This window comes from Anastrepha ludens, chromosome X, assembly GCF_028408465.1.
Source record: "Anastrepha ludens isolate Willacy chromosome X, idAnaLude1.1, whole genome shotgun sequence".
Classification (NCBI taxonomy): Eukaryota; Metazoa; Arthropoda; class Insecta; order Diptera; family Tephritidae; genus Anastrepha; species Anastrepha ludens.
In genome coordinates, this window is record NC_071503.1 from 27,699,599 (window position 1) to 27,771,687 (window position 72,089).

At 39.4% G+C, this 72,089-nt stretch overlaps 2 protein-coding genes across 2 annotated transcripts; both read right to left on the bottom strand.

Moving 5' to 3' along the window:
- Nucleotides 1-21,101: 21,101 nt before the first annotated feature.
- Nucleotides 21,102-25,739, bottom strand: LOC128869854 (uncharacterized). The gene has a single exon (XM_054112457.1). It carries the CDS (start codon nucleotides 25,737-25,739, stop codon nucleotides 21,102-21,104), a length of 4,638 nt encoding a protein of 1,545 aa, XP_053968432.1.
- A 15,058-nt stretch (nucleotides 25,740-40,797) lies between these two features.
- On the bottom strand, nucleotides 40,798-41,832 carry LOC128869855 (uncharacterized). The gene has a single exon (XM_054112458.1). It carries the CDS (start codon nucleotides 41,830-41,832, stop codon nucleotides 40,798-40,800), a length of 1,035 nt encoding a protein of 344 aa, XP_053968433.1.
- Nucleotides 41,833-72,089: the final 30,257 nt, after the last annotated feature.

Below are 72,089 nucleotides of genomic sequence, written 5' to 3' on the forward strand. Positions count from 1 at the left end.
AGTCATCGATTTTGTCAAGAATCCTCTGCACTTTCGTGCAAAGCCTCCTTAAGGATTTATCTGATGTTAGCGCACAGACGTCGTCCGCATATGCTTGGACGTGAAACCCGAGCTCCTGCATCTCCATTAATAGAGAGTCTACGACGAAGCACCATAGCAGCGGAGAAAGAACACCCCCTTGGGGACATCCTTGCTTGGCCCTGACTGTGATTTGCTCATCGCCGCTCTCATCAGCGAATAACAGCCTCTCAGAGAGCATGGAGTATATCCATTTTATAATGGCTTGATTAACTCCGTGTCGTTCGGCAGAAGAACATATCGGTCCGAAAGTGGCATTATCAAAAGCCCCCCTCAATGTCCACGAACACGCCCATTGTGTATTCGTCAGCTTCCAGCCCAGCTTCAATCTTGCTACCAAGATCGTGTAAGGCTGATTCACATGATTTTCCACTCTGGTAAGCGTGTTGATTTCTACTAAGTGGACTTCTCGGCAAAACCCGCACTCGAATATGTTTCTCCACCACTCGTTCCAGACTTTTCAACATGAACGATGTCAAACTGATTGGTCTACAACTTTTTGCTAGGGAATAGTCATCTTTTCCTGGTTTCGGAATAAATACTACTCTTACGCGTCGCCATTGGCATGGTATATAACCGAATGCAAGACAGGCTGTGAAGATCCTTTTCAGGGCCTCAATCAGCCTGTCTTCTCCTTTTTTAAGCATTGCCGGATATATTCCGTCAGGTCCAGGGTATTTAAAGTTATCAAAGGGAGATAAGGAAAACCTTATCGATTCCCTTGTCACTATCCGACTAGCAATATACCAGCTGTACCTAGAGGTTCCACCGTTGCTACCGTTATTGTTCATGCCACTCTCAACTTCAGAGAGAGTTCTACTACCCGGAAAATGGGTTTCGAGTAGAGCACTAAACGTTTCCGGTTTGGAAATGGTGTATGAACCATCAGGTTTTCGAATGGAATCCAGCCTTACTGAGCGGTGAAACATGGCACATTTGCTATGCCAATGGAGAGCCGAGTAAGTACGAGCAATACACCGTCGTCGAAACGATTCGAAGCAACCGAACAAGTTGTGGAGGATGTGGAGATGGCGGACAATCTCTCAATAGACTCAGGTGGATCTCTGGTGGCGAGTAAGTCTTTGACAACGATCAAACCTGGTGCGAATCAGGTAAGTACCGGTAAAACGACTGAAGTTATTAGAGATTCGAAAGCAGGTGCTGGTCTTTCCGCAAGGCAGATCAAACGAAAAAAACTGAGAACGAAGAAAGCCGAAGCAATAGCTAAGGCAAGTACACAAGCCCGGTCAAGTTCGACACCTGTAATGGAAATGGAAAAAGGTGGCAGAATAGGGGGTCTATGCCAACGACCGGGAAGAGGAGAGAAGCAAGAAGAAAGTCGAGAGACGGAAGTCGGAAATGCTTGCATCCTCGACCCAATGCAAGGCAGACAAACCTTTACCTGACAAGGCAAAGGCTAAGGGACCTCAAATGTCGAATGACACTCTTCCATCCACGTCTGGCGAATCATTCGCGAGAGCGCCAGAAAAGGCAATGACGGTAGAAATACATACCGACAAACAAGACGTCCTACTGTCCAAATGGCAACAAGACTATCTTGACAGCTATCTTTGGAATGTTATCGGTGAGGGGAAAGACGCGTCGACTTTCAAGGGTAAAAACGTGACGGACGGCGTAGTAAAGGTGCACTGTTCCAATGATTTTCCCCGAGAATGGCTGGAAAACGAGATAGCAAAAATTCCAGCCTGAGAAAACAGCAAGTTAATTCTTGTTGAGCGTAGCAAAAAAAAACGCTGGTACGAGCGAGTGTCTGGATTCCGAGATCTTCCTCTAGTTCAGCAGAAGGCATCCGTGCTCAAAAGAAAGATCTTGATACGACTCTCTGGAGAGTATACGCGTGCACTAGGCAGAAATCCGCTGCCAATTCGGATGCGAGTTCCTACCTGGCACTGGGTATCGATCTTGGGTCAGTGACATTTCCACGTGTGCTATTTTTCTCATTTTACTTCGCATAAGTAAGTTACTTTATTTTTCTATTGCCTTAAATTTGAAGTTTACAAAACCAAACGTATTTCAAATGGGGAAAGCTTATCCGATCCCCTCGAGGAATCGGTATACTATACTATCTGACAGTATGCCTAAACCCTCTCAAAACTAAACGAAAAAACCCAATCATCACTGAAGACTCTCTCCCGGTATTACCGAAACCAGTGAAGACAATCAACGCAAATGATCCGAAATTTATTTTAATTAAATAGATTGATACCTCCAACCCTGTTGCTAAATACAGCGTGTTTGCTATAAAGAGGGCAATGAATAGTATTAGTTCAGAATATTGCTCATTGAGCACATTTCGCGATGGGAGCCTACTCGTACTAACTTGCTGTATATAAATTCACAAAAAATTGTAATGGAGAAAAATTCATAACAGGCCGAATCATTTTAAAATTCAACCTTTTCAAAGTCCCACTTGACATTGATATCGCTTGGCAATAGTAAGAGTGGAAGAATATTTCCCAACACTAATGCGATGTAGAAATTACCAACTGCTCGGACACACTATCAAAACATGTAACATCAACCCCACTTGCGCGAATTGCAATATGCCCCCACGCAACCCCGAATTATGTCAACGTACCATGTGTGCAAATTGCCTCGGCTCTCATTCAGCTTCTGACAAAGACTGCCCTTTATATTTGCAACAAAAGGAAATACTAAAAATAAAATCCAGAACAAATGAAATTATAAAAAAGCTGTATAAAATCCATAATCCCAGACAAGTTTACTTAAAGCAATCTTATGCATCGGTTGCGAGCTCATTACAACCGCAAACAAGTATACATACCAATCATAACTCTTACTCTCACGGTCCCAATAAATAATTCGATTGAATAAAAAATATCAATAACAACTACAACCCAACAGATCCGCAAGCTCTTTTCTCTTCCTTCTTAAATTCACACAACTCTTTTCCTCCTCTGTAGCTCCCCAATCTCTTTCGATACGTAACTCTATCAATTCAACACCCAACTTCTCTTTGCTCATTGACGAACCCAACATTGACACTACATGCTCTTCAAAACACGCCTCATCTCTTTCATCCAACCTAAATCCAACAGAAAAACAATCTCTTACAACTATCTCTTATGAGCTCTTTTAATGTAAGGATGATTCTGGTAATGATGATTCTTAATATTCTTCAATGGAATATGAAGGGATATTTTAACAACTACATAGAATTGGAAACTTTGATCAAAGACCGTAACCCCCACTTAATTTGCATCCTCCCAAACAATACTCAATTTATTTTCACAACTTCTTCCACTTCAGTCATGCTAAGCAAGGTTGTGGACTACTAGTCACAATAACATCCCACATGAATTCTAATCCATTAGCTCTAAGCTGTCAGTAGTGGCGGTTGAAATTAATCCAAAAACTCCAATGACTGTTCTCTATATATGTATCACTCCAGCCCAAGCTGTTTCACATTTAGGCTTAATTAGTTATTATCTAACATTAACACCCCTTCTATTTTCTGTGGAGATTTAAATAGCTGGAGTCCACTATGGGGTCAATGGCCAATCGCAAAGGCACTATAGTCGAAGACTTCATACTTCATTCCAATTAAGCAATTCTAAACAACAATAGCCCAACTCACTTTTCTACACACAAAACCTTTAGGCACATAGACCAAACAATTTGTTCTCTGCAACTACTTCCGCTCGCCTAATGGTTCACCTTAGATGATCTGCAAAACAGCGAACATTTCCTCATAATATGCTCCATCACGGTATTTCTCCACAAACTCTTCTTGCTGTAACAAAACCAAAAAATATAACACATCAAAGGCTAACTGGAATAAGTATCAAGAAATGTTGCTTACGAAGCGGTTTCCAGCATTTGACATCCAAAATATTAACAAAGAAGCAGCTACGATTCAAAAATCCTTACGCGAAGCAACAAACTCTTCTATTCCATTGGCTCACTCCCGCAGAGCTTCAAGGAGAGCCCCTTGGTGGACACCCGAGCTTAACGCTCTGCGAACCGAAAAAGTTTCGGGCTGGAGAACATACAAAAAGTCACCCTGTACTTTCACACTTATAACATACTAGCTTTAACCCGCGGCCCCGCTTGCGTAGGAGTAGTTTTGTAAAAGAATTACATACATGTGGGAATGGTGTAATCCCTACTCCGCCTCTCGTGTTTCTGGCAACCCTGGTTGACAACAACGGCGAACGAGGGAGTCGTGTTTTAACTGGCGTAGAAGGTGGTCGATTTCGGGCGAAAAACCAAATATACAATTTATCAATTCTTTAATAAAAACTCACATTGTTAATACTTACTTACATTTAAATAAAAAGTACGAACCTATATTTTGGGGGCTCAACCGGGATAAAGAATGGCATGCCTCAAAGATTTAATTAAAAGTAGCCTGCGCAGTGGCAGTAAGGCCAAAATAACGACGCTGCATAAGTATATTTTTGAAAGCGAAGGCGACAGAGGTAACCGCCAACAACTCAGAGAGTTCTGTGGCTTCGCCTACAACGAAAGCAGCGCAGAATTCGAAGTTAAAACTCAATACGTGGATGCAAATTTCAACGAACGTGACCTAGTCACCATTTGCAACGTTTTAGGAATCGACTACAATGTGGCTGATGTGAAATTACACATATTTCACAATTTGCAGAAGGGACGCTTACTCGTAGCAAGCGATGCAGAAAATCACGACGATGGCGACGACGGCGTTAGCAGCGAAGACGACGTGCTTGTTCTACATTGCGGAATAGGAGAAACGACGATTGTTTTTTTTCTATCGACGGCAACGAAGGTAGGAAAGAAGCTCACAAAACTGCTGAACGACGGGAAATAAGGCGTATTTGTGACGAACGAGAAGCAAGTATAAGCGCAAGTGAAGCTAACGAAAATGAAATGCCAATGCAAATGTCGCGGTTTGCAATAAATTTTCGTGATTTTGAAGACTCAGTAAGGCCGTTTGATGGTACTGACAAATTGCTAATAGATGTGTGGGTAAATGAATTCGAAGAAACTGCTACCCTCATGCGTTGGGATGAATTTCAAAAATTTGTGTTCGCAAAGAAGTCGCTGAAAGGTTTAGCAAGAATGTTCATTTTAAGTGAAAGGGGAATCACATCGTGGTGTAAACTGAAAAAAGCATTAATAGATGAATTTCAGGCTGTGGTAAATAGCGCTCATTTGCACAAGCAGTTAACAGAAAGAAAGATGAAAAGAGAGGAGAACGTGCTGGAATATTTTTTTTGTATGAAAGAGTTAGCAGCAAGGGGAAACATTGAAGAAAATGCTTTGATTCAATACGTAATTGATGGTATACGCGATATGAGTGTGAGTAAGACAGTTCTATATGGCGCAAAAAATATTCGTGAATTTAAGGAAAAGATTTGATGTTATGAGGGAATACGCGAAAAAGTGAAAACAGACGATACTAAAGAAATTGGAAAAAAGGGGATGGTAAACAAAACCGAAAGAAATGAGCTTAAATGCTACAATTGCGGGGCGAAAGGCCACAAAAGCGTTAATTGTGAGAGTAGAGAAAAGGGGAAAAAGTGTTTTCAGTGCAATGAGTATGGCCATATTGCTAAAAATTGCCCAAACAATAAAAGTTTAAACAAAGACGCTCAGCGAAACACACGACTTATTACAGGAAAACGCAGCATAATGAACAAAGATGTAATAATGAATGATAAAAAATTAATAGCATTATTTGATACGGGGAGTAAGTTTAGCCTCATTACTGAGAGTGTGTATAATGTGTTGAATAAACTTTATTTAAAGGAATGTAATATTTCACTATATGGCTTCGGTGAGTGTGTCACTAAAAATGCAGTAAAGCCAATGGATGCGTTGAAATATAAAATTGAGATAGACGGCGAAATATATGAATTAGAATTTTTGGTTGTACCTTCAAAATTCCTGGATTGTGAAGTGATAATCGGAGAGAACTTTTGTGTTTACGCTGAAGTAAAGATAGATCGTGAAGGGTTGCATATCAAAAAAGTAGAAAATGACAGTGATGATAATTCAAAGTTTTTTATGATGAAAATTGACATAGCTGCGGACGAAAAAGAAATTGATATCGGTGAAATGGCCCAAATAGGATCAAAACAAAAGGTGCGCGACATGGTAAAAACTTATCAACCAAATAAACAAAAATTTACAAATGTTCAAATGAAAATTATTTTAAAAGATGAGTCGCCAATATTTTCGAGGCCGCGACGTTTACCTATAGCTGAAAAACACATTGTAGACAGTCAGGTGGAACAGTGGTCAAGTGATGGCATAATAGAAGCCTCTGAATTTTGTGGTCCGGTTGTGTTGGTAAAGAAGCGTGATGTTACGCCAAGACTGTGTATCGACTTTCGAAGACTAAATAAAGTGATGATAAAAGATCATTTTCCTTTACCTTTAATTGAAGATCAACTTGACCAATTACAAAATGCTAAAATTTTTTCTACAATTGACTTACGAAACGGGTTTTTCCATGTGCCCATAGCTGAGTCTAGTCGCAAATACACAGCTTTCGTAACACACAACGGTCAGTATCAATTTTTGAAAGTGCCTTTCGGGTTGTCGAATTCTCCGAGTGTTTTCCAGAGGCATATAAATGCAATTTTTAGAGACTTGGTGCGTAGAGGTCCCGCGTTACTTTATATGGACGATGTGATTATCCCTGCTCAAAACGAAGATAGTGCTTTAAAAAATTTAGAAGAGGTAATGCAAGTTTGCAAGGACTATGGACTCGATATAAATTTTAAGAAGTGTCAATTTAAAAAAAAAAAGTAGAATTTTTAGGGCATGTTGTAGAAAATCAAAAGCTATCGCCATCGCCAGAGAAAATTGAAGCTGTAACAAAATACAAAATACCACAAAATTTGAAACAGTTACAAGGGTTTTTGGGCCTTGCGGGATATTTTCGAATATTTGTTAGAAATTTCTCGGTGATAGCAAAACCGCTCAGTGACCTAAGGAAGCAAAATGTAAAATTCGAAATGAAAGACAGAGAAATCGAATCGTTTCAAACACTAAAAAAATGTCTAAGCGAAAAACCGGTTTTAAGCATTTTTAATCAAAAGTTTCAAACTGAAGTTCATACTGATGCCTCTATCGACGGTTATGGAGCTGTGTTACTACAAAAATTGCCTAAAGATGGGCATCTGCATCCTATTTACTATATGAGTAAGAAGACAACCGAGGCTGAAAGAAGGTACACGAGCTATGAGTTGGAAGTTTTGGCAGTTATAGAGGCTCTAAAAAAGTTTCGCGTTTATCTACTAGGTCTGCATTTCAAGTTAGTAACCGACTGCAATGCCTTCACTAAGACGTTAGACAAAAAAGACCTATGCACCAGAGTCGCTATATGGATATGTTCCTCCAAGAATACGACTATGAAGTAGAGCATCGAGCTAGCACCCAGATGAGACACGTTGATGCCCTTAGCCGTTACGCAGTTTTTTCTATAAACGATGATTCTTTGGTTAGATTGCGCCGCGAGCAAATTCAAGATGATGAACTCAAAATTATTTTAGATGTTCTTCGCGAAAAAACCATTTTCAACGACTATTTTACGAAAGGTGGCATTTTGTACAAGCTTGTAGGTGACGACGAACTAATTGTTGTGCCCACCAACATGCAAAGGGAAATTATCAGAAAAGCAGATGATAATGGTCATTTTGCAGTGAAGAAAACTATAGAGTTGATAACCAAAGATTACTATATACCAAAAGTTGAAGAAAAGATACAACGTCACATTGCCAACTGCATACCTTGCATTATTTCAAACAGAAAACTAGGTACACAGGAAGGTGAGCTACATATATTACAGAAAGGTGAAATACCACTCAAAACGTACCACGTCGACTTCCTTGGCCCATTGGAATCGACAAGCAAGCTTTACAAACATATATTTGCAGTGATTGATGGATTCACAAAATTTTGTTGGCTGTATCCAACTAAAACGACATCAGCGAAAGAGGTAATTAAAAGGTTACACATCCAGAACGCGATATTTGGTAACCCAGCCCATATAATCTCTGATCGGGGCGCAGCTTTAACATCTGATGACTTTCAAAACTACTGCGAAGCTGAAGGTATAAAACATCACACAATAACCACAGGGTTACCTCGTACGAATGGACAGATCGAACGGTTAAATGCAGTAATTAGCTCCGTATTGGCAAAATTGACTGCAGACGACCCATCCAAATGGTACAAGCAAGTCGAAAAAGTACAACAAGCTATAAACTCAACATACACAAGGAGTACAAAAACGACGCCTTTTGAATTGATGATAGGGGTAAAAATTCGAAAGAAAGAAGACATACAATTAAAGCAACTCATCGAAGATGAAATGATTTTCCATTTTCAAGACGAGAGAAACGAGCTAAGACAGAATGCGAAAAGGGAGATCCTGAAACTGCAAGCAGAAAACAGAAAATCGTATAACCGTAAACGAAAATCAGCATCGTTATATAACCGCGGGGACCTGGTGGCCATAAAAAGAACTCATTTCGGGGTAGGTCTTAAGCTGAAACCAAAATATCTCGGACCATATGAAGTAAGAAGCATCAAATCAAATGGCACGTACGATGTATTAAAAGTCGACTTGGGTGACGGGCCAAAAACGACAACTACATGCGCTTAATATATGAAGCCATGGTCAATATCTTCAGATGATGATAGCATCGCATTCAGGCCGAACGCGCAGCAGGATGGCCGAGTTGTGGGAATGGTGTAATCTCTACTCCGCCTCTCGTGTTTCTGGCAACCCTGGTTGACAACAACGGCGAACGAGGGAGTCGTGTTTTAACTGGCGTAGAAGGTGGTCGATTTCGGGCGAAAAACCAAATATACAATTTATCAATTCTTTAATAAAAACTCACATTGTTAATACTTACTTACATTTAAATAAAAAGTACGAACCTATATTTTGGGGGCTCAACCGGGATAAAGAATGGCATGCCTCAAAGATTTAATTAAAAGTAGCCTGCGCAGTGGCAGTAAGGCCAAAATAACGACGCTGCATAAGTATATTTTTGAAAGCGAAGGCGACAGAGGTAACCGCCAACAACTCAGAGAGTTCTGTGGCTTCGCCTACAACGAAAGCAGCGCAGAATTCGAAGTTAAAACTCAATACGTGGATGCAAATTTCAACGAACGTGACCTAGTCACCATTTGCAACGTTTTAGGAATCGACTACAATGTGGCTGATGTGAAATTACACATATTTCACAATTTGCAGAAGGGACGCTTACTCGTAGCAAGCGATGCAGAAAATCACGACGATGGCGACGACGGCGTTAGCAGCGAAGACGACGTGCTTGTTCTACATTGCGGAATAGGAGAAACGACGATTGTTTTTTTTCTATCGACGGCAACGAAGGTAGGAAAGAAGCTCACAAAACTGCTGAACGACGGGAAATAAGGCGTATTTGTGACGAACGAGAAGCAAGTATAAGCGCAAGTGAAGCTAACGAAAATGAAATGCCAATGCAAATGTCGCGGTTTGCAATAAATTTTCGTGATTTTGAAGACTCAGTAAGGCCGTTTGATGGTACTGACAAATTGCTAATAGATGTGTGGGTAAATGAATTCGAAGAAACTGCTACCCTCATGCGTTGGGATGAATTTCAAAAATTTGTGTTCGCAAAGAAGTCGCTGAAAGGTTTAGCAAGAATGTTCATTTTAAGTGAAAGGGGAATCACATCGTGGTGTAAACTGAAAAAAGCATTAATAGATGAATTTCAGGCTGTGGTAAATAGCGCTCATTTGCACAAGCAGTTAACAGAAAGAAAGATGAAAAGAGAGGAGAACGTGCTGGAATATTTTTTTTGTATGAAAGAGTTAGCAGCAAGGGGAAACATTGAAGAAAATGCTTTGATTCAATACGTAATTGATGGTATACGCGATATGAGTGTGAGTAAGACAGTTCTATATGGCGCAAAAAATATTCGTGAATTTAAGGAAAAGATTTGATGTTATGAGGGAATACGCGAAAAAGTGAAAACAGACGATACTAAAGAAATTGGAAAAAAGGGGATGGTAAACAAAACCGAAAGAAATGAGCTTAAATGCTACAATTGCGGGGCGAAAGGCCACAAAAGCGTTAATTGTGAGAGTAGAGGAAAGGGGAAAAAGTGTTTTCAGTGCAATGAGTATGGCCATATTGCTAAAAATTGCCCAAACAATAAAAGTTTAAACAAAGACGCTCAGCGAAACACACGACTTATTACAGGAAAACGCAGCATAATGAACAAAGATGTAATAATGAATGATAAAAAATTAATAGCATTATTTGATACGGGGAGTAAGTTTAGCCTCATTACTGAGAGTGTGTATAATGTGTTGAATAAACTTTATTTAAAGGAATGTAATATTTCACTATATGGCTTCGGTGAGTGTGTCACTAAAAATGCAGTAAAGCCAATGGATGCGTTGAAATATAAAATTGAGATAGACGGCGAAATATATGAATTAGAATTTTTGGTTGTACCTTCAAAATTCCTGGATTGTGAAGTGATAATCGGAGAGAACTTTTGTGTTTACGCTGAAGTAAAGATAGATCGTGAAGGGTTGCATATCAAAAAAGTAGAAAATGACAGTGATGATAATTCAAAGTTTTTTATGATGAAAATTGACATAGCTGCGGACGAAAAAGAAATTGATATCGGTGAAATGGCCCAAATAGGATCAAAACAAAAGGTGCGCGACATGGTAAAAACTTATCAACCAAATAAACAAAAATTTACAAATGTTCAAATGAAAATTATTTTAAAAGATGAGTCGCCAATATTTTCGAGGCCGCGACGTTTACCTATAGCTGAAAAACACATTGTAGACAGTCAGGTGGAACAGTGGTCAAGTGATGGCATAATAGAAGCCTCTGAATTTTGTGGTCCGGTTGTGTTGGTAAAGAAGCGTGATGTTACGCCAAGACTGTGTATCGACTTTCGAAGACTAAATAAAGTGATGATAAAAGATCATTTTCCTTTACCTTTAATTGAAGATCAACTTGACCAATTACAAAATGCTAAAATTTTTTCTACAATTGACTTACGAAACGGGTTTTTCCATGTGCCCATAGCTGAGTCTAGTCGCAAATACACAGCTTTCGTAACACACAACGGTCAGTATCAATTTTTGAAAGTGCCTTTCGGGTTGTCGAATTCTCCGAGTGTTTTCCAGAGGCATATAAATGCAATTTTTAGAGACTTGGTGCGTAGAGGTCCCGCGTTACTTTATATGGACGATGTGATTATCCCTGCTCAAAACGAAGATAGTGCTTTAAAAAATTTAGAAGAGGTAATGCAAGTTTGCAAGGACTATGGACTCGATATAAATTTTAAGAAGTGTCAATTTAAAAAAAAAAAGTAGAATTTTTAGGGCATGTTGTAGAAAATCAAAAGCTATCGCCATCGCCAGAGAAAATTGAAGCTGTAACAAAATACAAAATACCACAAAATTTGAAACAGTTACAAGGGTTTTTGGGCCTTGCGGGATATTTTCGAATATTTGTTAGAAATTTCTCGGTGATAGCAAAACCGCTCAGTGACCTAAGGAAGCAAAATGTAAAATTCGAAATGAAAGACAGAGAAATCGAATCGTTTCAAACACTAAAAAAATGTCTAAGCGAAAAACCGGTTTTAAGCATTTTTAATCAAAAGTTTCAAACTGAAGTTCATACTGATGCCTCTATCGACGGTTATGGAGCTGTGTTACTACAAAAATTGCCTAAAGATGGGCATCTGCATCCTATTTACTATATGAGTAAGAAGACAACCGAGGCTGAAAGAAGGTACACGAGCTATGAGTTGGAAGTTTTGGCAGTTATAGAGGCTCTAAAAAAGTTTCGCGTTTATCTACTAGGTCTGCATTTCAAGTTAGTAACCGACTGCAATGCCTTCACTAAGACGTTAGACAAAAAAGACCTATGCACCAGAGTCGCTATATGGATATGTTCCTCCAAGAATACGACTATGAAGTAGAGCATCGAGCCAGCACCCAGATGAGACACGTTGATGCCCTTAGCCGTTACGCAGTTTTTTCTATAAACGATGATTCTTTGGTTAGATTGCGCCGCGAGCAAATTCAAGATGATGAACTCAAAATTATTTTAGATGTTCTTCGCGAAAAAACCATTTTCAACGACTATTTTACGAAAGGTGGCATTTTGTACAAGCTTGTAGGTGACGACGAACTAATTGTTGTGCCCACCAACATGCAAAGGGAAATTATCAGAAAAGCAGATGATAATGGTCATTTTGCAGTGAAGAAAACTATAGAGTTGATAACCAAAGATTACTATATACCAAAAGTTGAAGAAAAGATACAACGTCACATTGCCAACTGCATACCTTGCATTATTTCAAACAGAAAACTTGGTACACAGGAAGGTGAGCTACATATATTACAGAAAGGTGAAATACCACTCAAAACGTACCACGTCGACTTCCTTGGCCCATTGGAATCGACAAGCAAGCTTTACAAACATATATTTGCAGTGATTGATGGATTCACAAAATTTTGTTGGCTGTATCCAACTAAAACGACATCAGCGAAAGAGGTAATTAAAAGGTTACACATCCAGAACGCGATATTTGGTAACCCAGTCCATATAATCTCTGATCGGGGCGCAGCTTTAACATCTGATGACTTTCAAAACTACTGCGAAGCTGAAGGTATAAAACATCACACAATAACCACAGGGTTACCTCGTACGAATGGACAGATCGAACGGTTAAATGCAGTAATTAGCTCCGTATTGGCAAAATTGACTGCAGACGACCCATCCAAATGGTACAAGCAAGTCGAAAAAGTACAACAAGCTATAAACTCAACATACACAAGGAGTACAAAAACGACGCCTTTTGAATTGATGATAGGGGTAAAAATTCGAAAGAAAGAAGACATACAATTAAAGCAACTCATCGAAGATGAAATGATTTTCCATTTTCAAGACGAGAGAAACGAGCTAAGACAGAATGCGAAAAGAGAGATCCTGAAACTGCAAGCAGAAAACAGAAAATCGTATAACCGTAAACGAAAATCAGCATCGTTATATAACCGCGGGGACCTGGTGGCCATAAAAAGGACTCATTTCGGGGTAGGTCTTAAGCTGAAACCAAAATATCTCGGACCATATGAAGTAAGAAGCATCAAATCAAATGGCACGTACGATGTATTAAAAGTCGGCTTGGGTGACGGGCCAAAAACGACAACTACATGCGCTTAATATATGAAGCCATGGTCAATATCTTCAGATGATGATAGCATCGCATTCAGGCCGAACGCGCAGCAGGATGGCCGAGTTGTGGGAATGGTGTAATCTCTACTCCGCCTCTCGTGTTTCTGGCAACCCTGGTTGACAACAACGGCGAACGAGGGAGTCGTGTTTTAACTGGCGTAGAAGGTGGTCGATTTCGGGCGAAAAACCAAATATACAATTTATAAATTCTTTAATAAAAACTCACATTGTTAATACTTACATTTAAATAAAAAGTACAAACCTATATACAATAATATCATGGAAAATAATTTTTTATTAATAACCATAATATTACAATACCCGGCATCCGTTGCTATGCCTCGTTGAATAAAATCAAAACAACCAATCAGAAAAATATCAAGCAAAATTAGTTTTATTAATTTTCTATCTCAAACCGTTTGAACTTGGCATTTGGGTCATAGTTGAACAGCTTATGCGGATTATGAAGTCTAGAGTGTGCTATAAATAGTGGAAAATAGGAAAAACTATAATTTTTTAGATTAAATTTAAGCAAATATTCGATTATAAGTGACGAATGAGAGTGGTGGCGCGGCCTGGGGGCTGTGGGAAGGGAGTTCCATCATAAAAACATGCCTATAACCTTCATTGGGTGAAAATATGAATGTATACAAATTTTTACGTCATTTGGTGTTGTCGTTTCGTAGTGATGCGCGGACAACGTACAGACATTCACCTTTATAGTATAGATAAAAAAATGTAATGCCAGATTCAACAAAGAAAAACGACTTGCTAAGAGTTTTGAAGAATACACCAAAAACTTAAACCCAAATTCTTAAACCGTAAGCATTTGGAAAAGAATAAAGACGCTTACAGGTACATATTCACCGAAAATCGCTAAGTCAATAACTTTCAATAGCTAGGTTTTTTTCGACCCTTCGGACATCTCCACAGAATTCGCTAGGTACGTTTCCGAGGCATTGCTTTCATCGAACTTTCCTTCACAATTCATTGACCAATCTAAAAATACTTCGCACGCGCGCCCTGCCGACTGCATTGACAGTTTGGCCATCCACTTTGAGCATGATATTACCTTCAATGAATTAGAATCACTTCTTAAAACAGTGAAAGGAACTACACCAGGACTTTGATGATATATTGAGTTCTGGCATTATTCCCCAAAGCTTTAAAACAGCTCTCGTTGTTCCAATAGAAAAACCTAATAAAGATCCTGGCGCAATTGCTAACTACATGCCGATTTCCCTAATTTCGTCTGTAAGTAAAAATATGGAAAAGATAATATCGACAAGGCTAATGTGGTTTCTGAAGGAAAAACATAAAATATCTCCATTTCAAACTGGACTTAAGCCTGTTATAAGTACTCTAGAAGCCCTACACTTCCACGACCACCACATCTCGAAAAATATCTCCTCGAGAAACCACACTTATATTCTTTCCATTGATTTCACTAAAGCTTTCGACAAAATTGGTTGTCATGTTGCATTAAAAAAGTTACAAGAACGGAAGCTTGGTCCGAAGGTATTTAACTTTATTATGTCCATCCTCAACAACAGAAAATTCCGGTGTAAAATTAACAATGCTTTGCCATCAACATTTCCGTTAGAGAATGGCATCCCCAGGGTCCACCTGTCTCAGTTACACTATTTCTGATAGCATTCGATGATGTAAGTGGATTGCTTAGCCAACAACATAACGTAAAGCATTGCCTATATTTGCCTATATGCCGATGACTTATACATATTTTGCAGACACAAAAACATAACAAAAATCCAAGAAGCTTTCAATAGCGCTCTATACGTATTTTGCAGTCACAAAAACACAATAAAAATCCAAGATACTTTCAATAGCGCTCTAATGCCATCGAAAATTGGACAGAATAATCCGGTGCTGGCATTTCTCTAATGAAATTCCAAATGTAACTACTCTAACCATACTCGGTGTTATATTTGAGAACAAACATAGGTTTAAGGCCCACTGTACCATTTTAAGAAATATTCTAACTACCAGGCCTAATATCATTAACTACCTAAGCACAAACAAAAGCTTTTCACACACAATTACTCTTCTTAGATTAAGGCGCCTTTTAACATGGCAGTAAGGCAAATCCTTACAGCGTTTAGTTCAACACCAAAAAAAAATCTTTTAGCTGAAGGTGTCTTTCTATCAATTGAAGACCGCATACAATATCTACGCAGTCGCATTCTTTACAAACTATCATATTTTGCACCAGTGAACATATTCTACATCAAGAAACAAACAAGGAAAACTTGCATGTCACTTAAGTCAGCACTATGCGAATTAATTAAGAATTACCGGCTGATTTAAATATGGATGCACACCCAATGAAGATCGCTCCCACAAAATTTCCACCATGGGCACTTAAAAGAACCGTGTTTGTGAATGAGTTAGATTGAATACCTTTTGAAGAGCAGAATGAATACCTTTTGAAGAATACTCAACCACCATCATTCACTTTCTGCAACACATCTGATCTAAGTGTACGCCATATTTTGCTAAGTTGTATCGCTATCTCCCATCTACGCACGCAATATTTTGCAAATAAAAACCCAATTGAAATTCTCTCCAATACAACAGAAACCAACGTAAAAGTCATTTTCTACTTTCTAAAACATGTGAACATGGCGCAACTAATTTAGGAGATTATAATATAGGGATATGTAGTATGTAAATAAGTATACCTGTAAGTATATAACATACAATAAGTAATACTAATTATTTCGCGTAATGACTTAGCCGATAGCAGTGTTGGCTGGTGCTGTAAACATATTAATTTATAATTTTAATTAGGATTTAATAAATAGATAAATAATAATAATATTGCCTGCTGCCCTAACAACTACATGCATTAGTTTAGTCAATGCCATTTTTGCCTATCGATTTCATTATCGTTGGCTTTTATAAAAGTACTAATATATTTCCTATACTTCAGCCAGTTTATAAGATTGGGATTGGGGATCTAATTACCAGCTGTTCTCCTGCAAGGACTGCCTTCTATGGTCATAATAGACGGAGAATGATCGGAGGACACTTCTATGGATGAATATGCTGTTACAATCTTGGGATCAATGGGGTGTAGGGCAGATCGCCTCCGCGTGGTGCACCCTGGGTAGCGCTAAATGATCTGCGGCCTCAACGGCCTCCTGAACGATGACGACCCCCCTCGCCTTTTCGGATTTGGACAAATTCTTTTCACACTACTTTTTTCGACTTTTTCTGACCCCTGTGCTGGTAGTCGCGGCATTCTGTCACCTGAGTATGCTGAGGTGAAACTCAGCAGAAATAGCTGATGGGCTAATGACGTGACTGCCCCCGTCCCGTTAAAACCCTGGCAGGCCTCGGAGTACGTCCCAAATCCGTAGCCATTGGGTTGGCGGTGTAGGTGCGGTTGAGACGACTCCCGTCTTTGTGTCCGGTCTGGCTCTGAACGCATGCCCTATAAGGACATGCGTCAACCCTCGCATGGCCTCCCTGCTACGGCACAGACAGCCATGGGACCATTTAAGGACGACTACACACTACGGGTTTGGATAGCGGCTTCGAGTGGGCACCCAACAACAACAACAACAATGAATAATAACCAAAACAGAAACACAACAACAACAAACAACAACACAACAAACTAAACATTAACCCTGCAGAAAGCTTCAGGGGGTAGCGGGAGTTCGGAACCGAACCCCAAAACCACCTCTCTCAGGACTGGAAGAGAGAAATCATCTCCCAAAAAACCTACGCCCCGGGGGGTAGTCTCTACTGGGGGTAAGGCGTCGGAATCGACGTGTAGGGCAGTGACCAAGGGGGACACCGGGGGAAAGTCGGAACCGACGTTCTCCATAAATCCGGGGGTTAAAGGTGGGAACCCACCACCCCAGATGCTCGAGTGGGCCAGGAAGGTGATCAGAGGAGCAGAGGAGGGCAGCGGAAAGAGAGTGGAAGCGAGTGCGCCATACCTGGGCTCGGGAGTAAAAAGGCAACGCTCCCAGGAGGAAGATGTCTCCCAAGAGAAGAGACCCAAGAAATCGTTTAGCGAAGTCGCTAAACAGGCGGGCTCCATCATTCTCGGGGTGATGGACAGCGGTAGAGAGGACGGCGCTATCTCTAGGGAGGAGTGGAAGGTGGTAGCGTCCGCCATCTCCGCCGTATTCATGAAGGTAGTGAAGGAAAACCCTGGACCACCTCCAAGCTGTGAAAGTGCCGGCTGGCACTACGGTTCCTACAAGAGAATCGTCTGCGCTGACGAACGGTCAGCCTCAATGTACAGGGCGGCAGTAGCCTTGGTGGGAGAGGTATGGGAGGGAGCCAAGCTGAAGGTAGTGGACAGAAGGGATCTACCTGTGCGTCCGCGAGCACGTGTCTGGCTCCCCTCCGAACCCTCTGCTTCGAAGGAGATGGAGGATATCCTCCGCTACAGTAACCCCAAACTTCCCACGCACAACTGGAGGGTGGTTAAGGTGGAGAAGATTAAGGGATCCTAACGGTAAGCGCTGATTCTGCTGAATGCAGAGTCTCTCAGTCCTCTCGCTGAAGCAAAGGGGGTCATCAACTATGGCTTCGGGAAGGTAGTCCTTAAGGTCTACCAAACCGATGCCAGAGGAGATGCCCCTGCACATCCGGAAGTGCTGGGAGAAGCAAGGCCCACAGTAGAGAAAGCTCGTGTGGACATGGAAGTGGAATCTGTCACGTCGGAGGGTGACAATGCTGATGACGCAAGGTGTTTACCGGGGTCCGTCATAAGCATCGGGTCGTTCTTCGACAGGGCGGAGGAGGAGAGGCTTCTGGCCTCGGAGAGCGAGGACGCTGTTCTTGGGGTGATGGAGAGCATCCTGGAGGATGAATATTCTTCAGATAAATCTTCAGCACTCTAAGGCGGCGTCCGTCAACTTACTTATCCACCTTGAGCAAGGTGGAGCTGATATAGTCCTGATCCAGGAGCCGTGGCTGAGCAGCAACGGTATTTTCGGGCTCAGGACGAAAAGCTACAAACTGGTGACGTATAGCAGGACAGGTAAACCAAGATCCTGTATACTCATCAGGAGGGTACTTAACGCATTTATTTTGCCTAATTTCAGCAATGAAGACATTGTGACGGTGAGCCTGGAGGGCCCGGCTGGAAAGCTATGGCTGATGTCCGTCTATATGGCACATGATGACGAGGTGGAACCACCTCCGGCGATGCTAAGGGAAACCCTGGCTGAAGCAAAACGCAGGAAAATCGGCGTTATCATAGGCACTGACGCGAACTCCCATCACACCTGCTGGGGAAGTTTAAACATCAATGCACGAGGTGAGTCACTTTTTGATTATATTTTAAACGAGGACTTGTTTATATGTAACAGGGGTAAGGACCCCACTTTTATTACCGCAGCCAGAGAAGAGGTGCTTGACCTTACTCTGGCTTCTTCTTCAGTGATAAACCGAGTCTTCGATTGGAGGGACTAAACACTCATTCCTTCTCGGACCATAGGTATATTCAGTTCTCTCTCACTCAAACTCGTCCAATAAGATCCCCCTACAGGAACCTGAGGAGGACGGACTGGGATGCATATTATAGAAATTTGCTGAGCTTACTCCCCAAAGCACCGGGAGGAAATCTAGATCTATCGGAAGAAGCGATCGACGAACTGGTGGAAACTTTCACCTCAGCTTGCAACAAGGCCTTGGAAACCTCTTGTCCAATAACAGCTTTTTCCAGGAAGGAAAAACCGCCCAGGTGGACAACGGAGCTATCTGAGTTTAGGGCCTCATGCATACGCCTTTTTAACAGGGCTAAAAGAATTAGGTCTTCCTCGGGATGGGAACTGTATAAAGCAGGGCTAGGAATATACAAGTCCGAAATTATAAAGGTTAAGAAGGACTCTTGGAGGAACTTCTGCGAGAACGTAGAGGGCTGCCATGAGTCCTCCAGGTTTAGACGAGTACTCACGAAGAGTTCCGCTCCCTTGGGGTACTTAAGAGACGAATCGGGGCGTTGGGCGATGAGCGGTGAGGAGTCACTGAAGGTACTTCTCGACGCCCATTTTCCGATGAGCCCAGCAACTAGCAGCACCGGCCTGGATAGCATTTCAACTTGCATTCCGGACCGGGGCTGGTTGCTGGATAAGCGTCGCCTGGCTTGGGCAATTGACTCCTTTAGACCCTTCAAGTCTCCTGGTCCTGACGGCATCATTCCTGCCCAACTGCAGAAATCTGTGGAGGTATCATGCCGTAGGTTGAGCCCCATCTATGCGAGCTGCATAGCCAGGGGCTATATACCAAGATCATGGAGGGCCGTGAGGGTTGTCTTTATACCCAAGGCAGGCAAGAGCTCGCAAGTCTCCCCTAAGGACTTCAGGCCAATTAGTCTCTCATCTTTCTTACTGAAAACCCTTGAGAGACTGATTGACCTGCACAACAGAAGCGAAATTCCTCGGGGTCGGCTGTCGCATACTCAACATGCTTATTGCAAGGGTAGATCGGTGGAATCTGCTCTACATACAATCGTGGAAGAAATTGAAGAGTCTCTTCTTCAGAAGGAGTTTGCGGTAGCCGCCTTCCTCGACATTGAGGGGGCTTTTAACAACGTCCTCCCGGAGGCAATTACCAGGTCTATAGGTAAACTAGGGGTCGGAACCGACCTTATAAGATTTATCCACAAAATGCTTAGCGACAGAACTGTCACGGCAGAGTGGGGCGGTATCTCCATCCACCGGCAGGTGAGTAGAGGCCCTCCGCAAGGTGGAGTTCTCTCACCATTCCTCTGGGTTGTTGTTCTAAATGATCTGTTGGAGGAGCTGGTGAAGGGGGGCTGCAGGGTAATTGCCTACGCGGATGATGTGGCACTAATTGTTAGAGGAAAATTTTTTGGATACTCTGTACAACTTGATGCAGGGATATCTGAATGCAGTTGTTAGATGGGCAACGGATTGTGGCCTGTCGGTGAATCCTCTTAAGACGGAGCTCGTCCTATTTAAGAGGAAATATAAAATACCCAGAGCTCAAGTTCCCTCACTAGGGGGCGCTCCTCTGATGCTTTCTGACAAGGTGAGGTACCTAGGTATTATCCTTGACAGCAAGCTTACATGGAAGCACAATATTGAGGAAGGGGTGAGGAAGGCAACAATCGCCTTGTATGGGTGCAAGGGCGCAATTGGCAAAAGATGGGGCCTCTCGCCTCGAGTTGTTTTCTGGCCATATAACACTATTGTAAAGCCTGTCTTGTTATATGGAGTCATAGCCTGGTGGAACTTACTAGAGAAGACGACATTGATGAAGAAGCTGGAGAGAGTTCAGAGGTCGGCACTCATTGGAATCAGTGGGGCGCTTCGAACGACTCCTACTCTGGCGCTCAACGCAATGTTAAATGTGGTACCCGTAGATATCGCATGCAGAATTTCCGCTACACGTACCGCACTCAAACTGAGGGGCTGGAGCTATAAGCTCAACCTCACTTATGGGCACTCATGCATACTTAGAAACTTTAAGTTCTTCCTTCTGTGTTCAAAGTATATTCTTCAAATTTAATTTTATTTAATTTATTTTATTATACTGTAGAGTATATAATTTTGTATGTTGTCAGTATCGCTGCAGCGGCACATGCGTTCACGCAAAAGTCAAAGAAAAAAGAGAGCGAAAAAGAGGGTGCGCAAAATATGGGAAGAAGCAAATGTCAATAGTAACGGGGTTGCCATATTAGCATTTTTTGACCAGCTTTGCATTCAGTCGTAACATTCCGCCCACCTCGTCCAGGTCCTGCGACGAAATAAGGGACCAGCCGCCCACCGTAAAGACATCAGGTGTCCTCTATAGGCAGCAGTACTAACTTTGATATGGCTCGCTTGATAATGGAAGTTGGCGTACGAATGGTTGCCACTCTGACAACGTCGTCAGTTCCTGGATGCACGTCTATTATACGACCCAACGTCCACTGAGTGGGAGGAGCGCGCTCGTCGCGTATTAAGACCAAGTCTCCGGGTGATAGATTGGTGCTAGTTTGATGCCATTTGCGTCTTACTTGGAGTTCTCGCAAGTACTCACAACTCCATCGGGCCCAGAAATGTTGCTGCATTTGTTGAAGCTGTTTCCACCTTTTGAGCCGATTTGGATTAACATCAAGTAAACTTGGTTCGGGAGTAGCGACTAACGGACCGCCCACCAAAAAATGGCCAGGGGTCAACGCAGCTAAGTCCGTTGCGTCTTCTGTTAGTGCCGAGATCGGCCTCGAGTTAAGCACTGCTTCCACTTGCTTTAAAAGAGTATAAAATTCTTCAAATGTTAGCTTCGCGCTGCCAATTATGCGCTTTAAATGATGTTTCATGCTTTTTATACCCGCCTCCCAGATGCCTCCGAAATTTGGAGATCCAGGTGGTATGAAATGCCATGTTACTCCCCAAGTTGGCACGTACCGTGCTGCCGCCTCAAGCTGTTGTCGAAAGCTGGCCAGATCTGCTTTTAGTTCCGCATCGGCTCCTACGAACGTTGTAGCACAGTCGCTGTATATGTCCGAACTGTATCCACGGTGTGCAAAGAGTCTTCGAAGAGCTGCAAGAAACGCTGCAGTGCTCAAGTCGCTAACCAGCTCCAGATGAATTGCTCGGGTGCTGAAGCATACGAATAGGGCAACATAGCCCTTGTAGCTGTGATGGCCTCTGCCTTTCGCGCTGCGAATTTGGTACGGTCCACCGTAATCGAGACCACAATGACTAAAAGGTTTTGCTGCGTTGCAGCGATGCGTGGGAAGACTTCCCATGATTTGGGTCGAGGGAACACCTCGGTGACGAAAACATTTTATAGAACGATGAATAAATCGTCTGATTGACGAACGAGCGTCAATAATCCAGTATCTTCTTCTTATAAAGTTGAGAGTCGATTGAACGCCGCCATGCAACGTATAGTCATGCGCTTGACTGATCAGTAACGTGCACAGAGGATCCTGTTTCGGTAACAAGCATGGAAACTGTTCATAGAAAGGCATGTTTGCGTTCTTCAACCGTCCGTTTAAACGCAAAATACCATCGTCATCCAAAACTGGGTTCAATTTGAGGAGCTTGCTCTTCTGGCAAATCGGTTTGCTAGAACGAAGACAGGAGATCTCATTAGCGAAATGAATCTGCTGAACATACCTTATCCAGAATTGCAAGGACGCGATTCTTTCGGTCACAGTGCACCATAGAGTTGTTTCATGGGGTCGCTTCATCAGTGCGGCAAGGAAACGCTGACACCAAGATGTGACTGCCAATAGCTTGTTGAGATTCGAGCATTTTTGAAGGAATGTCGTGAGCATGGTTGGTTTGGACTTTTCCGGAATCGTCCCTAGGGAGAGAACTAATTCTTCGTCTGGATCTGTCGAACCGTTGTGTTGTTCAGGCCAGGTGCTTGAGTGGCGATTTAGCCACGGAGGTCCCCGCCACCACAGCGACAACCCTGCGATCTGAGACAGGAAAATACCCCGGGATGCAATGTCGGCTGGGTTCGTTGTAGTAGGTACATACTTCCAAGCGTTGATTGGTGTTAACTCTTGGATTTGAGTTACACGATTGCTGATGTATTGCTTGTGTTTACCAGGATTTGATCGAATCCAGCTGAGCGTGGTTTTGGAATCCGACCAACAGTAAAGTCGAATCGCTGGGAGTTGCAGTGTTGACAGCACTTTAGCGGCTACTTTCGCTGCGAGTACATCATTACCTGAAGTTTCCACACGAAGGTACGCGACAGCAGCATATGCCACAATAGAGGCATCAGAAAATACATGCAGTTGGTAACTGGATACACTGGGCTCAGCTCCAACCCACCTGGGCACTTTGAGTTCTCTGATTTGAGGCATTTCGTCTCTAAAGCGTCGCCATTCTTGTTGAAGTGGATCAGGAATGGGATCGTCCCAGTCGACACCCGATAACCACAGCTGCTGGCAAATAGCTTTACCTTTAACTACGACAGGTGCTAGTAGACCCGGCGGGTCATAGATTTTGGCCACATCGGACAATTGCTGCCTCTTTGTGATGTCTCCAATGATAGTTGTTACGTTTGTCTTGTAACCGATGCTGTCAGTGTCGCACAGCCAATAAATTCCTAGAGCGTTTGTTTCGCTATCAAGATTTAAGTTGCGGGACAGCCCAAGGTTTTCGTCTTCAGTGTACAGATGGCGCATAAATTCAGTAGAGTTAGACATCCACTTCCGAAGGTTGAATCCGCCGCGCTGCAAAAGCTGTTGTAGCTGACGTTGAATATTCAGAGCGTCTTCCACGGTTGCGGCACCATTCAGGCAATCATCCATGTAAAACGACTCCGTTAATATTTTTGATGCTGCCGGAAAATCGTGTTCTTCATCCGTAGCAAGCGTGTGCAGAACCTTAATGGTGAGATAGGGCGAGCAATTTAAGCCGTAAGTTACAGTGAGCAACCGGTAAATGGCTGGCTTGCCCTGCTCGTCACGCCAGACAATCCGCTGCATATCAGCATCAGGTCTGCTGACTAAAATCTGGCGATAACATTTTTCAATGTCCGCTATGAACGCAACTCGATGCATTCGCCATTTTAAAATGATGGAGCTTAAGTCGCTCTGCAGCTTGGGTCCAACATGAAAACAGTCGTTTAGAGAAACGCCACCTTTGTATTTCCTTGAAGCATTAAATACAGTGCGAAGCTTCGTCGTAGTGCTACCTTTTTTGTACACACCATGATGAGGAATGTAACATACTGGATGCGCAAAATCGTCAGATGGGACTGGCTCCATATGACCAAGATTTCTGTACTCAGCCATAAACGCTGTATACATTTCATTCAGTGTGGCATTGTTTTGAAGGCGCGCTTGTTGGTATGCGAATAGTCGAAGGGCATCTGATTTAGAATCGCATAGAGCGGCAAGGTCACAGGACTCCTTGAAGGGATATTGAACGTGATAGCGCCCGGAAAGATCGCGACACACTGTACGCTCAAATAGCTTCTCGCAGTAAATTTCGTCTTGTGTCATTGAGGATGAGCCTTCCACGTCCTCACATTCATTGAACTTCCACAGTTGCTGAACCAAATTGTTGAGTTCAGTAGTGGCTGTAGCGCAAAACGTGGTGGCCCGGAGTAGTGTAGATGTGTGGGGCAGACGCCCGTAGATTACCCATCCTAAGTGAGTATTCTGTGCGGTAACTTTGTTGATGGCAGAGCGTTTGATGTCGTTGCGCAAAAGGAGACCGTAGAGGTCTGCGCCGATGATGACATCAATAGACCCTGGTTCGAAGAAGTTTGGATCGGCTAATGGCAGATCGAGAAATTCCGAATATGGTTTTGGATCGACACGTTTTAACGGCATGAGATGTCCCAAGCGGGGCAGGACCAGAGCCGAACAATCGATGTTGAACTCGGGTTCTGTAAGTGAATGTAATGAGAAATGAACTACGCCATTAGACTCACCTACACGGCAGCCGCCTATACCGGTGATGGGTACTTGAAGACGGGCTCTGCGAAGGTGTAGTTGTTGAACTGCAAACTCGCTGATGAAAGATGCCTGTGATCCATTGTCCAGAAGCGCCCGCAGTTGGAGTTCATGCCCTGTGGGAGAGCGTATTCCAATAACCGCAGTTGCACGCAGAACAGATGTGAGATCATTTGTGTTTGGTGTCTGTATTAAATAATCGGAACGCGTATGCTGAGTAGCAACCTTGTTGGGTTGCGTAGAAAGACTGTCATGCAACAGTGTATGATGTTTTTGCATGCACCTTTGGCATGTATAAGTAGATGAGCACTCGTCAAGAGTGTGGCCTGGTTTTAGACAATTTTTGCAAAATTTTGCCTTATGAACCAGATCAAATTTTGCTGAAGATGTTTTCTTGCGGAAATCCGGGCAGTACATGAGCGTATTCTTACCCGAACAGCATGAGCATCGGCCAAAGCTCGTTTGATGACTTCGCACAGCTTGATTGTGTGGTGATTTTTGTGAAAAATCTTTCGATTTATTCTTGGCAGCTGCCCCCACTGCTTCCAATCCAAGAATGCGTTTTTCTAGAAACGAGACTAAATCGCTGTAAGCAGGCAGCTCACTTGGACTACCAAGACTCATCTCCCATTCTTTAACTGTGGCAGAATCGAGCTTTTCGGTGATTAGAAAAATTAGCCAATCATCCCACTGAGCTGTTGGACGGCCAAGCTGTTGTAACGCACGCATTGACTCAGTCACGGTGTCCAACAGTTTTCGCAGACTCGTTTCGGATTCTGTGGGCATTGCCGCCAACTTGACAATGTTTCGCAAGTATGACTTCACAAGTCGTCGTGTGTTGTCATACCTTTGTTGGAGTAGGTCCCACGCGATTATAAAATAAGCGTCTATAACCGAAAAACTCCGGAGCATAACCTCCGGCTCGCCCTGTACGCTGCTTTTCAGATAGTGCATCCGTTGCACGTTGGAGAGTGTCGTATCTTTGATCACGCACGTGGTGAACATGTCCTTAAAGCTTAGCCACTTTTAAAAAGACCCATCGAACTTCGGCAACTCGATTTTTGGAAGAATTGTGAGTGGTGCACTTGCTGTAACTGAGCGAAACGTGACAGATTGATTAAAACTGTCATTGCCGATATCTGAAAGCTCGTCGATACCATCGTTGAGTTCACCGATTGCTTCGCAATATGCTCCTTCAATAGCTGCAAAATGCTCATCGGACAGCGCGTCACGCACCGCTGCTACATTAGCATCAGTGACCGCTAGCGCACCAAGATCGTCGCGAATAGCGTGGTAGCGCGACCAATACTCCGACAGCAGACTGCGCCTGGCTCCGAGATAGCCCTTTGTTTTTTTGGACTTTGCCATTTTACGCGTGTTTGCACCAAAGTTTAAGATGAGCTTGGACAAAGACTTTTCCTTTCCAAGCACCATGTCTGATTGTGCGACGAACACGCGGGTCTTCCGTATTTGAGGTTAAGTTCCTTCGAAGCGTAGAACGTTGCTGGACTGCTGCTGCCTTACTTTTTATTATTTCCAATGTGCAGGGAAAGGTTCCCCGCAAGGGTTGCCAAAATGTTCAAAGTATATTCTTCAAATTTTATTTTATTTAATTAATTTATTTTATTTTACTGTAGAGTATATAATTTTGTATGTTGTCAGTATCGCTGCAGCGGCACATCCGTTCACGCAAAAGTCAAAGAAAAAAAAGAGCGAAAAAGCGGGTGCGCAAAATATGGGAAGAAGCAAATGTCAAAAGTAACGGGGTTGCCATATTAGCATTTTATTGACCAGCTTTGCATTCAGTCGTAACATTCTGTCAACAGACCAGTGTATACCCTCGTTTAGTCCAACCGGAACATTCTCCACTCGCATCCCGGCAAGGGAAGAGGGGACGGAGGAACTTGTTCACGGATGGATCGAAGTTGGAAGGAAAGGTTGGCGGAGGAGTCTTTTGCGAAGGGCTCCCCATCAGACTAAAATTCAGGTTACCGGACTACTGCAGTGTGTTCCAGGCAGAGGTAGCCGCAATCAAGGAGGCATCTGATTGGCTGCTCAAATGCGTACTAACAGTCAAGAAAGTAAATATTTACTCCGACAGCCAAGCGGCAATAAGGGCCTTCGGGTCTATGACGGTGCATTCGGAATTGGTCAAGGAATGCTTGACCTCACTTTCGACTGCGTCCGAATTCTTTGACATCAGTCTCATCTGGGTTCCCTGGGCAAATACATAAACGTGTAAAGTCGCGGAATCCTCCTGGCCACGTGTGGACCGAAGGCGCTCGGGCGAGCTTCTGAGGCTGACAAAATATCAGCTCTCCAATCTAGTGGGTTCTCTCACAGGACACAATGCGCGAGGAATGCATGTTGTGAGACTTGGAATCACCTCGAGTCCTTTTTGTGCTGGATGTATGGAGGATGAGGTGGAATCATCTCAGCACCTTCTCCTTAGCTGCCCTGCTCTAGCGGAGCTAAGATTCAGGCATCTTGGCTCTTACTTCTTTGCCACGGCTGCTGATATAGCTGGCGCTGATATTAAAAATCTGATGAGTTTCATCAGCAGCACAAAGCGGTTGACGCAAACGTAGTCATCGTTCATAATCCGCACGCTCCTAACCACTCCATCACCACCTCTCCCCTCCCTCTCCCTGCACCTCATCGGTCCTTCCCTTCACCTCACTTCCTTGACAATGGTATCACAAAGGACGAATCCTTCTTCGTCCAAGTGTGCTCTCTCCCTGGGCAACCATACCAACCTAACCTAACCTAACCTAAACCTTCGGATCAATACCCCTTATAACACCAAAATCAATCAGCTCAGCCATCTTCTGGCGGTGAGATGGCCAATATGTTGGCTGCCCACTAGATTCAACATGAAGTTTTGAACTTATTATGCAACTAAAAAGTTCTCTTTCTCTAGGTGTGACTAGTCGACAACCCCAGTAGTGGTGTTTGGTCCAAGTTTGGCAAAAAATCTTTGAACTGTTGCTTGGTTATAATTTGAGAAGGTAGCAGTACATAGCTGCGATAGTTATCGTACCAGATTAAGATTGCAGTACCACCACGAGCCATACTTCGAGGATGTTTGGTATCATAGAAAAGATATTGCGGAATTCTAAAATAATTGTTATCTGTAAAATGAGTTTCGGATATAAGCATAATATCAATGTTATTTGATAATAGAAAATTATAGACTTCGAGCTGGTGCTTGGTGAGACTGTTAGCGTTCCAATGTCAAATTTTGATTTTGTACAATATGGTTTATTAAAAAGGGTATGCATTAAAATGGTTTGATTTGTAGCAGATCCTGTATCATGCTTTGTATTCCAACCATAAGTTGATTAAGAGTTTGCACGAGTGTTTGCAGCATACATTCTAAAACGACTGAAGTTATTAGAGATTCGAAAGCAGGTGCTGGTCTATCCGCAAGGCAGATCAAACGAAGAAAACTGAGAACGAAGAAAGCCGAAGCATTACTGACACCTGTAATGGAAACGGAAAAAGGTGGCAGAATAGGGGGTCTATGCCAACGACCGGGAAGAGGAGAGAAGCAAGAAGAAAGTCGAGAGACGGAAGTCGGAAATGCTTGCATCCTCGACCCAATGCAAGGCAGACAAACCTTTACCTGACAAGGCAAAGGCTAAGGGACCTCAAATGTCGAATGACACTCTTCCATCCACGTCTGGCGAATCATTCGCGAGAGTGGCAGCAAAGGCAATGACGGTAGAGATACATACCGACAAAGGGCAACAATACTGTCCAAAGGGCAACAATACTATCTTGACACCTATCTTTGGAAAGTTATCGGTGAGGGGAAAGAAGCGTCGACTTTCAAGGGTAAAAGCGTGACGGACGGCTTAGTAAAGGTGCACTATTCCAATGATTTTCCCCGAGAATGGCTGGAAAAAGAGATAGCAAAAATTGAAGCCTGAGAAAACAGCAATTTAATTCTTGTTGAGCGTAGCAAAGAAACGCTAGTACGAGCGAGTGTTTGGATTCCGGGATCTTCCTCTAGTTCAGCAGAAGGCATCCGTGCTCAAAAGAAAGATCTTGATACGACTCTCTGGAGAGTATACGCGTGCACTAGGCAGAAATCCGCTGCCAATTCGGATGCGTGGGTCAGTGACATTTCCATGTGTGCTATTTTTCTCATTTTACTTCGCATAAGTAAGTTACTCTATTTTTTTATTGCTTTAAATTTGAAGTTTACAAAAACAAACGTATTTCAAATGGGGAAATCTTATCCGATCCCCTCGAGGAATCGGTATACTATACTATCTGACAGTATGCCTAAACCCTCTCAAAGCTAAGCGCAAAAAACCTATCATCACTGAAGACTCTCTCCCGGTATTACCGAAACCAGTGAAGACAATCAACGCAAATGATCCGAAATTTATTTTAATTAAATAGATTGATACCTCCAACCCTGTTGCTAAATACAGCGTGTTTGCTATAAAGAGGGCAATGGATAGTATTAGTTCAGAATATTGCTCATTGAGCACATTTCGCGATGGGAGCCTACTCGTACTAACTTGCTGCATATAAATTTACAAAACCATGTATTCAAGAAGTTTTCGCGTCTTTGACGAATCCTAATGACATCTTTGAAGAAGCAAAAATTGATACAGTTCAAGAGTTTACGTGCCTTATGTATGGACTTCCAAAGTGCCAAAGTGTGAATGCCGCAAGATTTTAATTATTTAACAAAATGTACGCTTCAAAACAAAATAATGAAAAATTTATGAAAAGAATTAAAGGTTTCGACTCAACTCATATTCCACCATGCTCGAAATCCTTGAAACAAAAATTATTGCGGACGATCTTTGTTAATTTGATGTGGCTAAATGCTACTGAGCCAAATTGTATCAAGTTCAGTGCGGAAAATAATGGTTGGCTGGTATCAAATGGTTTCTTAAAACCTACATGGTTCTTGGGAGACTCAACTCCAACGCAAGTGGAGAGTGTGCTGTGTGATTCTGCAAACAAATCCTCCAATAATGACGGCAATTCTGATATTTGCAGCGATGAAAGTGATAGCAGCGATGATAGTATAAATGAAAGCTCCGATGATTCAGATTTTTAAAAATAAGTCACGGAATTACAAGATATATTTTTTTAATTTTCCATATACTAGAATGTTTAATCTATATGTACCAAATAATTGATTTCTTGAATAAAATCAAAAATTATTTCATACAGTACTTGCACAATAGAATTTTTAACTTCCCGTTAAAAAAATTAAAAATGTGGATGTGTGGATGTGTGTGTGGGTCAACCTCTTTTCTAATTTTTTTTTTACATAGTAACCTTGGCTTTACTTTTGATCAATATTAATTTTTTGTTGTATTTATAAAATTTGTAGTTTTGAAAGAATGATTATTCTTTTGGAGTATTTATTTCTTTGGTCGATCTTGCTATTGTTTGAACTGGTGATTGAGAACACCAGCATCTGACGCATGCGCAATAGCCTTAAAATGTCGTACAGCTGGCAATCGCTATCCTTGTTAGACTAGTGATGTTACGCGCTAGCTTCCTCTCACTCAACCTTCAATTTTTCCCATCTTTAACTGCTAGCAACCCTAACTTGCGGCCAGATTTAATTAGGTTACCGTATATCATAATAATGAGAAAAAAATTAGCTATATTTTGATCTATAACAGATCAATATACGTTATGGATGTATAAATATATCAAAATCATACCTGTTTATACCTGGCTGCGGAGAGGTGCGGCCAAGCGCGCAACGGCAACTACGGTTTTTTTAAGTCTTTACACCTATTGCAGTAAACCGAACGATATTTTATCTCAAAACTTGGTTAATTAAATTTTTCCCGCAAAATCAATTAACAATAATTTAATTAAAAATACTTTCGGCCACATTTCTACTGGCACCGTGGTGAATTTTTATTCTCCTAATCATAAATGTGGGTAAAAATGTGGATTTCAGCATGTACTCGATGACTACACCAAATCTGCAGCCGGATCCCGTACTATAAATACAGCGTGTTTGCTATAAAGAGGGCAATGGATAGTATTAGTTCAGAATATTGCTCATTGAGCACATTTCGCGATGGGAGCCTACTCGTACTAACTTGCTGCATATAAATTTACAAAAATTTGTAATGGAGAAAAATTCCTAACAGGCCGAGTCGTTTTAAAATTCAACCTTTGCAAAGCCCCACTTGACATTGATATCGCTTGGCCCTAGTAAGAGTGGAAGAATATTTGCCAACACTAATGCGATGCAGAAATTACCAACTGCTCGGACACACTATCAAAAGATGCAACATCAACCCCACTTGCGCTAATTGCAATATGCCCCCACGCAACCCCGAATTATGTCAACGTACCATGTGTGCAAATTGTCTCGGCTCTCATTCAGCTTCTGACAAAGACTGCCCTTTATATTTGCAACAAAAGGAAATACTAAAAATAAAATCCAGAACAAATGAAATTATAAAAAAGCTGTATAAAATCCATAATCCCAGACAAGTTTACTTAAAGCAATCTTATGCATCGGTTGCGAACTCCTTACAACCGCAAACAAGTATACTCAACTCAAACTCCATTTCTCTTTCTAACTGTTCAAACAGCTCTGACGGCCCATCGATCCCATTACAAACCAATCATAACTCTTACTCTCACGGTCCCAATAAATCATTCGATTGAATAAAAAATATCAATAACAACTACAACCCAACAGATCCGCAAGCTCTTTTCTCTTCCTTCTTAAATGCACACAACTCTTTTCCTCTCACTACTCCCGACTGTAATTCAAATTCAAATCTCTCATCTCGTTCCACTCAACAAAATATGTCTACTACACACACGCAAGAATGATAGAAACAAGATTGCGCCCATCAGAGCGTACGTGTCGTCACGTTTGCTGAGTTGTGCAGTATTGCCAACCATTTGCTCTTCGCAATAAATTTAGTGCTTTTTTATACCGAAAATGCGAAAATTTTGAAGTTTCGTGTTTGTTTCTTTTTGCGTTTAATTTAAAGCTACCGAATGCTTCAATGCTATCACTAGTAAAATGCTTCATACATATAAAGCTCGTTTTTCGATTGAAGGCATTTCCTCGCCGGCAGAAATGCATCCACTGTTTGCAGAGCGCCTCATCCTTTGGAAATATAATATAAAAAAGCTTATATCACACGCTTTATTGAGGTTCTTACTAGCACACTTTTTCACTGCACATTTCATGTTTTCTTATTTTTCACTTATACGAGTACACTTTCACGAATTATCTTATTTTTGCGTAAATATTCACTAAAACGTTTGTTACCGTTTGTTCTTATTAACGCACATTTCAAAGAAGAAACGAATATTCATAAACATCAACAATAACCGCAATCATGGGCAATGTGACCAGATCTCTGAGAAGATTTTAGTGCTAATGAAAATTTTTTTACTCTTATAAAATTTGATAATTTGAAAGTGCAAATTTAATTTTTGGCTCCATTTAAGGTTATGCAAAAATATTATTTGCCCCGCTCCCAACTCTTCTTAAGATTGAAAACCTTTTTACACATTTTAAAAAGCCTTTGAATTTATTGAATGCGAATTAAAACCATAGAGGTGTAATTGTTTCTTCCGGTCATAAATCTTTAGTGAGACATAGGACATTAAGAGTTGTATTCATTCTAAAAATAAGCCACAAAATACAAGAAAATACTAAAGAAACCATACTGACATTTTTACAAAAAGAGTACCTTATCTAGTTACATAACTTCAAATATAGCAAAAAAGCCGTTCCCTTAACAAAAGAGTCTCGTTTATGAAAAACCTCATAAATTAAATTGTACATAAGCATGACATATTTATTTAAAAAAACGCACATTTTAAAGACAATTTGTCACGTATACAAAGTTCTTTAAGTGATTCAATAAAAATTTGTTGGGTTATTTTCTTTGAATGGGCATTTTAGTGCGTTTTTATATCCAAAGCTAGGCAACACTGCAGTAGCGAGAGAGAGATTTGACTGCCGAAAGCAGAAGAACACCAACAACACCTGCACTCGCGGGCAATGACACCAGATGTTAAAAAAAAGTAAAGCTAAATAAAACTGAGTGAATTATTTAAATAATTATTAAAAAATGTATATATTACAAAATTATAAACATGACATTTTAATTAGAACAACTAGAAAAATGTCACGAAGAAAGAACTAAAACTCCGAGACTCAAAATAATAAAAATAACAAAAAAAAATGATAAATCAAGTTACGAAAATGGTAATCTGGCCATACTGGAGCTAAAATCACGTAACTAGTTGTCAAATTCGCTGAGCGCAAAGTAACGGGACCACGATGGGCGCCATCTCATTATTCTTTGCATCATGACACACACGGTAGCTCCCCAATCTCTTTCGATACGTAACTTTATCAATTCAACATCCAACTTCTCTTTACTCAATAACGGACCCAACATTGACACTACATGCTCTTCAAAAAACGCCACATCTCTTTCATCCAACCTAAATCCAACAGAAAAACAATCTCTTATGAGCTCTTTTAATGTAAGGATGATTCTTGTAATGATGGTTCTTAATATTCTTCAATGGAATATGAAGGGATATTTTAACAACTACATAGAATTGGAAACTGTGATTAAAGACCGTAGCCCCCACTTAATTTGCATTCTCCCAAACAATACTCAATTTATTTTCACAACTTCTTCCACTTCAGTCATGCTAAGCAAAGTTGTGGACTACTAGTCACAATAACATCCCACATGAATTCTAATCCATTAGCTCTAAGCTGTCAGTAGTGGCAGTTGAAATTAATCCAAAAACTCCAATGACTGTTCTCTATATACGTATCACTCCAGCCCAAGCTGTTTCACTTTCAGGCTTAATTAGTTATTTTCTAACATTAACACCCCTTCTATTTTCTGTGGAGATTTAAATAGCTGGAGTCCACTATGGGGCCAATGGCCAATCGCAAAGGCACTATAGTCGAAGACTTCGTACTTCATTCCAATTAAACAATTCTAAACAACAATAGCCCAACTCACTTTTCTACACACAAAACCGTTAGGCACATAGACCAAACAATTTGTTCTCTGCAACTACTTCCGCTCGCCTAATGGTTCACCTTAGATGATCTGCAAAACAGCGAACATTTCCTCATAATATGCTCCATCACGCTATCCTCCACAAACTCTTTGCTGTAACAAAACAAAAAAATATAACACATCAAAGGCTAACTGGAATAAGTATCAAGAAATGTTACTTACAAAGCGGTTTCCAGCATTTGACATCCAAAATATTAACAAAGAAGCAGCTACGATTCAAAAATCCTTACGCGAAGCAACAAACTCTTCTATTCCATTAGCTCACTCCCGCAGAGCTTCAAGGAAAGCCCCTTGGTGGACACCCGAGCTTAACGCTCCAAATGTCACCCTGTACTTTCACACTTATAACATACAGCTTTAAACCGCGGCCCCGCTCGCGTAGAAGTAGTTTTGAGGGATTTAGGATATGTATATACAAATTACAAACAATAATATCATAGAAAATACTTTTTTATTAATAACCATAATATTACAATACCCGGCATCCGTTGCTATGCCTCGTTGATTAAAATCAAAACAACCAATCAGAAAAATATCAAGCAAAATTATTTTTATTAATTTTCTATCTCAAACAGTTTTTGAACTTTGCATTTGGGTCATAGTTGAACAGCTTATGCGGATTATGAAGTCTAGAGTGTGCTATAAATAGTGGGAAATAGGAAAAACTAAGATTTTTTAGATTAAATTTAAGCAAATATTCGATTATAAGTGACGAATGAGAGTGGTGGCGCGGCCTGGGGGCTGTGCGAAGGGAGTTCCATCATAAAAACATGCCTATAACCTTCATTGGGTGAAAATATGAATGTACACAAATTTTTACGTCATTTGGTGTTGTCGTTTCGTAGTGATGCGCGGACAACGTACAGACATTCACCTTTATAGTATAGATAAAAAAATTTAATGCCAGATTCAACAAAGAAAAACGACTTGCTAAGAGTTTTGAAGAATACACCAAAAACTTAAACGCAAATTCTTAAACCGTAAGCATTTGGAAAAGAATAAAGACGCTTACAGGTACATATTCACCGAAAATCGCTAAGTCAATAACTTTCAATAGCCAGGTTTTTTTCGACCCTTCGGACATCTCCATAGAATTCGCTAGGTACGTTTCCGAGGCATCGCTTTCATCGAACTTTCCTTCACAATTCATTGACCAATCTAAAAATACTTCGCACGCGCGCCCTGCCGACTGCATAGACAGTTTGGCCATCCACTTTGAGCATGATATTACCTTCAATGAATTAGAATCACTTCTTAAAATAGTGAAAGGAACTACACCAGGACTTTGATGATATATTGAGTTCTGGCATTATTCCCCAAAGCTTTAAAACAGCTCTCGTTGTTCCAATAGAAAAACCTAATAAAGATCCTGGCTCAATTGCTAACTACAGGCCGATTTCCCTAATTTCGTGTGTAAGTAAAAATATGGAAAAGATAATATCGACAAGGCTAATGTGGTTTCTGAAGGAAAAACATAAAATATCTCCATTTCAAACTGGACTTAAGCCTGTTATAACTACTCTAAAAGCCCTACACTTCCACGACCACCACATCTCGAAAAATATCTCCTCGAGAAACCACACTTATATTCTTTCCATTGATTTCACTAAAGCTTTCGACAAAATTGGTTGTCATGTTGTATTAAAAAAGTTACAAGAATGGGAGCTTGGTCCGAAGGTATTTAACTTTATTAAGTCCATCCTCAACAACAGAAAATTCCGGTGTAAAATTAACAATGCTTTACCATCAACATTTCCGTTAGAGAATGGCATCCCCCAGGGTCCACCTCTCTCAGTTACACTATTTCTGATAGCATTCGATGATGTAAGTGGATTGCTTAGCCAACAACATAACGTAAAGCATTGCCTATATTTGCCTATATGCCGATGACTTATACATATTTTGCAGACACAAAAACATAACAAAAATCCAAGAAGCTTTCAATAGCGCTCTATACATATTTTGCAGTCACAAAAACACAATAAAAATCCAAGATACTTTCAATAGCGCTCTAATGCCATCGAAAATTGGACAGAATACTCCGGTGCTGGTATTTCTCTAATGAAATTCCAAATGTAACTACTCTAACCATACTCGGTGTTATATTTGAGAACAAACATAGTTTTAAGGCCCACTGTACCATTTTAAGAAATATTCTAACTACCAGGCCTAATATCATTAACTACCTAAGCACAAGCAAAAGCTTTGCACACACAATTACTCTTCTTAGATTAAGACGCCTTTAACATGGCAGTAAGGCAAAGCCTTAGAGCGTTTAGTTCAACACCAAAAAAAATCTTTTAGCTGAAGGTGGCTTTCTATCAATTGAAGACCGCATACAATATCTACGATGTCGCATTCTTTACAAACTATCATATTTTGCACCAGTGAACATATTCTACATCAAGAATCCAACAAGGAAAACTTGCATGTCACTTAAGTCAGCACTATGCGAATTAATTAAGAATTACCGGCTGATTTAAATATGGATGCACACCCAATGAAGATCGCTCCCACAAAATTTCCACCATGGGCACTTAAAAGAACCGTGTTTGTGAATGAGTTAGATTGAATACCTTTTGAAGAGCAGAATGAATACCTTTTGAAGAATACTCAACCACCATCATTCACTTTCTGCAACACATCTGATCTAAGTGTACGCCATATTTTGCTAAGTTGTATCGCTATCTCCCATCTACGCACGAAATATTTTGCAAATAAAAACCCAATTGAAATTCTTTCCAATACAACAGAAACCAATGTAAAAGTCATTTTCTACTTTCTAAAACATGTGAACATGGCGCATCTAATTTAGGAGATTATAATATATAGGCATATGTAGTATGTAAATAAGTATACCTGTAAGTATATAACATATGAAAATTCTTCACTGTTTTGTGAAGATATTGTAGGTGTATTAAATTATAAAAAACACTTTACTTAGGGAAGCGCGAAATAAAACGAATATTGCCTGTGATGCGTAATTAAAAAATTAAACCGCACTCGTCCGATTACAATTCAAAAAATGACTTTATTTTCCATGTACTGTCCTTATATTAGGCCTAAAACTAAGATTCAAGAAATAGCGGAAATGGAAGAACAGTATGTGGAGAGTTAGAGAGAGTATGCAGTTAAGTAAATAGAAATAGGAAGAACGGAAAGTAGGTATAGCTGTAGAAATAGAGTCAATGCTCGGAAGTAAATAGAAACAGGTAAAGAAATAGCGACAGCGAGAAACAGTAAAGTATACTATATACTTATAAATAAAAATATAAAGTAACTTAATATTAAGCTTGAATACATTTTCGTTATTTAAATTCAATATTATATTAATTTATTCTATTCTATTATTATTACAAATTATTCTATTAGAATAGTTTGCTAGAATCTGGCTTAACACCGGCCACCTTGAAGGAATCCGACAGCCTTCAATTCTTGTTTTCCACCGGCAGCACGGCGAGTTTGTGGATAGGGCGTCGTACTTCACCCGACCTAGTGGTGATGTCTGCGACTCGAATTTTGCCGTCCGCTCCGGGAATGGTTGCGGTTACTCGACCGAGCACCCAATGTGTCTTCGTGGACGACGACGAGTTGGCCTGGTTGGACGTTGGGCTGCGGGTGCACCCATTTGTTGCGCTGCTGAAGCTCCAGAAGGTAGCTCTTCGACCATGCGCGCCAAAATTGTTGCTTGAGAGAGCAAAGAAGCTGCCATCTCTCTAAGCAGCGGCTGAGGTTGACGGGTACCTTCTCCGGTGGCAAAGCTCGCAAAGGGCAACCGATTAGTAGATGCGCCGGTGTTAGCGTCTCGCCGTCGTTGGGGTCGTTGCTGAGTGGTGCGAGCGGTCGGGAGTTCAGTACCCTCGGAGGTATGAAGGCGAAGATGAATCCTTCGTCGGCGGCGTATTGGAGAATCTCCTCTTTCTGTGCCAGAAAGACTTCCCGGAGCTCCCTCAGCTTCCTCTCTGCTCCCACAAAGTTCGTCGCGTTGTCGCAGTATATTTTGGCTGGCATCCCTCGGCGCCCAATGAACCTTTTGAGACCGAAAATAAATTTATCAGCAGTTAAATCAGTAACAAGTTCTAGATGAACTGCCTTTGAAGCGAAACACACGAAAATGGCAATATAAATTTTCACGGGAGGGCGACCGCGAATTTTTAAGGTTATGTGAATGGGTCCGCAGTAATCTACCCCACATATTGTGAAGGGCCGTTGGGCGCGTAATCGATCGGCGGGTAGATTGCCCATGATCTGACCTGGTAATTTTGGCTTATAACGAAAACAGTGAATGCATTCTCTTACAGTTCGACTACAGGCTTCTCGAGCATTTATCAGCCATATTTTTTCTCGCAGAAGCGCTACCAATGCCTTTGGACCGGCATGGTGACTACGAAAATGTAGGAACCGGATGTACGCTTTCACAAAGTGCGAGTCTTTGCGTAATAGCAAAGGGAATCAATTTAAACGATAATGATGATTCCGAGTGTTTATGCAGAAATGGAGTTAATTTCTGCAAACTTGAGGGAAGTACGTTATTTTTCGATAATTTATTTATTTCATCGCTAAATTCAAAATGTTGAATTATTTCGACAATTTTAAGGAAACTCAATTGTAATTCCTTTGCCGTGGGTATTGTTTCAGATTCTGCTTTTCGCTCTCGTATTTTTCGAAGCCATCTGAGTATATAAGCGAAAATCCGAAGCACTTTTCTGTGAGATGAGAACCTGTGAATTATTTCGAGAAGTGGATTTGTTGTGGCATTGATTGCGGTTAACGTAATTGCGTTCTTCTTCTTCTCGAGTGCTTCTTGTTCTGGAGAGAGACTGATGTTGACATTTTTTGGCCATGTAGCAGGGTCTTCTAGGAGGAACTGTGGACCACTAAACCATATTGAATTACCCAATTCGTCCACGTTACAACCCCGAGACACTTGATCCGCTGGATTTTGTTTTGTGGGCACATGACGCCACGACATATTCTGGGTCCACTCTTGGATCTCGGACACTCTATTTGCGACGAAAGTTTGCAACGATGATGGATGTGTTTTAATCCAGTGCAGAACTATTTCGGAGTCTGTCCAGAAAATTGTTTGTTCTATTGGTCGACTCAACATTGGTGAAATTCTTGACCATAATTTGGCAAGAAGTTGGGCTGCCGAGAGCTCTAAACGCGGAAGAGATTTAGTCTTCAGCGGAGCTACTCTAGACTTTGAAGTAAGCAGCGTGCATTTCGTACCACTAGCGGATTGGCTACGTATATATACGCAGCAGCCATACGCTCTTATTGAGGCGTCGGAAAAGCCATGAATTTGTCAGCTGGCACTCGACTCTGTATTTACATACCGGGGAATGCTAATTGATGGAAGCTGCAACAAATTGGCTTTAAAGTTTTGCCAGCTAGTGTCAAGCCGCAATGGAATCGACTCATCACAGTCTAGCTTTTGAATGCAAAACTCTTGTAATAAGATTTTAGCTTTGGTAACTAGCGGGGCTAATAAACAAAGAGGGTCAAAGAGGCGAGCGGAAACTGATAAAATATTACGTTTAGTTGCTCGCAGCTCGCTAAAATTATCTTTCAGAATGAAGCGAAAAATGTCGTCTTTCGGCTGCCAGTGGATTCCCAGCGTTTTGGTGGAGTCGGTATCGCTGAGCTGCAATAATTTTTGGAGACTCTCACTATCCGATGAGCTTGTATGATTGGAAAACCACTTTGCTAATTTCAGGCCTGCCGATTCTAAAATTGTATTTACTTCCTGTTGTATCTGGGTGAGGCTTTCTATACTGTCGGATCCTGTTAATAGGTCGTCGACGTAAAAGTCATTCCGAATGACTTTGGAACCGAGTGGATATTTGGCTTTATTTTTGTCGCTTAGCATTTGCAGACACCGTGTGGTGAGAAATGGTGCAGGCGCTGTGCCGTATGTTACAGTGTTTAATCGAAAAATTTGCAAATGCTCCGATGGATCCTGTCTCCACACTATGAGCTGGAAGTTCCTGTCGTCTTCGTGCACCAAGATGTATCTTCGTGATGTCGGCAGTCATGGCATATTTGTGCAATCGGAAGCGAAGGAGGGTCGAAAAAAGCTCCTCTTGAACGATCGGTCCGACCATCAAGGTTTCATTCAACGCAACTTGTGTTGATGTGCGACTCGAAGCATCAAAAACTACGCGCAACTTGGTAGTTGTGCTCTGCGGTCTTAACACACACTGATGCGGAATGAAATAGTGCGGCTTACTCGAGGGTCGATTATTTGGTGGACTCATATGCCCCAATTCGAGATACTCTTGCATGAAGTCCAGGTACATTTTACGAAGTACTGGATCTTTCAGCGTCCTTCTCTCCAGCGCCTGAAACCGCCGAGCTGCGGTTTCATACGAATGACCGAGTAATTTACGGTCGGTTTTGAAAGGCAGTCTGACTTGAAGCCTTCCACATGGTAAAACCTGTGTGGTTTTCGAAAAAAATGCCTCACATTTTGCCTGCTCTGGAGTCAGTCGTGTGGAATTTACTTGTGCAGGTATTTCTTCCAATTCCCAGAATTTTCGGATTGTAGTATCAATGCTAGCAACGCTTTCTTCAAATTGACATAATGTGCTACTTACTTGGGCACTGGAGCTATTATTTGTGGCATACTTGCCTGAAATTATCCAGCCTAACACAGTTTTTTGCAGAGTTGGCTGCCTTGGGCTGGTTCTGATCTGACCCACCGATAACAGATCAAAGAATATTTCAGCTCCTAAAAGTATGTCTATTTTCTGACACTTGTAGAAACTTGGGTCAGCTAGTTCAATATTTTGTGGGATTTTCCAGCCATTTGTGTTTACAGTCCGATCTGGATGATTGACTGATATCGAACGCATTACCCAAAAGTCCGCCGTAAACTCAAAATTGTTGATCCTCGATTTTATATAAGTTTTTAGCTTGCCTTGGACCCTTTTATTTGAATTGCCAATTCCAACTATATTTAGAGCGAATTTTTCTTTTCGGATTCACAATTTCTGCATAAGCTCTTCGGTCATAAAGTGGACTTGAGAACCGGAGTCAAGTAGAGCTCGCGCTTGCACGTAAACACCGGAGCTGGCCTTTACATTAACTACGGCTGTAGCTAACATGACTCGGTCAGGCAGGCTGCTAATATGCATGGCCTGTGACGTCGAAGGTTGCGGCGCGGTCTCAAAGGAGATCGGATATTGATGCAACATGGTGTGATGCGAACGGTTGCATACACCACAGCGATTTGCTTTGCACTTTGAGACCGTATGTCCCTTGCGCAAGCAATTTATGCACAGGGAAATAGATTTTGCAAATTCAAATCTTTTAAGTGCAGTAAGCGCTCGGAATTTTGGACAAGCTGTCAAATAATGATCATTAGAACCACAGTGAAGGCAAGTCGGCAGTTTGGAATTCGTCGCGATAAATGTTGTCTTTGAGTTTCGCAGTTGTTGATTTTTTGTTTTCTGCCGCGCATCTTCATTGTTTGGCCTTTGTTGAGATGAAGAAGCTTCTTCAGCTGATAAATGCTGGTATCTCTTGTTTAGCATAGCTTCACACTCAGCCCAAAGCGGCAGCTTATCATAGTCAAGTTGCTCCTCCCACTTTGACCGAGTAGTGGGATCAACCTTCGACATGACTATGTGAATCAACATCGCATTTGAAATAAGCTTATCGTCACCCAGCGATAAAAGGGAGTCATATACTGCAGACACTGTATCAGTCATTGATCGCAAAGACGACGCAGAAGGCCTTTGGATTTTTGACAATTCAAAAAGCTTAGACATTGTATTAAAGAATATCAGGCATTTATTGTCATACACCTTTGTCAAACTTGCCAACGCCTTTGGATAATTTTCTTCCGACATTTGGAAGGACTTCACTGTGCCTAAGGCTTCACCGGATAGACATGATACTAAATGATTAAATTTTTCAATATCCGGGATTGTGGGATCATTGTGCACGAAACTCTCAAACAGACTCATAAAGTTTTTAAACTCGGAATATTCTCCTTTGAACGTAGGTAACGACATTTTTGGTAGTCGCGAGCTGTGAGGTGCAGGAAAAGATGTTTCGGCAATTGACGATTTATTTCTCGCTAGAATGGACTTTGTTTCTACAATTTAGTCCTCTAACTCTCCACAGGCAATGTCTTCTTCGTCGATTTCCTCAATTTTCGACAGACATTTCATGAGTTTTTCGCTGTGGGAGTTCAATATGTCGAGTCGGCACTCCAATTCGATTGGATCTAGCGACATGGTATTTTCAAGGAGACCCGTTTTTATGCGCACTATGCTGGTTTTTGCAACAGTTCTCTGGCGCTTTTAAGACTTTAAGTCCATAATCTCCTTACTTGGAGAGAGACTTGAAATAGCCGACTTTGGTTTACTCATGTTTTGAGATTAAAGTTCGCTGCTTTAGCCTGTGGCTTTTGTAAAATGAAAACGGTTCTGGAAGTTTTTCAGCACGAAAACGAAAACGAAAGCGATAAATACTGAAATATATAATAGCTGAAACTTGACCAGAACCAACGAAAACGAGACGAAAATAGCAGCGAACAATTGAGTCTTTGCTCAAACAAAATTTGTATTGTCGAAAAAAATTTTGTTTTTTTTTGAAAATATTGCGGCTGATTAAGAAACCGCAATTTCATTTGGTTTTTTGAAAAAAATCCCGAAAATAAACCGAAAAATAGTACTCGCAAATTATTTCGCGACAAACAAGTTCCTCTACCTCGGGTCCCACTGTATCCTTCACTTCATAGGCAGTATATGTACACTGAAGAGCAAAACTGTAACAAAATGTAATACTTTCTATTTCAACACTTTTTTTTTAGACATTTTTTAACAAATCAAATATTTTTTTTGCATAACTTTATTGGCATGTATGTACTCTCTCTCTCAAACCGGTTTGGTGTCAATGCAACAACAACACTAGTAGCAAGCAATAATGCAAATAAAGACAAATGTTACAGTTTTGCTCTTCAGTGTATATGTATATAGATATGTATATATATATAAGTATATAAGTTTATTTGCATATAAGAAGTGGATACACGAGATGCCAATTGAAGCCCTTGTACTGTGAGACGATTATTAGCAACTGTAATAATCTCGGTCAATCACAAAGCCAATTTCTAGCTTCAATTTTTCGCACTCAATACCTGTTTATCGTGGACTGGTTTATTTCCAGCTTCAACTTCCCTTTGGCAGGCCACGCAGTTGCAGGACATTCCTCCCTCGATGTCCTATGTAACGGTGGATATTGGTGGTGAACAGTTGGTGAACCGGTGAATATGACGTATAGCTCCACAGTTTCACTCCCCTTCGTAACGATGTTCTATATGTGTGTTTTTTGTTGTTGTTTTTTACCTTTTTTGAATATGAATATTTTATTTTATTTATATTTAATGTGTATAATTATTTTATTGCACTTTCAAACAATTTTTCCTTTTTTTTTTGTTTTGTTTTGTTTTTTGGGGGCTCACTGTCACTGCACTTTTTCAGTTACTGCACTTTCCAAGTCACTGCACTAGTTTTTGTATATGCATATACATATGTATGAACATATATTAGTTTAGCTGTCTGTTTTTTTTTTTTTTATTTTTTGTTTTTTGTTTTGCGAGACGACTTTTGTTTTGCTTGTAAACGGACCGCGCAGGCAATATACGTTTAGTTATTTGGTTGGTTATTTAATTTAATTATTAGTTATTAAATATTTTGCGTGCACAAATTGCCAACTTGTGGTCTTTTGTCACTATCACTTTGTTTTTTCGCACTACTGTCCCTGCTCGGGCGCCATGAAAATTCTTCACTGTTTTGTGAAGATATTGTAGGTATATTAAATTATAAGAAAAAACACTTTACTAAGGGAAGCGCGAAATCAAACGAATATTGCCTGTGGAAGCGTAATTAAAAAATTAAACCGCACTCGTCCGATTACAATTCAAAAAGTGACTTTATTTTCCATGTACTGTCCTTATATTATATTAGGCCTAAAACTAAGATACAAGAAATAGCGGAAATGGAAGAACAGTATGTGGAGAGTTAGAGAGAGTTTGCAGTTAAGTAAATAGAAATAGGAAGAACGGAAAGTAGGTATAGCTGTGGAAATAGAGTCAATGCTCGGAAGTAAATAGAAACAGGTAAAGAAATAGCGACAGCGAGAAACAGTAAAGTATATTACAATATATACCTACTTATAAATAAAAAATATAAAATAACTTAATATTAAGCTTGAGTACAACTTCATTATTTTAATTCAATATTATATTAATTTATTCTATTCTAATTTACATTACATTATTCTATTAGAATAGTTTGCCAGAATCTGGCTTAACACAAGGACCGTTGTCGTTTTGGAGCAGGTTGTACAGGTTTAAAGTCGGGGTTGAAATCAGGAATGATCGTTTTCCCTCTTCCAATCGCTTCTTTCAACTTCTGTGACAGTTCGCTATCCTTTGGGTGGGTTTCGTACAGCCTCCTTATTACGGAGGGCGCCAGTTATCCGTAAGCTCCGTTCGAGACTTGGTTATTTATTAGAAGAGCCCCAAGCCTGACAGATTATCGGCACGGGTTGCATCACACCTTAATCCATCCCTTCACCCCCAACCACGTTAAATGTACTTTGAATAGTGCTGTACTATTGAGGAGAATCGAACCCTACCCATAGTACCCTTAACTTAGCTAAGTACCTCCTGAAAATAGGAAAACTGTGGTCCTTATAACCAGCCGGCACCCTCGGGGAGGGTTTAGTGGAGGATTTTCGCCAGCTCTTTCCTCTCTAATCGATACTTTAATTTGACGCCAACTAAGTCTTGAAAGCAGAATTATCTTAACAAATTGCAATAATCCACTGCCGGCATAATAATACACGTACGCGGATGGACCTTTCCCTCTTTGTAAAGAATATACCCCCACTTTATATCTCTTAAGCCCTACCCTTAAGACACCCACGGTTCTTGAGTTAACATTATGTGAGGATTTGTGTACAGTTTCGCTTGAATGCGGCATAAAAGAGCCGTAGCCGTATGCTGCAAGTTAATTTGAGTAAATGAAATATTTGATGTTATATCGACAGCCATAATTCCAACCTTACACTTTTCTTATATCTGAGTCGAGGACGCTAACTATTTAGTATCCGTCCGAGATTCAAATATAGGCGTATTCCATACCTCGACCGTATCAGCTTCAACGATTTTGGATCCACACCAAGAACCAGGTGGGAACAGTTTCCATATTTAGGATCCGTCCCCGCTTTGGTATAGTGGTATGATCTCCAGTGCTTCGTATGAAGTCCGTCGTTCAGGGCATGAAGCCTAGAGATGATCGCATGCGGAGGTCCAGGGACCGGCATGCTCACCCTCACCAGTTTTTGAATTTTGTTAGTTTGCTGAATGACAAACTTACATCCTTCAAACGCTGGCATCGCAGCCACAGTTTTGGTCAGCCATTCGAGCAATTGAGTGTTTGAGCATTGCACCTTCAAGATACCTTGCTCAACTCTCATTCGCTTGAATCTAAGTACATCTTTCGATTTCCCTATCGCCTTCAGACTTGACTGTCGCCAAAATCCAATTGTTTTAATTTGCATCCAAATTAACCACATTACTTCCGTCCGCAGACGAAAGCGGTAGTGGACTGAGACGTAAATGAGCTAGCGCAGCCTCCCCAGGATCAGCTAAAGGGTTTATAGGGGTCGCCTGCATCTCCATTGCTTTCGCTGGTTAAACTGAGCCAAGCTCATTTTCGCCCAGTAACAGGCTCTCTATAGAGCTACGTATAGAGCCTGACGAGGATGCACCGTCCAATAGGTGTCCATCCTCAACCAGTAGCTTGCTTCCTCCAGTGCCCTGATTTTCAGCCCTGGTCGTCTTAGTGGTGAATGAGTTTTGGGCCTGCACATCCGATGCCCAGGCCGCCGGAGAACAAGCGGGAGGATTGCCACAAGTGTGGGTACCCCGTGCAGAGTAGTCCTAGTTTGAACTCATTTCTCTTTGGTGGCCCTATTAATACTCTTCAAGGGAGCCACTGTTGAAGAGGAATCCGTTATCCAGAGTTGAAGTCTAGATCCTTAGTGTTCTGTTTTAACTCAGTAATCACTCTATTTGTCAGGCGACAGCAAGGGATCTTACTGAGTTAAGTAGCAGGGTTACCTCGCTCAGGATGTGATTCTTCATCACGCACTAACGGTCTTGGCTTAGTAGAGGCTATGGGGTTGGAGCAACCCTCTGTATTGCGCATATCTACGCCCTGTGCCGTCCTCATAGTAGTCATAGTCAGACCTAAGAGAGACTCATACAGTGAGAACAAACACTTAACCAGAGACTGTTAATCCAATGAGAAGGTGCAAATGTTACTGTGAGCTTTTTTCAGTGCAATTGAGATTTGAAAGATTTGTAATAAGGAAATTTAGCACACCGAGTTTATAGACACACAGTTTATTCCCCACACAAAAATTAGAAACACCACACATCTTTCACTTCAACACACAACACATTTCTCACCTCGACATTAAACCAATTAAATTTTTACTATTTTCGTATTTTTGAAATAATAAGCGAATACGTAAAATTTATTACATAATTGTTTTTTCAATTACATTATAAAAAAAAAACGAATTAAAAAAAAAAAATTAATAAAAAAAAGTTTGCGCCGGGAATTGAAATCGAGTCTAACATGTGGCGAGGAAAAATAGGCGGTGCGTTTATTTCTTACTTTTGAAAAGATAAGCGGATACATAAAATGTATTACAAATTTTTTTACGATTACATTAAAAAAAAAATTTAAAAACGAAAAAAAAAAATTTGCGCCAGAATTGATGGCGAGTCACGTGGGGAGGATAAATACGTAGAGCGTTTATTGCTGCGCCTGCGTTGTGAACAAAAGGTTTGCGATGTCTACGTAGATATATATGCGCGCGACGCGAATAAGTTTTAATAAATTCTGAAAGTAATTCATGAAGTTTTTCATTACATGCATTCATAAATGAACATATACTCTATATGTACATAAATGATGGTATATGACAATATACATAATATGTAAGTATGTACATGTCAATAGGAGGTATTTGCATTCAGTTTATGTATTCGACAGCATTTACTTACATATGTATGTATGTACATTTGTATATGAAAAACAATAATGCACAAGCATAAGAACGTCATCTTCCTTTCATACATATGTACATGTATGCCCAATAACCTTGACTTATGTATGTGCACATGTCACAGCACATCACATTCTTACAAGAAATCAAATACACATACGCACTAGTGAACGAGTTTCTTCCTAACAACTGCAAAAACAATTCTGCTCTATGTATGTATGTATATACATATATCCACTTTATGTCCTAGCATATATACATACATATATACCTACTTGCCTTCTAAACTTCCTACAAAATAATTGTATTCATATGTTACTACATCCATGCACATTCATACATTCATGCATATGTGCGCGAGCACAGCGCTGACTTCTTGCTTCCGTGTACTTTTGTCTTTCACCAGTCGATATTCCTAATATTGCACTTACAAAAACACAATACTTTGATAGACGCAAAAGCAGCAGCAAGCGCAACGCGATGGCCGCTTTGCCACCACACATTCTAAAATGTTCTAGAACACAACAAAAACACATAACTCACATGCGCATGTCGCCCGAAGCTAAAATCTAAGCCAAGCGACTACAAAAACAAAATACATTCGTAGACGCAGTCGCAGCGGCCATGATCAGTGACGGCGCTGAACAATTTAGAACAAAAACAAAAAGTTCGTTCATAAGTTCGAGCTCATATTTCAATTTCATTCATAAAACGAGACGCCCATATGCCAATTTTCGCGACCATTCGAAAATAGTCAATATTGGAATATTTCGCGTGGAATTATTTGCTAATATTTGATAAATCTTGAATTTTTGTCATGTCGAGTGGCCGCGGCTCCGTATGTATGTATGCACGCTTCTATGTATGGAAATCTGTCTTCTAACTGTTCGACAGTCGCGAGTTAATGCGACTTAGATTCCTTGAACAATTCCAGCGAATCACACATTTCTGTCCGCAAAGCCGCATATACCTATGTATCCTATGATCAAAAAGTACCAGGAATGTTTAAATAAAACATAGCAGAGTTAAATTTCAGGCAAATTTATATTATCTCCTTCAAAATATGACCCGTCTGAGGCAACACACATGTGCCAACGTTTAACCCAGTCCTCCAAACAACCCCGGTAGGCCTACATGGCCTTCAGCTCCTTCGTCGTATTCTCTTTGATCTCTCTGATCGGTGCGATGGCGCGTTATCATCACGCAAAATCCAGGAATTGTTTGCTCACATTTCCGGCCGTTTGCGACATACAGCAACGGATAAAATAACGGATAAATAATATTATTTATTGACAGTCTGGCCCGATGGAAGATACTCATGGAAGACTACGCCTTGGCAATCGAAGAAAACAGTCAACATCACCTTCCCGGTTCTTTTTGCTCACAGGGTATACATATCCCATCTTTTCACTGACGGACAAGAAGACGGTCGCAGTTGTTGTTTTTTGTTTGCATACATTTTGCGTTCGTTGAAGGTTTGTATATATTTATATATATTTATATACATATGCGTGTATGCGCGTTTGGCTTTCTGGATTCATGCATGTATATTAGAATATTTTCTCATCAATATGTGTATGTAAGTAGTTCAGATTTGACTAAAGAGATTGAATATAGGAATCCATATTCATATGATTGCCTTTATGGCTGTTTTACATATAAATTCAAAAAGAGTATGAATAATTTTATATAGAAAATAAATTTCTAAATAACAGGTATTAGAAAAACCTGAATACACTATTTTAAATCAATTCTAATTAAACCAAATATAAAAAATTAAATAAAAATATCGAACAAAGAAAAGTGTGTACAGGACTTGAACCTGAGTCAAACATGAGATTATATACCGCATACACAACACGTCTTTCACGATTGCGCTAAACTATAATTACTAATAAAATTTTCTCAATCACTCATTTATTCGATTCGCAGTTTTATATGCACATATTCTGCGTTAGTTGAAAGTTTGTATGCGTAATTATATGCATATGTATGTGTGTATGCGCGTTTGGCTTTCTGGACGGATATTAGAATGATATTTTCTCATCAATATAATTTGGATTTGATGAAATAGATTATAGACATATGTACATATTATCTGTTTTGATTGATTTATATAAAAATCAGGTCATATCCAGTATGAACTATTTTATACCGAAAAGAAATTTCCATTTATGAAATACAATAAAAACAGTATTTTAAAGAAATTTTAATTAAAATAAACTCAAAAATTTTACCAAACTTTCCTGGTTTGAATTGTAAAAAAAACATGTGCAAGAAAAGAATATGACTTCAGGACTTGAACCTGAATTAAATACGTGCCCAAAAACAAAACGAATAATTCCGCCGATTTTAGCTTCTGCACCACAAATTAACTGGCGCGCGGCCTTCTTAATCGCAAATTTATTCGCTTCGCTGTGGGCATGAAATAAGTCGATTTCCTTAGTAGTGTGCCGAAAAATCTTATGAAATTCCTCAGTAGTTTGGTAAACGCAGAAAAAATCTGAATTCCTGTCCTAGCGTGGTAAGTAAATATAGAAACCCTCCACTCGCGTGGTAAATATCTGCAATTCCCCACTAGTGAGCACAGTTGAATTTGAAATTACCTTAGTATGAATCTACAAATTAGAACTCGAAAAAAGCTCATTTAACATTTTCTCCTTCTCATTGCATTAACATTCTCTGACGTAACCCCTAACCCCAATGAACTTGAGTAACCAAAATGCAATTCATGGGAAGCGCAGCGTCAGCAATATACAAAAAGAAAGTGAAGAGAAAGAAGTTCATATTCTTAAAGTGTTCTAGAATTATCACTAAAATTGAGCAAAACATGTGCGTTAGATATTGAAAAAAGCCAGCAAAAGTTCAAATTAGTGCAGCAATCGGTTTTTTGATATTTGGCAACTCTGTCGAATAAAGACTGTTTCTTTCTGTGCAGTGTGAATCAAATATATTTAAATATTCGAAGTTTTCTGTCGAAACAAAACTTATAAGCAAGGAAATTCAAAACACCTATTGGAAGGGAAAGCTGGAAGCTGAAGTGCAGTAAGTTGGTCAGTGAAATACAACCAAAAGAGCTGAAATACAAACCTTCCTACGTGGGACTCCTACTCAACTGTCAACGACGATTGGACTTTGACCCGAGCAGATGTTGCTGTATTTGTAGAAATTTATATTTTAGTACTAAAAAGCTCCTTGTGGTTCTAAACCATAATAAATAGCAGTTGTATCAGAGAATGTTAATGCAATGAGAAGGTGCAAATGTTACTGTGAGCTTTTTTTAGTACAATTGAGATTTGAAAGATTTGTAATTTATAGACACCTCACTGACTTTTCCCCACACAAAAACACCACACATCTTTCACCTCAACACACAACACATTTCTCACCTCGACATTAAACCAATTAAATTTTTACTATTTTCGTATTTTCGAAATAATGAGCGAATACGTAAAATTTATTGCATAATTTTTTTTTCAATTACATTATAAAAAAAAAAAAACGAATTTAAAAACAAAAATTTATAAAAAAAGTTTGCGCCGGGAATTGAAATCGAGTCTAGCATGTGGCGAGGAAAAATAGGCGGTGCGTTTATTTCTTCGACTGCTTATTTTTTTAATATACCATTTTGTTACTTTTGAAATGATAAGCGGATACATAAAATTTATTACAAATTTTTTTACGATTACATTAAAAAAAAAAAAACTTTAAAACGAAAAAAAAAAAATTTGCGCCGAGAATTGATGGCGAGTCACGTGGGGAGGATAAATACGCAGAGCGTTTATTTCTGCGCCTGCGTTGTGAACCAAAGGTTTGTGATGTCTACACAGATACATATGAATGCGCGCGACGCGAATAAGTTTTAATAAATTCTGAAAAAAATTCATGAAGTTTTTCATTACATACATTCATAAATGAACATATACTCTATATGTACATAAATGATGGTATATGACAATAAGCAAATAAATAATTGATTGCCGCGTACACTTCTGTTAGGTGTTTGGCCGAGCTCCTCCTCCTATTTGTGGTGTGCGTCTTGACGTTGTTCCACAAATGGAGGGACCTACAGTTTCAAGCCGACTCCGAACGGCAGATATTTTTATGAGGAGCTTTTTCATGGCAGAAATACACTCGAAGGTTTGCCATTGCCTGCCGAGGGGCGACCGCTATTAGAAAAACGTTTTTATTAATTTTGCTTTCACCGAGATTCGAACCAAAGACCTCTCTGTGAATTCCGAATGGTAATCACGCACCAACCCATTCGGCTACGGCGGGTGTATATGACAATATACATACATAATATGTGATGTGCATGTCAATAGGAGGTATTTGCATTCAGAAAATAAAACGGTTTAAGATAAATCAACACTTATTTTATATTGTATGTCAATTTATAGTTTATGTATTTGACAGCATTTACATACATATATATGTATGTACATTTGTATATGAAAAACAATAATGCACAAGCATAAGAACATCATCTTCCTTTCATACATATGTACATATGCATGTATGCCCAATAACCTTGACTTATGTACATATGTACACATGTCACATCACATCACATTCTTACAAGAAATCAAATACACATACTCACTAGTGAACGAATTTCTTCCTAACAAGTGCAAAAACAATTCTGCTCTATGTATGTATGTATATACATATATCCACTTTATGTCCTAGCATATATACATACATATATACCTACTTGCCTTCTAAACTTCCTACAAAATAATTGTATTCATATGTTACTACATCCATGCACGTTCATACATTCATGCATATATGCGCGAGAACAGCGCTCCCTTCTTGCTTCCGTGTACTTTTGTCTTTCACCAGTCGATATTCCTAATATTGTACTTACAAAAACACAATACTTTGATAGACGCAAATGCAACAGCAAGCGCAACGCGATGGCCGCTTTGCCACCACACATTCTAAAATGTTCTAGAACACAACAAAAACACATACCTCACATGCGCATGTCGCCCGAAGCTAAAATCTAAGCCTAGCGACTACAAAACCAAATTCATTCGTAGACGCAGTCGCAGCGGCCATGATTCTATCAGCGACGGCGCTGAACAATTTAGAACAAAAACTAAAGGTTCATTCAAGTTCGAGCTCATATTTCAATTTCATTCATAAAACGAGCCGCCCACATGCCAATTTTCGCGACCATTCGAAAATAGTCAATATTGGAATATTTCGCGTCGAATTGAAAATTTTTGCGAATATTTTGTAAGTCTTGAATTTTTGTGATGTCCAGTGGCGGCAGCTCCGTATGTATGTATGCACGCTTCTATGTATGGAAATCTGTCTTCTAACTGTTCGACAGTCGCGAGTTAATGCGACTTAGATTCCTTGAACAATTCCAGCGAATCACACATTTCTGTTCGCAAAGCCGCATATATGTACCCTATGATCAAAAAGTACCGGGAATGTTTAAATAAAACATAACAGAGTTAAATTTCAGGCAAATTTATATTATCTCCTTCAAAATATGACCCGTCTGAAGCAACACACATGTGCCAACGTTTAACCCAGTCCTCCAAACAACCCCGGTAGGCCTACATGGCTTTCAGCTCCTCCGTCGTATTCTCTTTGATCTCTTTGATCGGTGCGATGGCGCGTTATCATCACGCAAAATCCAAGAATTGTTTGCTCACATTTCCGGCCGTTTAAAACATACAGCAACGGATAAAATAACGGATAAATAATATTATTTATTGACAGTCTGGCCCGATGGAAGGTACTCATGGTGTACTATGCCTTGGCAATCGAAGAAAACAGTCAACATCACCTTCCCGATTCTTTTTGCTCATAGGGTATACATATCCCATCTTTTCACTGACGGACAAGAAGACGGTCGCAGTTGTTGCTTTTTGCATGCATACATTTTGCGTTCGTTGAAGGTTTGTTTATATTTATATACATATGCGTGCATGCGCGTTTGGCTTTCTGGATGCATCCATGGATATTAGAATATTTTCTCATCAATATGTGTATGTAAGTAGTTCAGGTTTGACTGAAGAGATTAAATATAGGAATGCATATTCATATGATTGCCTTTATGGCTGTTTTACATATAAATTCAAAAAGAGTATGAATAATTTTATATAGAAAATAAATTTCTAAATTACAGGTATTAGAAAAACCTGAATACACTATTTTAAATCAATTCTAATTAAACCAAATACAAAAAATTAAATAAAAATATCGAACAAAGAAAAGTGTGTACAGGACTTGAACCTGAGTCAAACAAGAGACTATGTACCGCATACAAAACACGTCTTTCACTATTGCGCTAAACTATAATTACTAATAAAATTTTCTAAATCACTCATTTATTCGATTCGCAGTTTTATATGCACATATTCTGCGTTAGTTGAAAGTTTGTATGCGTAATTATATGCATATGTATGTGTGTATGCGCGTTTGGCTTTCTGGACGGATATTAGAATGATATTTTCTCATCAATATAATTTGGATTTGATGAAAGAGATTCAAGACATACATATGCACATATTTTCTGTTTTGATTGATTTATATAAAAATCAGGTCATATCCAGTATGAACTATTTTATACCGAAAGGAAATTTCCATTTATGAAATACAAAAAAAACAGTATTTTAAAGAAATGTTAATTAAAATAAACTCAAAAATTTTACCAAACTTTCCTGGTTTGAATTGTAAAGAAAACATGTGCAAGAAAAAAAAATATGACTTCAGGACTTGAACCTGAATTAAATACGTGCCAAAAAACAAAACGAATAATTCCGCCGATTTTAGCTTCTGCACCACAAATTAACTGGCGCGCGGCCTTCTTAATCGCAAATTTATTCGCTTCGCTGTGGGCATGAAATAAGTCGATTTCCTTAGTAGTGTGCCGAAAAATCTTATGAAATTCCTCAGTAGTTTGGTAAACGCAGAAAAAATCTGAATTCCTGTCCTAGCGTGGTAAGTAAATATAGAAACCCTCCACTCGCGTCACTCGCGTGGTAAATATCTGCAATTCCCCACTAGTGAGCACAGTTGAATTTGAAATTACCTTAGTATGAATCTACAAATTAGAACTCGAAAAAAGCTCATTTAACATTTGCTCCTTCTCATTGCATTAACATTCTCTGGTGAAACCACTCTACGGTGTTTGAATTCACCGATTTTTCGTTGCTGCAGTAGATATTTTTTGGGTTTAGGAAAGATATTTAAAATTTGTATAAGTTGGGGTTTTATGTTCACAATTTTTCTCGACGCTATGGTCTGAACGATTGCGAATTTCGAGTACTTGTCCACACTTGTTAGATATATCATACTTTGAGTCGGCAGAAAAAATATCAATATGAAGCGCTTCTCGCGATATAATGGAATGGGAGTGACTGCTATTTTATATCTTTGATAACGCCTGTTGTACTTCGACTTTGAGCAAATCTTGCAGTTTATCAAAATCTCTTTGTTTTTTTTTTCTATCTTTTGGAAAAAGTAGTCTTTCTTGCTGTATTTATTTGCCTTACATTTTCTGATTCCGCGATTGTGCTCCGTAGTTGTTATTTCAAGCTGGTTATTCGAGTCAAAGATGTCAGTTACATATTTTATGTATCCAAGAGAGTACTTTTATCGTAAAACTGTGTAATATGTCTTGTTCTATTTCCGAAAACGGTACAAGTTCGTCTGGAAGGAATTTCACCTTCCTCAACAATTATTTGATTTCTAAAACTGCCTCTTATACAATAGAGTTAAGGTCCTCTCACTGTGAATAGTTTCTGAATCTGAATTTGAGTTTTTCCCATCACATAAACCTGTTGACGCGAAAGAGCATCAACGACATAGTTTTCTTTTCCGGGCTTATAATATACATAGTTTCGCATTGTGTTCCTCGATAAATGGTTTCCAACGTTTAATCTTTGTGTTTCGATTTCTGTCAGAAACCGCAAGCGTTAGTGGTTGATGATCGGTAAAAATATTTAAATGTCATACGTCATAAAGACAGTTGCGAAGGTTTTTCAGTGACCACACAATAGCCAAGAGTTCCCTTTTATTAGCAGCAAAATGAAGTAATTTGCCTTCCAAGGTTCTGGAGACCATAATTATGGGCCATCTTGAGTAAAACCGAACCCTGGCCCAAATTGGACTTATCAGTAGTTAAATCAAAATTTTTTTCAAAACAAGTGTAAGCGAACATTACGTTCTCTGATACTAAAATGTGTTTTAACGTGTCAAACACTTTGTGTTGTTTAAAATGTCAATCAGTCAAGGGTTTGGCTATAATGGCAAAGTTCTTGGCATATATGATAACTTGTTAATCCTAGAAAGGATCAAAGCCCGTACAATGTTTCGGGAGGTGGGAGGTTTAGCGTCGCGTTTACTTTGTCGGGGCAAGTTTTAACAATAAATTGATACTATAAATCGGAAATATTCGATTTCGTTTTAAACAAATTTCTCATGTAAGCATCAAGTAAACTATTCACTACCCAGTCCATATCTTTAATACGTTGTTCTTTTGTCTGTGAATATATTATAACGTCTTTCACGTAAACGTAACAGATTCTTCCTATTTGTTCCCTAAGGATATCGTCTACAGCTCTTTGAAAAATGCTGGGAGCGTTTTTTAGTCCGAATGGTAGTCTACAAAACTCATTCTTTCCGTTGTTAATGGAAAAGCAGTTCTCTCTCTATTTCGTTCTGCGAGCTCAATCTGATAAAAAATCGACTTCAAACCGAGGGTTTCAAAGTATTGTGCATATAAATTTGTCATAGCATTTGGTATCGGATATTTCTCGTCAATGGTATTTTCGTTCAGTTTACGAAAATCGACTACCAGCTGTTTCTTTTTATTACTTAATTCAGAGGCGACCGCCGTAGCCGAATTGGTTGGTGTGTGATTACCATTCGGAATTCAAGACGCACACCACAAATAGGAGGAGGAGCTCGGGCAAACACCCAAAAAGGGTATACAGGCCAATTATATATATAATTCATTAACACCCTCTATGTCCACGACCCAAATGGGATTATTGTAGGGAGACTTAGTCTAAGAACGCTATTTCGTAAAAGTTCTTTAATTTCATTATTAACAAAATCTACTACCCCTATTGGATACGAATATATATTAGAATAAATCGGTTCTTCATGTTTTCTACCAATCGTAACTGCCACATTTATATTATATGGCAGGGATTCAGTGGGATCGGCGAAAGCTTCTGATCCTTTTTCTGTCATATCAAAAAATTCTGCTTTTACTGCAAGGGGAACGTTTTCTTGTTGAATTTTTAAGGCTTATACTTTTAAGATATAATAACTTTTCAGTTCCGGAATCATGTACAATTTCTCTGTTTCCGGAGCTCCCAACTACATACCTCTATTCTTACTCCCCTGCAAACATAAAGTTTTAAAAAAAATTATTTCAACTCGGTTACTGTGGTATGCTAAAAGAAAAGGTTTGAAATTGGACAATCAATAGGTGTTTCAAGGGGTCTTGGTGTGATAAACCCCCTTCAATGTTTTCAGCACTTTGCCTCTACCACTCTATCCTCTCGAAAACACGTTTAAGTTCTCAACGACTTCAAAAATACTTTCGACCGGATAGGTCCTCACCTTGCTCTGCGGCAATTAAAACGCTGGAAAGTCAGCAACAAATTACACCGTACCATTAAGTCCTTTTTACTGAACCGCAAACTCTTTGTTAGTATCAATAACCACAATTCTAATATTTTAAATGTACCAGACGCATACCATAAGTTGTCCCCCTTTCATTAATATTGTTCATCACAGCTTTCAATAAAATGACTTCCCTAATTTCCCCATCCCCATCTATTAGTCATTTTGTTTATGCTGACGATATGGCCATATAGCGTTTGCTGTTTGAACCACCTATTTTTTTGAGAATGGTAACACAAATGACATGTCAAATGTGTTCATAATTTACTTGAAGGCTTGACATTTACGAAATGGGTTGCTATACGCTTGAACAAAATTGGGAAATATTGAAAACCTATTTCCAAAGTGGTGAGTCTTCTTCTTCTTCCGCGGTTACAGTAAATGCCGAGCGCTACCGTGACATCCTCAACGAGATTTTGTTTCCGAAAAATTGAAGGGGATGACATGGGCGACATTTTGTTTCAACAGGACGGTGCAACTTGTCACACTGCCAAAGTTACACTCGAACTTTTGGCTACCGTTTTTGAATTCCGATATCAATAGGCCGCTTCGGAGCTGTTGCCCGTTGGACTATTTTTTGCGGGGAGCCATTAAGGACAAATGTTATGCGAACCATCCAGAGACGTTTGATGCTTTAAAACACGAAATCGAAATTGCCATTCATGAAATTGGAGCCCAAAAAATCGAAAATGTGCTTAAAAATTGGGTTTATTGAATGGCCTACTGTAAAGCCAGTTATGGCAGTCATTTGAACGATATTATTTTTCATTCATAAATGACAATGTTCAGTCTTCAAAATAAACAAAAAGTTTGAAAAAATATTGATTAGCTTTTTTTATAGCCGGTTCAAAAAGCAAATTTTACATGGCCCCTTTCCCAGGTAAAAATACGTTTTTCAAATATCTCAAGCTAGATCTAAGAGTGGTATAAGTTCTCAGGAACTAGCATTGCTTTGAACAAGAGCGCAACATTTCACATCTGCCGAAAGCACAAATGTGTATTCCCTTCCCTTTCCATTTTTAACACCGTAATCCCCCACACTAACGCTCGTAAGATATTAAGCGTGATACACACGAGTTTTGGTATCTCATTTGCTTGGTATTGTTGCCAGTCAGTACGCGAAATTTCTCAAATTAATCGATCCAAATGGAGCCAATCTCTCCAGGTTAACTACTTTGACTTTTCCCTCTCCATTACAGCAGCGGTTCCTCTTCCGAACGCTAAATCACCCGTAAACCTTAAATCGCTTCCAAATATGTTCCTTGTAGGCGAGTAGTTTCATGTACAGCTAGGCAATAGGCCAACAGATTTATTTGGATTCCAGCTACATTTTGCGGTTGACCATTCCACCTGATTGCGGGTGCAACAAGCAACACATCTCTTCAAATACTGCAGACAGTCCATAACTACAAGCACATATTTGTTATCGGAGTGGCAACCCTTGAACTAAAAGAAAGGGAACAGATCAACCGTGAATTAATTATTATCGAATATACAGTGATTATTGTGAAACACAAATCAGTGTTAATTCGATAGAAGAAAGTTTTCCCTATCGGAAGTGTATAAAAACAAGCCAATTTTACGGCTAATAAAGCAAATATTGCTTTAATAAAACATCGGCGCTCAAACTCTGAGCAGTGAATAGTGCTAATCAAACAAAACAAAGAAGAAAAAAAAAAAAAAGAGCAAAGTCATTTAACTGAGCTCAACTCAGCCAGCTGAAAATAAGCTCGGCCTAACACTATGTTAACTTTTTATGCTCCAGTAGCCAATCGTTATAGAGTTGCCATCGCGTAAAATATTTGCAAATAAATAAATGGATTCTAGCCGCTTTCCTCCTCCGGGCGGTGGAACGACCCCTAATTTTCTTATAAATAAGGACCCTGAAATATCAGAACTAAAAAAAAGATTAAGTGAACTAGAAACTTTTTGCCGTCAACTCAAAGAAGAAAATGAAAAACTCAAACTCGAAAATAAAAGTGTTGCTAATTAAAAAGCCTCTAAAAATAATGAAAATGAAATCGAAAAAATACACTATGAGACAGATGAAGAAGAACTAGCATTAGAAACCAATTGGATTCTAAAAAAAAAAATAATAAACGACCATGCAAAAAACGAAAAGCTGACGGTTCACCTGAGCCGGTTATAGTTGAACTGCGCGCTAAAAAATCGCTCAATCAAGAAAAATCAGCATCAGATAATAATACCCAGAAATATGAGCCTCGTCCTCCGCCAATTATGATATCGAATGCTAAAAATTATCAAAAGCTAAGCGGCGTAATCAAAGAGCTGGCAAAAAATCAATATACTATTAAATTATTAAATAATGACATTTACAAAATTAACGTAATTCAAGGTGATGACTATAGGTCAATAACAAAAATGCTAACCGAATCCGGAACACCTTGGTATTCTTATGAAAACAAACAAACACGACCAATCAAAGTAATGGTAAAGAACTTACACTATTCGTGTGACCCCAAGTCAATCATCGCTGATTTAAAAAATCAAGGTCTTGACGCCATAAACGCCTGTAACAAATTGAAATGGAAAACTAAGGAGCCATTGAATATGTTTCTGGTTACATTTGATCCAAAAGAAGACGTCAAAAAAATATACAACATTAAGCATATCCTCCATTCAAATGTTAAGGTTGAGCCAGTCAAACTGTCAAACCTAATCCCACAGTGTAAAATTTGACAAGCATTTGGGCATACGAAAAACTATTGCGGTAAAGAGCCAAGATGTGTAAAATGTAGTGGAAAGCATAGTGCAATAGACTGCAAGAAACTGTCAGACCAAAAACCAAAATGTTGCAATTGCGGTCAAGACCACCCTGCAAATTATCGGGGCTGTGCTGTTGCTAAAGAACTGCAAAAAATTCGCGATAAGAAGAACTTTAAACCAACAATACGAAATAACCGTGCTGAAAGTATTGGCACTTCAAATGGTGTTACCCAAAGCAATGGAGCCAATACTTTGAAGGCAAAGAAACTATCTTTCGCTGAAGTAACAAAAGAAACTATAAAAAGCAAAAAACCAAATGTCAAAGCAAGTAATGATGAATTTCTAGCTCAGATACTTAGTAAATTAAATAAGCAGGAAGAATTCAACAAAAACCTTCAAAAACGGCTGAGTGAACTTGAACAACAAATCAAATCTCAGTATTAAATAATGGTTGACATGTTAAGAATTATGGCATGGAATGCGAACGGTTTAAAAAAACACCAAAATGAGCTACAAGTACTATTAGAGTTAGAAAAAATTGACATTTGTCTAATATCTGAGACACACTTTACTAGACAATCCCATATAGAATTTAAACACTACAACGTTTATCATACCGTCCACCCGAGTAATTGTGCAAGAGGGGGTAGTGCCATAAGTGTAAAGAAAAACATTGATCAATACGAAGAACCCAATATAAGTGCTGATATTTTTCAAACTACCACTATCACAATTAAAACAAAAAACCAGCCTCTCTCAATCACGGCCATATACTGCCCACCGAGATACTCTATCTCCTCAGGCAAATTTAAAGAACTTATAAATATGCATAAATATAAGTTTATAATGGGTGGAGACTTCAACGCGAAAAATACCATCTGGGGGTCGCGCTTAACTACGACAAAAGGACGGGAACTATATAAAGCAGCACAAGAAACGGTTTCTATCAACAGCTAAATCAACTTACTGGCCGACAGATGTCAACAAAACCCCAGACTTGATAGACTTTTTCATAGTAAAAAAAATATCACACAACTATGTTCAAATCAGTGAGGGAATTGATCTTAACTCAGATCATTCCCCAATATATCGAACAATCAGCGAAGCAATTGTCGAAAAAGACCAACCACCAACTCTATACAATAAACAAACAAATTGGAAAGTCTTTAAAAAAGTCATCCAAGGCAATATATGCAATAATTCCTCGATCACAACAGAGGAACAAGTAGAAGTAGAAGTTTTCAAGTTTACACAAGATATCCAACAAGCAGCGGGGAGTAGCACACCTTTTTTAAAAAAGAAAGTAATCGGATCTAACTATCCCAAAGAAATAAAGCAACTTATAGCAAGGAAAAGACAACTCCGGCGAAAATGGCAACACACACGATTCCCTGGAGATAAGGCCACTCTTAACAAAGCTTCTCAGGAACTAAGACAAGAAATAAATAATTTAAAAAATGAGTCGATATTTATCTGAGTTGACAGCTGAAAAAGAAATGACTACTCTCTTTGGAAATGCACAAAATATTTAAAAAGACCAAACTGTCACGTTCCGCCAGTAAAAAATGCAAATGACACCAGGACGAGAAGTGATAAAGATTAAGCTATAACATTTGCAAATCATCTATCCAACACCTTTCAACCGAACGAGAGCCAATCCGATGACTTATATCCCTCCTTAGATCAAGAAACAACTCTAATCCCACATATAACTGTGAGCGAACTGAAAAGAGAAATCAAGCAACTAAAAGACAAAAAGGCACCTGGATTTGATTAAATCACAGCGGAAGTATTAAAGCAACTACCCAACAAAAGTCTAGTAAAATTAGTCAATCTATTCAATTCGTCGATCCGACTCCAGTATATTCCAAGCCTGTGGAAAGTTGCAGAGATGATTATGATTGCCAAACCAGGAAAGGATCCACATATTGTTTCTTCATACCGCCCAATCTCCTTGTTGCCACAAATTTCAAAACGCTTACAACCAATAATTGAATTTCGCAATCTGATACCTTCACACCAGTTTGGATTCCGCTGTAAACACTCCACCATAGATCAGATGCACACAATTACAGCTGAAATACAAAAATCGTTCGAAGAGAAAAACGTATGCTCAGCAGTCTTCCTGGACGTCGCGCAAGTATTCGACAAGGTTTGGCATGAAGGCCTTATCAACAAATTGAACTCATTGAACTGCCACTTCAATACAGTGCATTTATGAAATCGTATATAACTGAAAGGTATTTTCGCGTAAAACAAGGGAATGAGTATTCCAAATTGCAGAAAATAAACGCTGGCGTGCTGCAAGGAAGTATCCTTAGACTCCTTCTTTACCTTATATATACCAATACCTCCATCGTGACCTCTGCATTCCTACGGTCGCTGAAGTTATTAAAATACAAGCAGAAGCCCACTCTATGAGGCTCCAGAGGCACATTAACGAGGAAGCCAGCAAACTTCTCAACACCGCAGGCCTAACCCGACGACTCCAGCGAAAAAAACCATATGATCTTATCGGTAGTTAATGTAAAGAAGAGATTTTAAAATTCTCTTCATAAAAACCCCACAAAACTGTTAAAATCATACTGCTTGTTAGTTTCCCTTAAACTAGTTGTAGTGTCAACAAACATTGTATACCTACATATGGGTATTTCCAAACTGGCGTGACGTGACATTTGTATGACTAAATGTCAAAAAAAAAATGCTTTACTTAACATTTCGAAAAATTTTATATGCATAGTTGCATTGTAATAAAGGGGACTTTACTTTAGTAAACAAGTTACCGAAATTTATTAACAACACTAAATAATATAAGTTAATATATAGGCTGGCGTGACGTTACAAAACACGGAAGTCCCCCTTATCTTGAATTTTGAAAAAGCATAATTCTTCGAATTTTGTAGAACTATTCAAGTGAAACGTTTTGTCAGGATATTTAAATATTTAAGGTTCACATTTCAATTTCCTATGTTAAAAAATTGGTTTCGGTTTTTTTTACCACACAAAGTCTCTGGCGTGACGTTACCTGACATTATGTTACTGAAATTTATATAAATTACAATATTTTTTTTTTGATATACCAATTTTTACATTTTTTGTAGAAATTTCAAATAGAAGGGGTGTATGTAGATATTCAATTCGGGTTAGCGCTGTGATTTTGATGTTTTGAGAAAATAAACCAAATAAATAGGCACATAACTTTTGACGTTTAAAAATAAAACATGAATTTTATTTCAAAAATACGATTTTGTTTATTTAAATATTCCAAGTTAATTTTATTATTATACAACACTTTTATGTGAAAACACAGTCTCGGCTGCTTTTATTTGCCTGTATTCGCTGCTTGATAAATGATGAATTTTATATATTCCAGAAACTTTCGGCAACTCATTCCACTTTTCTATTATATTAGCAAAACAGAAAACTCTTCTATTTGCTGTGTGGGAATATAAACTACGCTAACTCCAAATATATGATTTCGAGCACATTGGTAAAAAGAAACTGCAGTATCCAAAATTATATTTTTCGTTTTTGTTACCTGCCAAACTTTTCGTTTTATCGTTGCTCCTACCCCATCGACCGCACCTTTACCATGAGAAGTTGCAAAATAATTCCACTCTTAAACTTTGCAACCAAATTCAAAAACAAAATCTGGCAGGCTTCGCGCAATATACTTATTTTTAAACTGAGAGCTACTTCCATCCGAAAAAATATAAGTATTTTGAAATTGCCCATGTTCTTTTTTGATTACATCTACAAGTTTTGTTAAAAAACAGCACACTTCGAATTTATTGTGAGGGACTAGCCAAGCAACGCAAGTGAAAATGGTAACTTGACGGTAGCTAAAATGTGCGCTTTGCACCTCATTTTGACAAGTTAACCTATAATTCTCTGCGAAGTCAATTTGAAGAATTAGATCGTCGGAGCTAATGCCATTTTTTTGCTTTCGAAATAGTTTTGTTGGGAACGTTTAATAAAAAAGTGGCGTTTAAACAAAGGTAACGGGGCATCTAGTTCGTACAAAAAATCAGACAAAGATCCTTCGGTGTATGTCAAAGCAATGCGGTGTTCAACTTTGCGCCAATGTTTCCATTTAACAGATTCATCCATCAATGGCTAATATTTTAAGGGCATTAATTCATTTCTTACATCCTGAACACAAGGTTTGCACTTGTTCATCATACATTTTTCGTTTTTAATGTTGCAACAAGCAGATTCGAGAAATTTTTCAAAGTTGGATGAAAAAGATTTTATAAAATCCGCACTGCTTTCCAAAACAAATGCAAAATTGGCGTGATGCTTACAAACACACATATTATGTTGTATCTTGCATGATAGTTGCACATGTTTTGGTCGCAATTCGTAAAATGCAGAAACGAAGTTAGCAGTTTTCTCCAATTTGTAGAGTTCGTACGACTCAGCAACAGATAGCACCATAAAACGCTTGGCCACTACTTCCCCATCGACAATCAATGTGTCCTTTCTACCTGCGGCTTGGACACTAATATCATCTCTTGAGTAAAAGTCTACGACAAACTGTTTTTTTTCTTGTAGTGCCGATTTAGATTCGTTCTTCAATGATAATGTACCATATTTTTTGTATAACAAATCAACAATATACCTTCTTTTCTGTGGGTCGGCCGGCAAAGCAGTTTTGGTTTTTTTTAATGCCTTTCCTATTGTTTGCCTGCATTTATAGGGCTGATTGGCCTCTGGGCTATATTCTTTGGCACATTCATTTTTCTTTCTCAGGCGAAATGCTTGTTGTCTTTTACAATTTTGTTTTCTTATTGCATCACTTTCATGCTTGCTGGATTCTAACCTTTTTCTGTACTTTGATGCCCTCTCTTTTGCTTTTAAACGGCTTCTCTCCCGCCTCAGTGGGTCAGTTTTTAGTTTTTCCCTATAGCACTTTGAGTATTTTTTACAGTTACTCGAAGAATCCATCTACATAAGACATGACTGAATTATAATTCAGAAAAAGCCATCACCTATCGAAAAAATTACTTACAATATGGCGTGACGTTACGAAACTTTGTAGCTCAACACGACAGAAATTCCTTGCTTAAATGGCGTAATTTTTAATTTAATTTGTAAACTTTATCAACTTTTATTAAAATACCAAATTATTTGCATCTACAATCGCCAGCGTAGTTATAATAAGACTAAATAGCATCTGTATAGCGTGACGTTATTGATGAATATCTTTTAAGAGTAAATGCAAAATTTACCGTTAATTGAAACGTCACTGCTCTTTTACCTTGGTTTTACGCCTAGTTGTTGTTATTGCCAAATTGTAGCTATTAGAGTTGAATTGCAGAGTTACTCTTAGAAATTTAAACAGCAAAGAGAAAACGCTCTTGTAAATAAAAAAACTGATCACCAAGTGAACATGAAATTTGTGTTCCGATAACTCAAGAACGCAATTAAGGAAAGTTTTGAAAATATTACTTTTGTGATATTTAAATAGTTTTCTTTAATAAATCAAGCAATTTTTTTTGTTTAATCATAGTCTAGGTTTTCGGTTAAGGTAGACTTTTCTGTGGAAGTTCCCATATAGTTAAATGTTTGTAATAAAAAAAAATTTGTTATCGGAGCCACTTGTTGGAAGCGGACCCGCAACATCCATGGCCACTCGCTCAAATGAGGAGCCCATGTTGCACTGCTGCATTCTTTCATGACTTCTTTCTTTTGGACCTTTCGCTGCCATACTCTCCGCGCAATTCCGAATCCATTCGGCAACTGATTCTCTGCAATCCCCTACTTGGTTGATTTTCTCTAACACTGATGTAATTCTGGAATAAGAAATTATAATCAGATCACGGCAATGATTTCCATCTTCCATCAATAATCTTAAGACTATTCCACTGCCCTCAATATGCTTTTGCCACAGCACTTTCTATCGCCATTTCATTTTTAGATAATCTCTGTCCAACGTCTTTCGCTTCCATGTTCTTTTCCAGGTCAAAATCATTAAATTGACTTCTTATCGCACTTGGTTCCCACTCATCATCAGGTTGCAACTGCATTAGTCTGATGTAAATTATCTTTTCAGATGTCTCGACTTTGGAGCAATGCTTATACTCTATGGCACAAGCTCGCCGAAATAGTGCATCAGCACTTCCATGTTCTTCTCCTTTCTGAAGATTGATCTCGAAGTCGTAATTCCTCAGCCTTCCAATCCACCTTGCAATTTGTCCTTCCCGATGCTTGAACTGGAGTAACCATCTCAATGCTGCGTGGTCTGTTCTTAACTGAAATCATATTTCTTGGTCGTGTCCACTCTTTAATGCCTTTATTTTTTCTTCTCTGCCTTGATATCTTCGGTTGTCACTTGCCCAACCCTTCATACCCAAGATACGTGACTTCTATTTACATCAAGGCGCACTTTTTCGGATTCAATCGTAATCCCGGAGGCAATGCGCTGAAGGACTTCTTCCAAGTTTTTCAGATGGTCGCTAAAATGTTTATCTTATCTATGATGATGTCATCCAGATGGAGCAAACCCGTTTTCCAGGAGCTTATGCTCGATCATGCGCTCAAAAGTTGCTGGTGTGTTGCATAATCCGAAAGGCATCACAGACAGCTGCCAGCCCAACCAGTAGGCTCCATGTGCTTATTAATGGCTCAACTACACCAATTTCCTCAATATCTTGGATTATTGATGCTTTTTTGCACTTTGCTAGTGGAAATCGACGTGGAACTGCAAAATTGGCTTCCCATCTCCAGTATCTATTGGATGTTTCACGTTGGCAGTGCTTCCAGAATTTCCACAACCACCATTGAACAGGTAGCCGTGTTTCTCTCGCAGTCTCTCAGCTTTTGTCCTCTCTAGCACTTACTTAATGCAACCAAGTCATTATGAAATCAAGAGATTTCCTTCCTGCTTCCAGGAATTCTTCACTTTCCTGTTGTGGTCTGTCGGAGTTTACTACGGCTTCTTCTGACACCAATTGTTAGGAAATTATTACAAATTGTTATTTTTATCCAAATAAAACGTCTCACAATATTTTCTCTGAGTTCGATCACTGGATTGCTAAATAAAAGTCACAATTTAATGGCAATACCGATTGCTTTAGTAAGTCAGTTTATTGTTTTGCTTTTCGGTTACTCATGCTCACGTTTAACCTACGACTGAATACCATATACGCATGCACCTCTGCTTGTATACTAAGTCCTGCCAAAAGTTCTGTTAATAATGAGTTAGTAATGACGATCATTTTGAACCCAGAATCATTAAAATCGGTTCATTTTTGACTAAGTTATGGGCATTTAAAAAACAATTTCTTATATAATTAAAAAAATCGATTTTGAGCCGGAAAACAAAATTGCCGATAAATCTTGAAAAAATTTTTTTCGGGCGAACAAAAAAATACGTGTCTCATTATTTTGACCAGAGAGCAACATATTTGAGTTACATCGAAATCGAAGAACAAGTCCCGAATAGCCCGGTTGAATTGAAATAGAAAGCATCTGCTGCCACTGTAGTTTTTTTATTTAAACGTTGCTGCTGCTTAGCTTTCCTCTTTCTCCTTTTATAAGGAAACTTTTTCTGAAAGTGTTTTTAATTTTTCTCCTCTCATGGGGATACTTTTTTTAATTTTTTCTCCGGCACTTGTTACACGTAACGCCAGGGTTGTGTTGGTTTTATTTTCTTCTCTTTACGAGGATACTTAAAAAAACGAGGACGTGTAAGCCCGGGTACCACGATGTCGGGCGCCATTTAGTTCTTTTTGAATCCGGTAAACGTTTTTAATAGTCCGTTGGACACTATGACCCCTATGTAATTACTTGCATTTGTATGGGAATATGTGGCGAATTCGCTACATTTATAATTCATTTAAATATCGCAAATATATATTTTTAATTACTCGCCTTTTTCTTGCTTTTGGCTTACATTGAGCTACCTACTAATATTCGCTGAAAATATTTTTGTTTGTGAAAAAAAGAATTTTTTTATTTTGTTCCTTATTTTGACCCATTTCGAAGAAGGTTGAAGAAAAAAAAGTTGATTACAATGAAATTTAAGGTAAAATATGAAATGACATTTATTTATGAATTCGATGAAAGGCAAAAAATTACTTTTTATTTGGCACTAATGTGTTAAGTATTGCACGTTTACTTGTTGACTGACTGAGAAATAGAAAAGATGCAGAATATATGTAGTTATATAAGTTAACACCACACCTTACAAAACCTCGAATTGGACAATAACCCCATGGGTTAGTGGCACCGATAATACATCCGGTGAGTTCGTTATAACCGCTGACGCTGCATCAGCATTCCACGAACATTTACATGAAATTAGTAAATGTATCGATCAGCAACAATAATGAGTCAACAACAGTCAGAAAATTGATGGTCAAAATAGGTGTAATGTAGAAGTAAGAAACATAATTTAATTAATCTTAAGTTTGATTCAGTTTAATAAAGTCAAGAGCGGACACAAGTCCGCTAGTTTTTTTAAAAACAAAATTAATTTCATGAATTAATAACTGGCGCCCGAGCAGGGACCGGTTAAAGTTCGCGTATCGGTAGTGAGTGGAAAATAATAACGCCTGTAAGAAAAAAAAAAAACAGCCGAAGTATCAACGCGCGAAATTCTTAAAATTAATAAGTGACGATAAAACGCCTGCGAAAAAAAAAATAAAATAAAAAAACAGCCGAAAATCAACTCGCGGACACTCACAAAAGGATATCACATCAGAAACCGCACGTGAACAAAAGAGCCGGTCCAGAAGACAGCAGCGTTAAATTCCTGTAGGACAGAAACGCACTCCTCTTCAAAGTGTGTTTGGTGGGGAAAATTATACCGCAACACCAGGAGGACTTAAGTAAGTTATATTAAGTATATAAATTAAGAAAATATTTAACAAATGGTGAAAAAGTGTAAAAAATTTATTTGAACAAACTAATAAAGTTATTAAGCTCACCAAAATAGTGAACAAATTGTAATATCTGGCTTGTACAGCCAATTATATAATATAATTTAAAGCTGCGATTCACCACCTAACGGGGGACCCTCCAGCTTATAATAACAAACATTCTCTGCGATTCACCACCCAAGGGACCCTCCAGAGAACTGTTAAATAAAAACAAAAATTTTAAAAATAAAAAAATAAATAAGAAATAAAAATTCAATAATGTCTAACCCTAACAATCTTGTCCGACCCCCTACGCTAAACGTACCCTCACCACCTCAGCCAACTGCCTCTTCTTCAAATTCATTCCACATGGACCAACTTACTTCTATAGTTACAGGACTGGTTAACAATATCATGAGTCAGGAAGGAATAAATATGGTTCAGGCAGCATTAAACCCAAATGCAAGTTTTAGCAACATAACTGATGTGACTATAGACACAAGGCACTTGAACAACATAACTGACCTTGACAAGATACCAGACGTGGTTAGGTGTCTGCGTGATTTTTCAGGAAATCCAGGAGAATATAACTATTGGAAAAAAAGTGTAGATCGCATTCTTCAGATCTACGAGCCCCTCAGAGGAACGCCGAAATACTACGGTATCCTTAATGTCATAAGGAACAAAGTCGTGGGCAACGCCGGCATTGCCTTCGAATCATACAACACGCCATTAGAGTGGAAGGCTATTTCCAGATGCCTTACTCTCCATTACGCTGATAAGCGTGATCTAGGTACCCTCGAGTACCAAATGACTTCTCTAGTGCAGGGCAACCTCACTATCCAGGAATTTTACCAACGAGTATATTCCCATCTCTCCCTTATACTAAACAAGCTTGGATGTATGGAAGTCGGTGCAGAATCTATGCATCTACTTACCCGCGCATACCGGGACAAAGCCCTCGACACTTTCATACGAGGACTGAAAGGTGACTTACCAAGACTCCTTGGTATGAGAGAGCCAGCAGACCTTCCTCAAGCTCTTCACCTATGCCTGAAATCGGAGAACCAAAATTTCCGTTCTCATTACGCAATGAATAGCAATATCCAAAATAGGAAGCCTCACGACTTCCGACCACCTCTCCCACCCAAGAAATTGACTAGTGAATTTTATCCCCAATTGGCATATATGCCAAGACCCCAAATGAACCAACAAAACTTCGCAAACCAATACCGCCCTCAAGCTCCTATGAATAATTATCATCAGGCCCCCATCAATAACTACCGCAATAACCAACAATATAGACCATTAGGTCAACCAACGCCTTTTAAGCCTCAACTCCTACGCCCAGAACCAATGGACGTCGACAAATCCCTACGTTCAAGAGCGGTGAATTATATGAATAGACCACAACGGTGTTAAAAGACCTCCAAACTTCTCACAACAAGTGCCTCTAAAACAACAGAGGAATTTTCATATAGAAGCAGGTGAGCAAAATTACCAACAGGACTACCAACAAGATCCACAATACAACATTGACCAATACTATGAACAAAACTGGACTCCTACTACACAGGAGTACGAAGCCGCATTAGCAGCGGAAGAAAACGGGCAATCAGCTCAAGAATATGATGAAGAAATCTCACAACCTGAAATGCAGGACCATATCGATATTCATTTTTTAGAATGAACAGTTCTTCGTTACCTTACGTCGAATGCAGAACGAAGAACGGAAAAATTCTTAAAATGTTAATCGATACAGGATCGAGTAAAAACTATATCCAACCCTGCCATGTCCCAAAGAAAATACCCAACGACGAACCATTCTTTGCAAATTCAATTGCCGGACAGATTGAAATTACTCATCATACAATAATTAACACATTTGGCAAAAATGACACATCTCTGAAATTTTTTTTACTTCCTACATTAAAATCTTTCGACGGAATAATAGGAAATGACAGCCTTAAGGACCTTTGAGCACAAATTAACATACATAACGACACCCTGACATTAGGTAATGGCATTAAAATTAAAATTAAACAAAAACTTTCCCCAATCGTTAATAAAATTGACATTAGAACCGACCACATGACAGCAACACAAAAACAATGCGTACATCATTTGACTAGAAATTACCCACATCTTTTTACAGACCCCGATGAAAAACTAACATATACCACTACTGTGGTAGGAGAAATCAGGACTTCCTCAGACACCCCAGTTTATACTAAATACTACCCATACCCTCTTGCTATGAGAGATTTCGTAACAAAAGAAATAGAAAATTTATTAAAAGATGGAATCATTAGACCATCCCGTTCACCGTATAACTCCCCCGTTTGGGTTGTACCCAAAAAATTAGATGCATCAGGACAAAAGAAATATAGATTAGTAATAGATTGCAGGAAACTGAATACACTAACAATAGCCGACAGATACCCAATCCCAGAGATTAATGAGGTTATCTCACAACTGGGAAATAACAAATACTTCTCCGTACTTGACTTGAAGAGCGGCTTCCATCAGATTCCGTTAAAGGAGTCCGACATTGAGAAGACAGCATTCTCAATTAATAACGCGAAGTACGAATTCACCAGACTTCCATTCGGATTGAAAAACGCACCCGCTATTTTCCAGCGAGCACTCGACGACATACTGAAGGAGCACATAGGGAAAATATGTTATGTCTACATAGATGACATAATAGTGTTTGGCAAAGATGAACAAAGCAATCTTCAAAATGTTGAAAACAATTTTTACACGCTTGAAAAAGCCAACATGAAAGTCCAATTGGACAAGTGCGAATTTTTTCGTAAAAAAGTTGAATTTTTAGGATTCATCATACCCCCAACAGGTATAAAAACCAATCCCTCTAAAGTAAATGCCATCCAAGAATTCCCATATCCACGAACATTGAAAGACTTAAGGTCTTTCCTTGGCCTCTCAGGCTATTATCGACGCTTCATCAGGGATTATGCTAAACTAGCAAAACCTCTGACATCGCTTTTAGGAGGGGAAGATGGACATGTGTCCAAAAACTCTTCCAGCAAAAAGCCAGTTGTGCTCGATAGCGACGCCTTGAATGCCTTCAATAAAATAAAATCAGCATTAACATCAAAAGAAGTCATACTTTCGTCCCCTTATTTCAAAGAAGAATTCTACCTTACCACAGATGCGTGAAACTACGCTCTAGGCGCTGTCCTAGAGCAGTCCGGAAAACCAATAACATTCATCTCTTGATCATTAAATAAAACTGAGGAGAATTACGCTGCAAACGAGAAAGAAATGCTAGCAATAATTTGGGCCCTCACATCCTTACGAAACTACTTATATGGATCTGCCAAGATTGTAATTTTCACAGATCACCAGCCACTCACTTTCGCATTGAAAAATAAAAACCACAATGAGAGAATGAAAAGATGGAAGTGTATCCTCGAAGAATACAACTATGAAATGAAATATAAGCCCGAAAAAACAAACGTAGTTGAAGACGCACTATCCAGACCCCCACAAACTGACATAATTACTCTTACAGTTACAGACCATAGCGACGAAAGCTCCTCACACCTCCTCATTCCGGCCACTGAAGCCCCCATAAACGCTTTTAAAAACCAACTCTTCTTAATGATTGGCAACGAAGATAGCTACTCATTCCAGTTACCATTTCCAAGTTTCCACAGACACACTGTTACAAAGCAATATTATTCTAATCAGGATATCATAGACATATTTAAACGCTACCTCGACCCTTCACTCGTCAACGGACTATACATCACAGAAACACTGATGGGTAAAATTCAAGAAATATTCCCTCTCCACTTTAGCAATGTAAAAATCCGCTACACACAAACTCTACTTCAAGACATCATATCAGAGACAGAACAAGAACAAATTATCATCGAAGAACCTCAACGAGCTCACAGAAA

Excerpts from the sequence above, each read along its gene's own strand:
- LOC128869854 (XM_054112457.1), bottom strand. The coding sequence starts at position 25,739 with ATGTTCACCACGTGCGTGATCAAAGATACGACACTCTCCAACGTGCAA.
- LOC128869855 (XM_054112458.1), bottom strand. The coding sequence starts at position 41,832 with ATGTCGTTACCTACGTTCAAAGGAGAATATTCCGAGTTTAAAAACTTT.